The sequence below is a fragment of the Cryptomeria japonica genome, chromosome 1 (assembly GCF_030272615.1).
Source record: "Cryptomeria japonica chromosome 1, Sugi_1.0, whole genome shotgun sequence".
Taxonomy (NCBI): Eukaryota; Viridiplantae; Streptophyta; class Pinopsida; order Cupressales; family Cupressaceae; genus Cryptomeria; species Cryptomeria japonica.
This window is the reverse complement of record NC_081405.1, coordinates 388,567,680-388,639,768: the sequence shown is the minus strand read 5'-3', so window position 1 is coordinate 388,639,768 and position 72,089 is coordinate 388,567,680. Positions and strand designations below refer to the sequence as shown.

At 38.0% G+C, this 72,089-nt stretch overlaps 1 protein-coding gene across 1 annotated transcript; it reads right to left on the bottom strand.

Annotated features, from left to right (window-relative positions):
* Window positions 1-19,685: 19,685 nt before the first annotated feature.
* On the bottom strand, window positions 19,686-61,063 carry LOC131070916 (sulfiredoxin, chloroplastic/mitochondrial). Its single transcript, XM_058006601.2, has 5 exons — window positions 60,860-61,063; window positions 60,497-60,651; window positions 20,773-20,806; window positions 20,490-20,583; window positions 19,686-20,058 (listed from the first exon to the last, which is right to left on the bottom strand). Exons 1-5 carry the CDS (start codon window positions 60,969-60,971, stop codon window positions 20,043-20,045), a joined length of 411 nt encoding a protein of 136 aa, XP_057862584.2. The 5' UTR covers window positions 60,972-61,063; the 3' UTR covers window positions 19,686-20,042.
* Window positions 61,064-72,089: the final 11,026 nt, after the last annotated feature.

Here is a 72,089-nt window from a genome sequence, read left to right as displayed (position 1 = left end):
ACGATATCTTGCTCTTCATCAGTCCTAGTTCAATCAAGTTCGGGATCGGTATCTCTTTAATAAACCTGTTCAGTTTCATCGCTTCAAATCAAGTTGAACATCTCACTCTTCATCAGTTTGTGATTCATCAAGTTCAGAACTGATATCTCTTCGACGTCAACTATTCTTTGAATCAATGCGTTGCTCACACATCAATTCAAAGAAGGGCAAATTTAATACCCTAAAAATGGTCACCTAAACCATGGGCCCCTAATCTTGACTACATCACCAAGGTCCTAACCAAAGGCAATTAAATTAATCTTGACCATCTAATTAATTAATTCCTCATTCATCAATGTCACATGAAAAATAAATCATTCTATATTAATTAAATGTTTATTTAATTAATTAACCATTCCAAGTAAATCATTTTAATAAATTATCATATTTATTTAATTAAATATCCTAGCATATTTAATTAATAAATAAATTTGCCATTAATTTACAAAAAAGGAATTAAATTGAGCAAAGAAATCAACTTGAGATATTTCTTTTTCTAAATTTGAGATAACTTGATAAATCTCATAAAAGCAAGAAAAGCAATTAAATTGAATAAATCATTTTCTCTAAAATTAAAACTCAAATCAAATCTTGAGGAAAGAGGTTTAGCTGCATTGAAGAGGCTTTTTCTAATAAAGATCTTGAGCAAATAAGAGGAATGTGCATGGAATCAACTAATTCTATCTCAAGTGCATGGAATCAACTAATTTTATCTCCAATGCAAACTCGGACTTATAATCTCAATGCATTCAATCAAGCTTTAATTGGAATTTATCTCAAGATTAACTCAATCTAATCTTCTCTAAAACTGAATCAAAGCATCCAATTATTTCAATTCACCTGGATTGTGCTTTTTCTTGAGGAATCTCAACCACCCATCATTAATTTATCTTGATCGTTGGTCTCTCTTTGGATTATCTATAAATTCATCCTTTCATCTCTCATTCAAGACAGCCTAGAGATTTATTGTTATTATGTAGTTTTTGCTCTAGAGTCATTGAGAATATTGTGCTTTGAGATTATTGCATCTTAGCTTTTTGCATATTTAGTTTAATCATTAATTAGCTTAATCTTGCATCCATTTAGCTCAATCTCGTGCTCATATAGATTAAACCCTTCGTCTTGGTGTAGTCTAGTCACTGGTATTGCTTAGATAAATCTGAGAGCAAGTCTATACTCGCATCTTTTAGAAGGAAATAGATCGATTTGTTATGGTTTTTATATTCATGATTATATCTATCTACCAGAAATACAATGATTTATTGAAGTGTTTGTGCCTTACAGCTTGCATATTACCACTTTCCACACACATAGTTAGACCCTTTATGTTGAAACACTTTGTGATGACATTTGATACATTATGTTACTATGTTGGATGATGTTATAGTCAAGACTTATGATGATGTTGGGATTTATGTTTGGTTATTTGTGTTTATTGATTATCTAGTAGATGTGGTTTATATTTATTAATTATGATGACTTGTCATTTGCTAACCCTTATTTTGTGATTACGTTAGATGTGGATGATGTTGATGTTATTTATTATGTTATATCTTTGCTATGATGTCTTTCTATTGTGGATGTGAAAGGGACAATGTCACATCGCTGATATATATGAGTGGGGTTTGATGTTGTGATTCTCTTTCACGTACTTATATATCTTTTGGTTATATATGTGTGTGTCTTTTGGTTATATGTTGTGTAGAGATGTTTGGTGTTATGCGGAATGTAGGTACTAGGCATCAACTCCACCTGGTCATGCAGGTCTAAGCATGCCTTTAATACCAATGGCATTTGATCAAAGGTGACACTCAGGCCCTACCACATCTTAACCCTAATCAGTGTCCTATGTGAGTTCTAGTGTTCTTGGTCTAGAGTCTTCTTGTTAGGATTCGACTGGTTTTATATAGGTTGTATTTTATTTAATTTCATTGATGGTTTTGATGTTATATATAGTTGTGGTAAATAATAAGTAAATTATAATATATATAACCCTAGGTATGAAATGATTATGTTGAGATATATTAAGTGGGTCTCATATTAAATTAATTATTATTTTATGGATTATGATATAAGCATTATATTATTTTAAATATAATTATATGTGGTAATTATTTATTTATATATTATTTGTGCGAGATGTTAATTAGTAAATAAGTTTAAATTATTATTTTTATTTGTTTGCATTTGAGTGATCTCTTGTTTGAATGGCGGGTTGCTATATCAATCCTCAGTGCACGAGGAAATTCTTATTTTCATTCGAGTTCTTCATTTTGTTGGGGGCGTGTGATTTGGAAAGGATAGGGAGAGGCATTTTGGTAATTTGTGGGGGTTGCTTGTGGGGGATTTCAAAAATTAAGATTTTGGAGAAGATTTCCGAATCTGCATATGGTTTTGGGGTCAATTTGATGAAGATTTTGGAAGGGAAAAATTATGAATATTTGTAAGGGTTTTGGAGGAATTGTTTTTGGGGCTTGGTTGCAATTTGGATTTTTATTTTTAGGACTTGTTGATTCATGTGAAGTTTTTGTTCATGTGGAATTGTTGTTCATGTGGAGTTTCTTTGTTCTTCGTCTTCATTATCCATTGTGCTTCCATTCCAGGTTGGATTCCTTCAGATTAATTGGTTTTACGATTTGATGGGTTTTCTATGTTGGAAACTATTGTTTTCTTTGTGTTTTCAATACTGTATATGCTTCCTGAAAAGTTATTTCATTTGTTGTTTTTAAATTGCATGCTCTCTATATTGCTTTTTACAAGGCTATTTTTAGAGTTTATCTTCTTGGAGTCTTTTTTTCTCATCATGGGTTTGAAAAAATTACATTTATGAGTAGGAAACTCACCCCTCTCAAATGGGTCCAAGTAAAATTCTATATTTTTGATTGTCTGGTTGTCAGGAAATGAGCCTAAACTTGACCCAAACTCTTTGTCCTACTTATAGAATAGAAGCGCAAGATCAAAGTGCAAAAGTCTGCCAATATGTTTCAAATGCGCAACAAAAAGGTTCATATGTGCATAAATATGTTTTAAAAGTACATATTTAGGTGACATATGCACACTTTCAGGGATGAATGCACAGAAACCTTAGTTTGGCCCCCACATTAGGTTTTAGGAGTCTATGTCAGCCTGGGTCAGGCCAAAGGCTTGGTCTTGAGTCTATAACTTTCTGTTGTGCATTTCCAGAGGATTTATGATTGAAATGAATGGTTTCTTGTATCTCCTTATGGTTTCAAGTGCTTATGTGTTGTGGTTTATTGTATTCCACACTTGTAATAGCTTCATGGATGTGTTGGATTAAGTAATGATATGTGGAGCAGAAAGAATGTTATGGCTCATATTTTGATATAGAACCAATGTGATTTAAGTTTTATGTGGCTTCATGAGAACTTATAGGTTTATGATTCATTGTAAGAACCCTAGGTTTTAGGTGCATATTACGGGGAGTGGCTTCTAAGTAGATGTCGGGGCCCTAAGTGGTTGTCAGGGAATCTCATTGGGCGTTTCCTTAATCAAGTGATAATCTTAATTAATGAATATAGGGGTTGCTTAGTTCTAACATTAACAAGATAAGTATGTTGCCCCGCTCATGGCCTAGAGTGCAAGATGAGATCGAAAAGGCATGTTGGCATGATCGTACTTCCTTGTCTTCATGAAAGGATGAATCGGTTTCGCATGGGTGTCACTTTGGCACCAAGGTCTAGAGAGATAGTACCAGGGAAACCCTTGTTGATGGCATGAAATTATACTCTTCCCTATGTGTATCTAAGGACTGTAACCCTGGTGTTGTGCAGAAGCCTCTGGTGATTTTGTGCTTTATGGTTGTGCCTATGCCTTGTGATGTTTTAGTCCTTCAGTATATTTCATCTTTGTGAGTGATTATATTCCCTTGGATGTATAGGTGTCATCCTAGATCAAGTGATATATGTGGGGCCTTATGTCATTCTCTGGAGCATGGGGGTGGTCCATTTTAGTTCCACATGGTTGGGTTGTTAGTGCCTTCTTCCATTGGGAAATCTAGTGGTTTTGTTTGTGAGTGTGGTGGATGGTTCTTCTCTTCAATTCCAATGCTATGGATTTAAGATGTAAATGTATTCTTTGATGTATATAAAAGATTCATCTATGCACTTTGTATTTGGATATCATTTATATGAATATGTATCACGACACTCTCATTGAGGAGAATGGTATAAAATTGTAATGTAGGTTATGTATATGTTTAATCAATGTGATGTTGGTACTCACTATATTCTAGGAATGGATAGATCCATTATGATTGCATGAATTAATAGCATAGGAACATTTGGTATCGGTGTTTAAAATAATGTAATATTTTAAAAATGTTAAATATGTTATATCTCATGGTTATCTTTCGATGGTTTAAATGAGTACTTTCTTATGAGATGTTTAATGATAAGTCCTTAGTTTAAGTAGGGAATGTTTCATGTATCTATGCAGATGTTGCATTATTAGTAATGACATTAGGAAACCCTAGAGGACGTAGATTAGATGTTATGAGTTTATTTTCGCTTGTGCATTAATGTTATGTAATCATGATTAATTTAAATGTAGGAATTTCCTTTAAGTCTAATGTGATGTTGTATCTTTAAAAAAAAATCTCTAAGATATCTATTGAGGTATACACACACACACACAGATATATATATATATATATATATATATATATATATATATATATATATATATATATATATATATATATATGTATGTATGTATGTATGTATGTATGTATGTATGTATGTATGTGTACACACACACACACACACACACACACATATATATATATCGGATTTAACAATGGCAGGTTAAAAGTCCATAATAAACACCACGTAGTGGTGAGAGAACAAAGTTTAAATGAAAACCATTAGGCAAACCATGTGGTGGTTGGTAAGGCTAACCACCACAAGGTGGCTTACCCCCTTCCTCGTGGAGTGGGGGATATTAATACCCTTTTTTAAAAGCCCTTCTTAATAATTCATGGTCAAGCATGATCGATTCACTTTGCTAGGCATAGGAAGTGGAATAAATAATATTAATACTATCCTTTGTTAAAAGTTAGAAATCAACTTGCTTAGGTAAGTGGGAAATTAGGGATAAGCATATTTTGACATAGTAAAATTAGAAGTAATTCATTAGTAGAATAAAATGGAACTTTATATGCGTCGATATTATAGTTATTTTGGAAGGCACATTTTCTTCTAATTAGGCTTAGTAAATATTATAAACTAAGTGGTGGAATTAAAGGGGAGAAAGGTGGTGGATTTGAGAGCATAATTGTAGAATTAAGTCTCAAATTCTTGTATAAATAGAGTAGCTTCCCTACCTTGAGAGCGTCCACATTCACTCATCATTTTCTCGTTATTTTCTTGTTCCTCATTTTTGTGAAAGAGAGATTGTTGAAGGCTTTAGTAGAGAAGTAGGTTAGATCATTTTGTTAAGAGCTTGTGAGAGATTAAGGTTGAGTATAAGTTGATTCTAAAAGGGTGAAGCAAGCGTGGATTAAGCTTAGGAAGAAATATCTTCGTTGCAACTATATCTCCAGGCATGATGATTTTATCTATTCTTTTTAATATTGAAATCATAATTGAATGCAAGTGCTTGAAGAAAGATGGAAAAGATGTTTTATTAATTATATATATATATATATATATATATATATAGTAAATATGTGAATTAGAAATGAGTTTAGATATGGTTAACTTGGTTGATCTTGGGATTACCTAGTTAATGATGCTATTATCACCTTTAGGGGATTGAATTATGTTAAAACTAGAAAGAGTATGAATGGTCAGCATACCAAATTGAGCTAAGAAGTGGGTGGAAATTTGACTCTCACTCAAAGTAATAGGTGATGAATTCTTTGGCCAAACTAGTGTAGGTTGCCACTGTCTACAATGTCAGTACACTGTGATCTAGGTTTGCATACTAGGTTAGGAATGACATTCATGTAGGTTGTAGCCAATGTGTGATAGCTCTAGCTATGTAGGACACAACACTATGCTCACGAGGCTATTATTATGAGGTCACAAAAACAATCTCTTTGTCAAAGGGTCGAATCTCTTTCAATAGGAAGAGACACAAGGGATTGTTAAGTTTGTGGTTGGGTGGAAAAGTGCTTGAGTGATTCTCTTCCTCACGTAGTTGACAGACAAAAATTCGAAGATGTATGCCAGCAAGGACATTTGTACCATTTGTATTTCTTATGTAAGCTCGTGGAAGCTATGAAGTATCTCCATGATATTTGGAAATTTGAAAATAGAATTGTAAATGTTATCATTCATATGATTATGAATATGAAATTGTAAATGAATTATGATGCAATGGAAAAAGTTTGAATGGGATTTATTTCCAATATGTATCTTGTTTATGAAATAGAAAAGAAAAAAATTATTACCTAATTTATTTCAAATTAATTAGTAAATTGAATGGGTGGAGCAATTGGGCTTGTTACACTTCCTAAAAAAATTGCTTAAAAATGAAATTCGTCAAGCTTTGAAATATACATAGAGCATTAGTAAAACAAAATGACATCACTAGAAACTCATGAATCTTAAATGTTATCTTGGGAATATATTCTTCCTTAATTATAATTTTGTGATAACCTAATCTAAGATCATTTTTTGTAAAAACATAGCTCCATTCATCTAGTAAACATTATTGACTGGAATAATTTTTTTATCTTTGATGGTGAACTTTTTAGCTCTCTATAATCTATACACATGTCAAGTGTCATCCTTTTTAAACATCATCATTATGAGAGAGGAGATGTTTAATTGATACTTGCCTCTAGCATCTCTAAAACCATACTCTCAATCTCACTTTTTTGTATATCTGGGTACTTGTGAGGCCTCATGTTGGGTGGTTGGTTCCTTGGTACTAACAAAATGGCATGGTTTTGATCCCTTTTAAGAGGCAATTAAGAGTGTCCAAAAATCATCAAGTGATGATCTATAGTTACTTGCAAATTGTTGAAGTAGAAGCATTTGACTATAGGCTACTAAAGAAAATATGTGGGCCACATGTCTAGTAGCTCCTTTGCTAAGTGTATTTTGTATTTGATGAGAGCTTATTGGACCACATATCTAGTAGCTCCTTTGTTAAGTGTATTATGTATTAGATGAGAGCTTACTATATGTGGGGACTAAAATCTTGTTAGTTCAATCATGCTATCTTTTGAGTGAAATCTCATGAACAACGACTAGTTCAACTTTCCCAATTTAGTGAATCACTCTAATCCCAGTACATTAGCTATTACTTCTATGGTAATAACAAGCAATGGGTAGTCAAATTAATACTCTCCCCTAGTCAATTCAATGATAAAAAAAACTGATCAACTAACAGTCCCACCATTTACAATTTAGACCTAAAATTCTAGAGTGAGAAATATTAAACAATTCATATAAGAATTTGACTTATTGCTAATGAAGTTGTGATTGCTTCCTAAATCTATCAATAATGTTACTATCTTTTTCTTCAACAAACCCACAACCTTGAGAGTTTGTGGGGCGCTAACTCAAACAAGTGTGTGACAAGAAATAGTTAGTTGGGTATCTCCTAATTCTGCATCTAACCCATCGTCACTCTCTAATATTGGTTCCTCCTCTTCCTCACTTGACCCTTCAATATATAACATTTTGTTAATAATTTTATTTTCTCAATTGTGTTTTCTATCACAATTAAAACAAGGCTCTTTTTTTATCTTCTCTTCAATTTGTTGTGGAGTCAACATAGTAGGTTGATGAATTGGCTACGAAGATCTTCAATCTCTTATGTTTATCAAAATGTGTCTTCTATTAGCCATAAGATTTTTTTTCTACCTGTCTTTCCATAACCATTGCTTGCAATATAGAATATGGATGAAACATGCATACCTCATAGTTGATGTCCTGTAAACCCCCTAGAAATAATTCCTATTTTTTCTTTGCAACATTCTCCACTTTAAAGACAACGTTTGGAGTTGATGAATATAATCTTTGACCATATCTATGTGCTTTTAAATTGGTAAGTTATTTGAAGTAGCTATCCATAAGACTTTCACCATAATGTGTAATTAGATGCTCCTAGAAAATAAACCATGTAATAGTGCATACCTTCCTTTATTTCTCTTCAAATAATCGACAAAACCAAATGAGTTGGTCAAGTTCAAAGTATAAAGACATCATCATGACCTTTTGTTGATAAGGAACATGATGAAGATCAAAGAATTGCTCCATTTGACAAGGCCAATTGGTCATATATTTGCCATCAAACTTTTGCATATTCAGCTTTGGTGTGAAATGCCTAGCCATAGAGTTATTTGAGTGATTATTCATCTAGAGATTTGAGTCAAACCTACAAGCAACATGTCCCTTAAAAGCATCATATTCTTTCCAATTTTCATTGTGTGGCTCCATATGTTTGGAATCTCTAGAAACTATTTTTTTCGAGTATTACTCTACTTAGCTACCTCTTGCATTTGCTCACTCATCATTGACAAAATTTCATCCATAACATTATTAGTTTCTTCCCAAATTTGTTTCCATATAGATTCATTATCTCTAGACCAATATCCTCAATTTCCACATCATTCATTATCTCTAGACCAATATCCTCATTTCCCACATCATCATTGCATGGAGATTTTCTAAGCATGACAAGAAAAAAATTGACCATTGTTGCAAACCTTGTCATGATGGAAAAAAATTAATCTTGCAATAAATCACACAAAAGAAATTCAGATGATTTAAATATTTACTATAACTTCTTAGGCCTAGGTCATGTCTTGCTAAGAAATCTCAAAGAAATTCAGTAATTTGCAGCCTTATAAATGAATTTGAATAAACAAATCTTTCCAATAACTTCTTGAGTTATGCTCCAAATGCCCTCAAACCTATACCATAGCAACTTCAATGTAGCCTTGAAAAACCTCATAAAAATCATAAATAAATTAATTTATGAAAATCTGAGATGTACACTTCACAATTCACCTTCCAAAATTTAACAAAATCATCTTGTTTTTTGCACTCCAATTATGAATATCATACTCTGATACCATTTATAATGAAATAAATTGCAAAAATAGGTATATATGTTGCATATGCTTGATAATAATTCAGAACAATAAGACACTCTAATGGGGCAAATCTCCAAAATTCTCCAATGACACAATTTGTAGCATGATGATATTAATTTAACCACTAACTCTTATAATATACCTTGCTTATCTATGTTTTGGATAACACCCACGCCAACTTAGATACCTAAATATAAAACACCAAGTCAACCTAAATATCAAAACAAGAATATAATAATGATTATATTACTTAACTAAAAGTTAAAATTACAAGTTATATAATTTACCTAAAAGTTAACATAACCACAAGTCAACTACTGATAATAGTATCTCACTACACTATATAATTAAAAGGGCATAGCACAGTTGATCTTAGAAAAACCTTCCAACCACTAATACAAAAGCTATGACTGTTAGACATAATGCACCACTGAGAGGGGGGTGAATCAGTGGTTCTCAAACTTTTCTCTTTTGTTGTCCTCTGTGAGCATACCGGTTAATGGATCTAACTCTATGCAGACTTACCGATTAGTAGGGAGATCTACACAAGAGCAATCACACAAGGAACATCACATAACACCAACATATACGAGGAAAACCCAAGATTGGAAAAACCTTGGTGAGCAATGTTGTTGTAGACTATTGCTCCAATCTAGCCTCACAATGAAAACACTGTTACAAAGTTTAGGGCACCAACCCTTGACTTTATGGGCTACAACGCAAAGGAGCTACAACCCCTGACTTTAGGGCACCTACCCAAGGAGCACCAACCCCTAACTTTATGGGCTACAACCCAAAGGAGATACAACCCCTACATCGAGCTACAACTCAATGTTCTTAAAGTAAACTACAAATACAAAAGTAGTTATCTTGTTACAAGTGAATCTTGCAACCATTTCATATACCTTACTCTTCCAATGAGATACATTCTCTGCAACACTAACTCACTTCTCTTTATGCTCTTCACCTGTTGCTTCTCTGCCTGTAAGCCCTACCAGTACACCTCTTCTACTCTTCTTCTTTGCAGGATCTCCTCCTCACTGTTCTGCACTTTACCAGTGCTAAACTCTACCGGTCCAATGTCTGCCTTCTCTTCAGTACTCTTCACTTTTTCTGTGTCGGTATAACCACTACCGGTTCTGCTCTTCACTCTCCCTCTTGTCTCAGATACTCTCTGAGCACTTGGCTGATTTTCTCTCACATGCAGAAGCAACACTCAATCACTTTGCAATAGCACAATATCTTTCTTCTCATCAGTAGCAGCACCTAACAATGTCTTTTGCCTTCTTATTTATAGACTGGTTTTCCCTCCGAAAGCCCATTCAAATTCTAGGCGGTTAGAATTTCTTCACCATCCTCGAGGCAAACCAAATCCAATCTAATCCTATCCGATCTGATCTTCCAGACTGCCAGTCTGCACAAATCCACCATTTACGTGCCTCCTAGATCACGCCTTCCATCTTTGGCGATCTTCTTTTTACCCTATCAGTTGGTCTCTTGGTCAAACACCGAGATTTGGTTATGTTGTTTCCTTAATTTGCCTCGATCTCCTCAATCACTCTTAGCTGGCTCGTAGTTGTCCTCCAGACCTTGAGCCACAAACCCCTGCAATAGCTCTACAACATGTCTTGTGATTTGTCGGACGTTCCATTAATGTCGACCAACCCTGCAACTACCATGTCGGTGTACATTCCATCCTTATCCAAATGCAGGTTCGCCACCTTGACTCCAAGGGGCATCCATGTCAACCATCTGTCAGCTTGGCTCTTCATGTCAGTCCAGATAGGATCACCGACCAAACACTTATACCGGTTCCTCTTCTCTGTCGGTATACAAACCCTGTTGGCATCTCACACTTTACCGATTAACTCATCATGTCTGCCCTCTGCTGAACTGTCGGTGGAACACCTTGACCGGTCGTCAGACATGTCTATCTTGAGCATGCTCATTCCCACAAGGTGGGAAGACATCTACATCTGCACCTTGCTCATATTTCCGGTGGACTTACATAACAGTAAACCTTCTTGATGGCACTCTGTCATCAACTATCAGCCGTCTTCATCTTTAGTCCGGCCATTCTCCTCTGACTACATCTGATCAGCCTTGTCTTCTCCCTGATCATCTCGGGCAATATCACAACCGGTTTGTCAAGATGACAAACACATCACACTCCTTTTGTACCGGCATTTCAACATGCCTCACTTCTTCTCTCTTATCTCAAAGAATCATGATGCACACTATGCATTCCTGGAGATAAGTTCCACTTACCGATGGACTGACACCTTGACATCTGCATTTTTCAATGTACTCATGTGGGCTCCCTATTTATGCAACATATCTTCAAACAAGCACATGTGATCCGGTGTGGACACATTCATTGTCAGTCATTGCTTCTCATGATGACTGCATCTTCATCTAGTGGAAGACCTGTTGTTTTACAACCTCACAGCATATCGGTGACCTGTTCATTCTTCTCCTCCAATGTTGATGTGATTCAGGAAATATTCTGCCTCTTCATCACAAACAACCACTCAAACACTTTGCCCATCCTGCTTGTACACTAGTCATGACCTTTGCAGGCTAACAACCATTCACTTAGTTAATCTGACTTCTCCATGTCAACACATCACTTACCAGTTGACATCCTTTCCTTACCGGTGATGCACTGTACCGGTACCGCTAACTTTCCCAACTCATCCTCACAAGTCGGGTACAACTTTGTGTACCGGTGACTCCCGAGGTCATCTTCCTTACCTTACTGGTGTTTTGCAACACAAGGTGATATCCAAGATATCTCAACCTGTACTCCTCCTTGACAATGTTGCACATACATCTCTCATGTCGGTAGTCATCCCATACTGGTTGACATCAATGACAACACAATGCCAACAATCTCCCCCTTTGGCATTGATATCAACTCTTGTAGTATCCACCATACTACATAATCCTTCTCCCCCTTACTGTGATCCATGGATTCTCACACCTATAGTATGCAGTATACTACAATCATTCTTCTCCCCCTTTGACAACAATGACAAAGGGCACTGTCGGGAGATCATTCCTCCATGTATTTACCGGTCACTGACAGAAATATTTCTCCCCTTTTTCTTTACCGGTTGTTCCTCTTCCTTTGATACCAATTGTTACATTTTGTTACATTTTCTCAAGTCACAGCACTTGAGATGGAGGATTCAGCCATCAACTGACACCAATTGAGCATGTAAAATTTGTACCATTTGTTAAAACACTCGATTTTTAAAGGGATGTGTCAGTGAACACTACTCACCTGCCGGTCAACCTGCATCACCTCCTGTTTGATTCAAATTTCTTTAGGAATCAGATGTCATTGTACTACCAATACAACCAACTAGAGGATAGGTAGACACCCCATACAATGAAATTCTCTTGGGTATTCCTACTGCAATTTTCATCATCTGCAGTTTGGGCAGTCACTATCCTTATCAATTCAAGCATGTCAGCTTTGCATCATGAGCACTTGAACTCCCCCTAAGTCACACATCTCAGGTTCTCGTTACCGGTCAGGCCCAATACCAGGACTCCAATCTTTACCATATACCAGTTGAGCTGTGCATATATGATCATTTGATGATTCTTCAATTCCATTGTATCCACCACAGCTTATAACATGATCCTAAATTCACATAATGACATCATCTTGTTGCATGATCAGCAACCGGACCTACTCATGTCATTCAGGTCTTCATCAATACCACCTGAGACATAGCTTCACTTCATGCTACCGGGGCTATTGCAATGATCTCCAACCTCATTGTCTTACATAGCCTGCAAGTACCTGTTAGCAGTCATACTGGCAACAATCTGCACATACCAGTTTCTTGTACTGGTCCATCGTCACTACCGGAGCACCTTCCTATGACTCCTGACATCTTGTGTCACCATGTATCTGATTCCAATTGTTAACTTGTCATGCACAGACACACCAGTAGTGATTCAACATTCATCTGTAGGTGTGTAGTCAAGGAAACCTCTACACACACTTTACTTATCATTTTCATTTTTCATACTGGCAACAACATGTCCTTCCATGTTGCCTTCATCACTGAGGGGGTGAATGATAACTTCAATGTACTAGTCCCCCTGAGGTCCTGCATCTCCTTTAGGCCTTAGGAGACATTACCTGTGCAATGGGTGCACAATGTTGGTCCATGGTCTTCTTCCTCCATGCCTACTTGGTCTCATCCTTCTTCCCATTTTCAGGCTTGGGAGCAGGTATTTCCTTCTTCTGCTAATGGGTCATTCCATTTCCTGATTCTCCATCACAGCTAGAAGTAGTGCTATAGTAGCAAACAACATCCATCCCAACTTCATGTTTGGGGAATCTCTTGACATACCGATTTGACCATCTTCTCTTGGTCATATTGTTGTGACTAGCAACCGGAACCGGTGGGCCTCTTTCTCCTGCAGGGACATTTCTCCTTAGGTTCCATGCAGGTCTATGTCTTCCATATGCTTTGTTTTCACCTTTCTGCAGAGCATAGCAATTGTACCAGCCTCCATGTGGCTGTAAGTTCCTCTTCCTGCACTCAAACTCTCTATGGCCAAAAACATTGCAGTTATGACAGAAAACATTTGCATAACCAGGAGAGGGGACATGCATGTATCTACTCCTGGATACATTTTGCTCATATGCTTGATTTCCAAGAGATCCTACATTATCCTTTCTAAATCTCTTTCTACATTCCCCTGCCCTATGGCCATAAGCATTACATGCAAAGCAGTAATCGGTAAATGATGGCATATGACTTACAAATTTATTTTGCCATGCATGAGGAGATCTTACCGGTTTTGCATCTCCATTTCTTATTCTTTGAGAATGGATCCTTGATTGTCCATCCTGTGCAGCTCTACCATCTGATCTCTTCTTCTCCCACACTTGCTTCCCCCTGTGAGTGGTAGCATTTCTTTGTCCTCTGCCAATAGAGGATCTTCTTTGTTGCTTCCTTCTCTTCCTGCTTCTGGTGAAGCTGTCTTCTCCCATTTTCCCTTTACCTTTGGGATCTACATGATTCTTCCTTTTTGCAGCACTAGTCTTCACTCTTGTCTGCAAGTCCTCACTAGTTGTGGTCAGATCAACCTTCTTTCGAGGAGCATTTCTAGCTGGGAAAGTTTGGCCTTTGTTTTCTCCATTTGAGGAGATAAACTGAATGTCATTGTGGGGGACATTCTTGCTGGTGGAGCATTCACCGGCACCACTTCCTAACCCTTCAATATCCTTGGCATGCTTCTGCTTCTTCAACATCTTGTCCAAGGCATCACTGTTGCCATCAAACCGGGTTCTTGCCTTGAGCTCATCCTTACACTGCTCAAGGTCAATTCGGAGAATCTTCATTTCTCCAACCAGCTACAGATATTCTTCATTCTTTACTTCTATCCCAAATGCTAGATCTTCACACCGGCACTCCTTGGTGTTCTTTGCCTGAGACTTCAACTCTGAGATGCATTTCTCAGATTCTTCAAGGCGTTTTGTCAGTCGGTTCTGCTCTACTATAGCAGCATTCTTGAATAGCTCATATTCTCTTCTGACTCTACTGAGTTCTTCAAGGGTATTTACAAGCTCTCCTTCAAGGTCAACCTCAGCTTCTTCTTCTTCTTCACCTTCACTATCACTCCCAAACACATCTTGTCGGTAGGCGTGTTCTGGATTATCATTTTCAAAAGTGTGGCTTTCATCTTCTGATTCTTGAGCCATGAAGAGGTGGGTTCCTTCTTCATCACTGTTGTTGCCGCTAGCAGATCTATCTTCATCATCCTTATAAATATGAGATGTATTTATCATATTTCCTTCAAATGTTGGTTCTGCAGTTGTGGGCTCATTTCCATAGAGCTTCTTCAATCTTTCCCATAAGCTCTTTGTTGTTTTACATCTGTCCACCTGAGAGGAGACATCACTAGTGAGTCCACTGAAAATAGCCTTCATGGCTTCTTCATTGCACTGGTTTCTTCTTTCTTCTACAGATCCGGTAGGAAGACTGGCATTTCTAGGGAGACCATCAACTACTGACATCCATACATCAAACCCTAAAGAGGATAGGAAGACTTCCATTATGTTACTCCAAATAGAAAAGTTTGAACCATCAAATACAAGAGCAAACATTGACACTAGACAAACCATTGTGTCCTTGAGCCAGAATCTACCCAAGTTGGAGAACACTCTTCTAACTGGGAGCCTACTCTCTGATACCAATTGTTAGACACAATGCACTACTGAGAGGGGGGTGAATCAATGGTTCTCAAACTTTTCTCTTTTGTTGTCCTCTGTGAGCATACCGGTTAATGGATCTAATTCTATGCAGACTTACCGATTAGTAGGGAGATCTACACAAGAGCAATCACACAAGGAACATCACATAACACCAATATATACGAGGAAAACCCAAGATGGAAAAACCCTCGATGAGCAATGCTGCTAGAGACTACTGCTTCAATCCAACCTCACAATGAAAACACTAATACAAAGTTTAGGGCACCAACCCAAGGAGCACCAACCCCTGACTTTATGGGCTACAACCCCTACATCGAGCTACAACTCGATGTTCTTAAAGTAAACTTCAAATACAAAAGTAGTTATCTTGTTACATGTGAATCTTGCAACCATTTCATATACCTTACTTTGTCAATGAGATACATTCTCTACAACACTGACTCACTTCGCATTATGCTCTTCACCTGCTGCTTCTTTGTCGGTAAGCCCTACCGGTACACCTCTTCTACTCTTCTTCTCTGCAGGATCTCCTCCTCACTATTCGGCACTTTACTAGTGCTAAACTCTACCGGTCCACTGTCTGCCTTCTCTTCAGCACTCTTCACTTTTGCTCTGTCGATATAACCACTATCGGTTCTTCTCTTCACTCTCCCTCTTGTCTCAGATACTCTCTAAGCACTTGGCTGATTTGCTCTCACATGCAGAAGCAACACTCAATCACTTCACAATAGCACAATATCTTTCTTCTCATCAATAGCAACACCTAACAATGTCTTTTGCCTTCATATTTGTAGACTGGTTTTCCCGTCGAAAGCCCATTCAAATTCTAGGCGGTTAGGGTTTCTTCACCATCATCGAGGCAAACCAAATCCAATCAGATCCTATCCGATCTGATCTTCCAGACTATCAGTCTGCACAACTCCGCCATTTACACACCTCCCAGATCACGCCTTTCATCTCTGGCGATCTGCTTTTTACCCTATTGGTTGGTCTCTTGGTCAAACACCAAGATTTGGTTCTGTTGTTTCCTTCATCCGCCTCGATCTCCTCAATCACTCTTAGCTGGCTCGTAGTTGTCCTCCAGACCTCGAGCCACAAACCCTTGCAATAGCTCTGCAACATGTCCCGTGATTTGTGGGACCTTCCATTTATGTCGACCAACCCTTCAACTACCCTGTCGGTATACATTCCATCCCTATCCAAATGCAGGTTTGCCACCTTGACTCCAAGTGGCATCCATGTCGACCATCTTCTAGCTTGGCTCTTCATGTCGATCCAGATAGGATCACCGACCAAACACTTCTATTGGTTCCTCTTCTCTGCCGATATATAAACCATGTCGGCATCTCACACATTACCAATTAACTCATCATGTCTGCCCTCTGCTGAACTGTCGGTGGAACACCTTGACCGGTCGTCGAACATGCCTATCTTGAGCATGCTCATTCCCACAAGGTGGGAAGACATTTGCATCTGAACCTTGCTCATATTTTCGGTGGACTTACATACCGATAAACCTTCTTGATGACACTTTGTCATCAACTATCAGCAGTCTTCATCTTCAATCCGACCATTCTTCTCTGACTGCATCTGATCAGCCTTGTCTTCTCCCTGATCAGCTCGAACCATATCACAGCCAGTTTGTCAAGATGACAAACACATCACACTCCTCTACCGACATTTCAACATGCCTTCACCTCTTCTCTCTTATCTCAAAGAATCATGATGCACACTATGCATTCCTGGAGATAAGTTCCACTTACCGATGGACTAACACCTTGACATCTGCATTCTGCAATGTACTCATGTGGCTTCCCTGTTTATGCAGCATATCTTCAAACAGGCACATGTGATCTGGTGTGGACACATTCACTATCAGTCATTGCTTCTCATGATGACTGCATCTTCATCTGATAGAAATCCTGTTGTTCTGCAACCTCACAGCATATCGGTGACCTATTCATTCTTCTCCAGCGTTGATGTGATTCAGGTAACATTCTGCCTCTTCATCACAAACAACCACTCAAACACTTTGCCCATCCTACTTGTACACTGGTCATGACCTTTGCAGGCTAACAACCATTCACTTAGTTAATCTGACTTCTCCATGTCAACACATCACTTACCAATTGACATCCTTTCCTTACCAGTGATGCATTGTACTGGTGTCGCTCAATTTCCCAACTCATCCTCACAAGTCAGGTACAATTTTGTCTACCAATGACTCCCAAGGTCATCTTCCTTACCTTACCGGTGTTCTGCAACACAAGGTGATATCCAAGATATCTCAACTTGTACTCCTTCTTGACAGTGTTACACATACATCTCTCTTGCTGGTAGTCATCCCATACTGGTTGACATCAATGACAACACAATGTCAACAATGACAAAGTTCAAATCCAAAGATTTTAGCTTGATTTGACTATGAAAAATCCTTTGTCATCCTCCCTTGAATTTTTGCCACCATTTTGCAACCTTGCCAAAGTCAATCTACACAATCTCATACTACCACTACTCCCATAAACACCTTTGCTATTGCTTGTGCTCCTCGCTCACTATAATCTTGGTTAAAAAATTTGGGTAAATTTTGGGGCAAAGCTCATATCAACATGTTAAACTTTCATACCATAATTCTTTTAATTTTAATATTGACCCCCAAAAAATTATCATTTCACAAACTATTTGAAACACAACTCATAATTCTGTTTTTTTATATTATCACCAATGATGATATATTGACACAATTGTACTTACAAATAACCATTTATTTATTGAAAGAACATTTAAATATAGCATATTGTGTACCAAATTCAACAAGTACCACAATAATTTTTGAACATATAAAATTGCAACCCTCTCCTTCTAAGGTCCCTGATTCTTCCTATGATACTGAGGCAGAAGAGTCTGGGAGTCACTCCTCTGATGTGGAAGATTGGAACACCAAAATGGAAGAGTTTGACTCTAAGCCGAAGGAGAAAAGGGGGTTAAGCCATAGCTCAAAGAAGAGTAGAAATTCCCTTGTTTCTGTAACTAATCCATATTCTAGGCCATCCTATCATGCCATGCCTGATAAATTTGTGTCTGTTATTAATAAGATTGAGAGAACTTATTTTCGTAGGGACCTCAATGTGGATTCCCCTTATCTTAATTTGGATAGTGAAAACTCGGATGGTGTTCTTCCCATAGCCCGTGATTCCACGGTTGACTACTTCAGAATGCAAAAATGGCTCTTCAATGAAATCAAAGCTATCAATATAAAATTTTGTGTTGTTAGTAGTGAGCAAGACAACTATAGTGCTTAACAATGGAGTGTTGAACAAAGAAATCTATTGTTGAGTCCATGCAAAAGACTATTAGCACTGTCAATGATCTCAAGAAAGATTGTGATAACAGGATTATAAAAATGGAAGAGAAATTCACAAAGGATTATGACAATAGTCTAAAACAGCTGGAAAATAAGTTCCAAACAATCAATGACAACCTCGTATCCCTTGTGACCTACAACCATAAAGTGGCTAAGAGCTCAGTGGAAAGCATCAATACTATGGTTGGGAAACTTAAAGGTCTCCAGTAGGAAGGGGTGGTGGTTGATGTGTATTCGCTTGAAAAGATACAAGATGAGAACACAAGTCCCTCCAAAAGAACTAGAGCCAATTTGAAAAAAAAAAGCCACCAACCAAGACATTCAGGATTTGAAAAAGATTGCTCTCAACATGACTTAGTTGGAAGCAAAGGCAACGGAGGCACTCAAGAATTTGAATTAGGTTTTTTATAGTTTGTTGCCCAATTTCTGGTTTTTGGTTTTTTGCTAGCTTTTTGTTGTGTTTTGGTTGTTGGCTTTAATATGCCTATCTTTTTAAACAGCGTTTTGAAAATAAGGTTTGGGGTCCCTTCAAAACTTGTTTGTTCCTTAATCAAAAATTAGAGTTTGACGATGACTCGTTCAAGATAGAAGATCTTAAGTTGTAAAGTAGTTTGTCCATTTCTACCATTAGAAATAATACAACTATGCAATATGCAAATTAGCTATTCATGAGTTGGCCTAGTGGCGAAGAACTTGTACTCTTGAAAGAGAGGTCACGAGTTTAAATCCTGAAATGTTAGGATATGTTCGCCTCATCTGTAGAACAATTAGGTGCCTCTTGCACGGAGTAAGAGGTAGTCCCATATTATTATAAGCCATTTGTAGACCCAATATTATACCCTAACCACTATTAACTTTAAACAATAGAACAAAGTATTATTGTAAAGTGATGCAATTATGAAATCACACACCAATCTAAATATGTTAAAAAGCAGCTTACAAATTTATCTCATCATTGTTGCCATTGATATCATAAATATTATTTTGATTGTGAATTTCTGTTTAAGTTATCACATGCCCAAGTCCCTTCTAAATTTCATTGTTCAAAAGCACCACTTTTATAAATTTACAAGGTAAAGAAATCTTTTACAAGCGCGTTCTAATAGCAATAGAGAAGTTTACATAAACAGATTTTTAATGTCAATTTGATACTTAATAAGCCATGATAGTGGATTACGAAGGCAACCACAAAGGTTTACTATAAAATATAGTGGTCAGGTATAGATGCAAAGTGAGGTATATCGAGAGAAGTTCTCATCTTCTAAAGAAATCTTGTTAGAAGTGTTTCACTGATCATTACGCCTTTCATATCTCAGGAATGTTTTTCAGCGCATATGATGCCTACACAAGCCAAAAAAAATTAGTTAATCGACTTGGTAATTTCAGCGCTCAACTTCATTGCAGTCTTCCAAACGCATGGGACTTCCACATTTATAGCACAGCAGATCTAGTGTTTACACGTTAAAAAATGATAGATTAGCATTCAATAAGTGAAGTATTGTATCATCAATCTAATTAAACAAAAAGGGAAGATCAAAATATCCAGACTCATATACAACGATGATGCTTGGATATATTTTCCACTCAAATGTCGGACAAGAGTGATGGAATGCAGCTAGCAAACTTGGTTACTTTTGCATTTACGTGCCACAAGGAGGCTATTTCTAGAGCAAAGAACGGCAGTGAGAAAAAGCACCACCGTTTTTTAATATCCCAAAGGCATTGTTGCATTTACATGTGCATACATGCAGACAAAATAAACATGTACTTGCCTGAGAGTTTCTTTTGTTCCTCGCCGTATTCTGCAACGAATAGTTGGAAGTCCTAGTCGCTGATGTGCTTCAAATCGATGACAGCCAGAAAAACCTGAAGTGATTTCATCATCTAGGTGAATAAAATTATTAAGATCCATATCGGAAAAATCTTTTTCAAAACTTTGACATGCATAAGCTCTAATCTACATCATTGATACGACTTGAGATCCAGTAGACTCAAAACATTTAGACATTAAGTGCAAAAAGAGAATCAATGGATAGTATAGCACATGGTACATACCATAGTATACTCCATCAACCTCAAGGACATCTATCTGCAAAATAAAACAAATCCCTGATGTCTCATCAATGAAATAGAAGCTACTATATATGCTAAATACAGTATAATATAAAAGTAAAGCAAATATTTTATTAATCAATATGGTTCCAATTTTCTCCAATTCAAAAAGAAAATTGTTACAAGAAGATCTTAGATATAATAAATATTATACATTTTCATGAATAAATTTAAAAGGTGTCAGCATCTCTCTGATTATGCTCGAGTTTGCAGTGTAAAAGTGGCTCCTCGAGGATTGTCTTAACACGATGTGTCCAGAAAGAAATACAAAGGGGACAAAGGGGAGTGGTGAAGAATACTATGGCATTTGCTAAGTGATCTACAGGGATTACTAGTGATGCCTTTAGTAATCCTTTATCACGTCTAAAACATTCTCTTCAGCTACAGAGTTCAAACTCTCTAATATTTCTACCCCTACTTTATGTGCTGCAACTAGGTTGACTTCTCATACTTGCACTCTAACTCAATCCTAGTAACCAAATACCTCTTACCAGCTTTGTAGTTACCTTTTATAACTTTGAAAGTATCTCCATTCAAAAGTTGCTCTCCATCATACAAAAATGTCATCTCTGCCAGCAATAGTTTGTCATAGTTCCAAAAATTACAGAATACTCGCAAGTACTTGTGAGTCAAAAAATGAGCAACTCATTAATCTACTCGCCACTGAGTTGGCAAGAATCTAAGCCATGGACTTGCTGTGAGAACCCAGTGAGTCTATGTCTGAGACTCAGCACAAAATCCAAAATGCGGCCAAGATACTCTGAATCCAAAGAAATGTTTTTTTTGCCTATAAAAACCCTGACTGACCCAGATTTGATATTGTGCTGCATTTCATCTCTCCTTCGAGTGATTGAAGGCAAATGTGGAAGCATTTTTTCTGCAATATTGAAGGTTCCAACTTCCAAGTATGTTATTTTTCCCTTTTTATTTTTAACTTTTCTAGATTTCGTTTACCTTTCTAAATTCTTCCCTTATGTGTTTAGTTGCGTTCACATGCATTTGAATTGATGTAGGATTTATTCATTTAAAATTTTATTTTGTCAGATTTTCAAAGCCACAATCCGACATTTTTTTTTCAATGCTAAATTTCTAGTGATTAAATTTGTTTTTCTTATTTTTGCAATGACAGGTTTGCACACTTTGCATTCAATGGCATCAAGAAATGGAAGCTTAAGCGTAGGTGGAAAGGGCAACACTTGGAAGCATGGCATACCAAGACCAACAGCAGGAAGGCTGATTTGAAACTATCATGGTTTGAAGATGAGTGAAGGACATCAACTGTCTTAAATTCCACCTTGCATGGATTGCTGGCTGCAATGTGAATTTGTGTCTGAATATTAAGCCTGAGGTTGTATGGGTCATGGGAGATGAATGAGGCCCATTCATTGACAAACCAAAAAAAGGATAGGATGAAGACATCCACAGCCATTGTACCAATGATGAATCCCAACATGACATGGGAAATAGAGGTAGATATGATAGAGATTATGAGCTCTAGTCATGGTCCACAATTTGCAGCTAATAGATCTCATCAAGCTCCAACAGAATCCAAACATAGGGTTTTTTTGCTCCACAAAATACACCAGGATCGTAGCCTTCCCTTCAAAGTACAAGTTGGAATAAGGACAAGCATGAGAAAGCAAACATGCCATGTCCAAACATTTAGTACTACAAACATCTCTCTTTCAACATGGCCAGAATTCCATATCAGGATAATTCAATCACAACCTTGATTGTTGCAAGGAAAGGGTAAAGGGGCATATACCCAGCATGGCATAAGTGGGTCATTGTTCCATAAAACAGTGGCAAATGTAGTAACAATAGTGGAAGAGCAAAGGAAGCGTTGGCACAAATATGGATACACCATACTATCCAATGGGTGTATCCATGGAAGCAATTGCACACTCATCAACTTTCTTGTAGCTTCAAATGGTGAGTCTTCTTGAGATCCATCGATGCCAGGAACAAAGTTGCAAATGTAGAGAAATTAAATCTAATATTGAAGGAGGTTGTGATAGAGGTCAGTTTATAGTGTGTGATCCATGCTGTGATAAATGATGCAATAGCATATTTAGCAGAAAAGAGATTACTTGAGGAGAGGCACCCACCACTTTTTTGGACCATTTGTGCTATCCACTACCTTAATCTTCTATATAAGGAAACTCGAGTGGGTCAAATTCATGGTGGAAAACACCAAAAACATTACCGTATACATCTCCAATAACCCTTGGATATTAGCTTGATAAGAGATCACACAAGGGGAATGAGCTTTTGTAAGTAGTTTGCAATTAACTTCCTCAACTTACAAAAGCATTTATAGTATGATAACACCTTTGAAGCAAATGTTTATGAGTCAACAATTGTATTATTCTTCTTATTTTAAGAAGACAAAAGGAGAGAAGGTCACAAAAACATTTTTTTAAGATGTCTTTGCAAATAACATTGATGAGATCATATCTGAAGGTGTTCTCATAGCACGAGGTTATGCATTCCATTCAAGACAAATTTCAGCGATGCCAATAAAATTGGATATAATGAAAGAATATGATAGGTAAATTGCAAGTTTCTAATGCGAGTATTATAGAAATTTGGCTTTTCCAATGGAATAGTGTAAGTGGATTTACTCTTTTCTTTCAAGTGCAAGATTTTCAGTGTTTCTTAATGGTAGCCTAACAGGTTTCTTCAAATCTACTCAAGGTTTGAGACAAAGGAATTCAACGTCACCTGATTTTGATCATCCTAATGATAGAAGCTTTAAGCAGATCAATATTGACTGAAAATTCATCTGAGAATCGTAAGGCTATTTTGATTCCAAGAGATTATGAACCAATAACCCATGCTTTATTTGCAGATGATACACTTTTATTTGGTCTTTCCAACTTTGATGAGGCTAAATCCATAAAGAAAGTTATCACAAAGTATTGTTCACTTTCAAGACAGATAAGAAATTACTCTTTAGTCTAAGATTTTCTTTTCAAATTCTTCCCCATGCATTCAAAGAGAATCTCAAATATATTGGGTTGCAGAATACAAGATCTTCCATGTAAATGTCTAGGTATTCTTTTATTTTGGGGTGGAATCAGGAATGCAATTTGAGATACTGTGGTTCCTACTATCCAAAACAAACTGGTGTCATGGAAAGTATGACGGTTATATTTGGTTTGGAGATTAACATTGATTAAATATGTACCATCTGTACTACCTGTCTACATGATGTCTATCTTAAGAATTCTGTTAGTCTTAAAAATTGTAAAACAAATCAGAACCTCTCTATGAAAAGGGAATAATGAGAGAAGAAAGGTGGCTCTACTAGCTTGGGATAAAGTCTGTAGGGTTGAGGATGCAATTTGAGATACTGTGGTTTTTACTATCCAAAACAAACTGGTGTCTTGTAAGTATGATGATTATATTTGGCTGGTTGACTAACATTGATTAAATATGTACTATTTGTACTACCTATCTAGATACATGATGTCTATCTTAAAAATTCCAAGTAGTATTGTCTCGAAATTTTTGAAATAAAATCAGAACCTTTCTATGAAAAGGCAATGATGAGAAAAGAAAAGTGGCTCTACAAGCTTGGGATAAGATCTATTGGGTTGGAGTGCAAAATATATTAACTCGGAATCTGGCTCTTAGGGCAGAACTAGTATGGTATAAGAATACAAAGCCAAGTTCTAAGTGTTGTAAGATAATGCAATCAAAATATCTTGATACACATGATGAACATGGAATATTCTCCAATGCCAACCCTCCTACTCGTTCAAAAATGTGGAATTTTGTAATTTTGCTTAGAGATGTAACCGCAACTCATCTTTCCTAGATAATTCACAATGGTGAGAAAGCCCTCTTTTGGGATAATTCTTGGAATGGTCAAAAGCCCTTAATAGCAGACTGGATTTAGTAGAAGCAAAGCAGTTTATGGCTCAGGCATGGGGTCAAAAAGTTAAAGTCTAGTTTGAAGTCTCCTCAGAAAGTGCTTGTGGGGATTTTTGCTTGGTCAGCTATCCACAATAAGACCCTTGCGAGAAAAAGATCAGAAAAATTGGGGATCTCTATTTCATTTAAGTATATTCTATGTAAAGAAGAAATAGTAGATACCAATCACCTTCTTCTTAATTGTAACATTAGTAACAAGTGTTAGAAACGGATGTGCAATAGACTTTGCTGGGAAGGTAATTTCCCAAATTCATTATTTAAATTGTTTATGAGCAGGTCCATTTTATATAAAGAATCCACATATGTATGTTTATGGAAAATCATCTCCTCTCTTCTAACCTAGAACGTATGGAAAGAGTGCAATTCTACAATATTTAGAGGAATCTCATCTTCAATGGAAACTATTCTACTCAAACTAGAAAGGGCATTTTCAAAAACTGTAATGTCTTATGTATATAAGAATGTTTCCAGTTTATTCCGATATTGGCATAGTGTGATGGTTAAGTTGTGGTGTTGTTGTTTGTGCCATCAAGGTTTAAACCCCACTGGGATGTTATTGTTGAGTGTTTATATCGGGGATAAGGTCCCCCATTTGTGCCCTCACTGGTTCATAGATACGGGTCAAAAGCGTTAGGCCACTTTTAAAGCCCCCTCTACCAACTCATGGATCAATAAGTGGCTATAAGAAAAAGAAAAAAAAAACTAGATAGATTCTCATAATAAAATTGAACTTATATGGTGCTTCCCATGGTAATCTACCTTCAAAAAAGCTACCCATGGGAATTAATTATAAAGTAGAGGTTCAAGCTCTTCTTCAGGGTCTTGCAACAAAAAAAAAAGCTAAATGTTTCAAACAGCATAGCATATAATTGATACTATTGAATATTTTGAATTTAAACACTGTTATAGAGGAGCCAATAGGCTGGAAAAATTCTTATCCAATTTGCCAGTTGATTAGTCAGAGTATACAGATCTTTCAATAGTAGGTGATAGGGAAATCTCAAAGATTGAACTGAAGATAAATTTCTCCTAAAAAGAGCGGGAGATCTGAAGCACTGATATTTAAAATCTAACACCTGTGTTGTTTACATGTTACCTTGTGCAGGTACAGAAGACTGTAACAGTTTTCTTCTAAACCAAAAAATTATACTTTTGATTGCGTTAGCAATGTTGAAACATGCTAGAGTTGCATGAAATATAAATCTCCGGCATGCACTAGCTTGCACAAGATGGTTATTTTATGTGAAGTGTTGCTTGCATTTACAATCCTTATCCCATCATGTGTAACAAGAACTTCACACACCGAAAAAGTTGTCTCATCTGTGAATGTGAATTGTACCAAATAGAGGACCTTTGGTAATCTTGTGAGACAACAAATTTAGCTTCAAAGGACAAGCTTTTACTTGCATCACAATCTAAATGTAGTCATGTTAAGAGGAAGTGATTTCCAATTATTTTTACTTCTCTCACCCGCTTGCAATTGATGAATGTTGTCTGTTTTCATAGAGCACCTCTTAGTTGATAGGCAAGTGCTCATTCGCCCCTTCAAGTGGGAAACACTACAATTGGTAAGTTAATGACATTTTTAAGTTTGCCCGTGTTTTTAATTTTGAACTGTGATCAAGTGGAAAATACAATTAGAAGCCTGATGAGTCAAGAAGTGTTGATGGCAAGCCTTCATATTCTTGAAGACAATTCAGTGGTCTCCATTTTCCTTTCAAATGCAATGGATATACTTCAGGATGATGGTCTGGTCTCAATGCTTGCTAGTGAATATGTTCAGCGTTATCTTTTGTTGGAGGGGAAGTTAAGCCATGGTTTGTTTGAATATGATTTTCACAAGGGCTCGACACTTATTGGTGTGTTATTCTGTAGAGAACAACCATTCCACTGTCTTGTGAATAAATGTGTTTACAGTGCTATGGAGGGACTGTTGAATGGTCATTCTAACATGTTCTTGGGCACATGGGCTAGTTCTCGGTGAAACATGGTTTCTAAGGTTCAAATTCTGATTAAAACACTTCGGTTATAGCTTAGGCATGGATCCAATATCAAATCATCTAGGGAGGAAACTACTTCTAAGGGAAAGGAGGTAATCATAGATAAGGTTCTTATTATTTTCCTGCTCAAGGTTCAACTTCTCCTAAAGATCCTATATCAAGTACAACAACTATTTTACCTTTTGTTTTTGCTTCTGAACCTGTTGAAGATGCTTATGGCTCCAGCGGGAGTTCTTAGCTTTGTCCCACTTAGCTTATGTATAAAACTCTAGCTTTTTGGTTTTTTGTTATCATAACTGGGATCGTGCATAACTGGATATTTCAAGACCAGTTTATATTGTAAATCTTCTATTATCTAATAATATATGGGTGGTTCTCCACCTTTTATTGATCAAAGAAAAAGGATTATTGAAATCATCATGGTAAGAGTACTCAAGGTTACCAATTCAAATTCAGGTTCACATTCAGGTACACCAATGTGGCAAAAAATTGGGTTTGCATACATTTTTGGTATGTTCATACAAAACTTAAAAAAATAATAAATACATACATTCTTAAAGCAAAAGACGGGAATTAAGTTTGGATAACCACATAGCATGTATATAATAAACAAAATAACCATAAAAATATACCTATGCAAATTAAAAAGTCTTCAACCATCAGCAGGGGAAGAGAGAGCACAAAACCTAAAAATGCAAAAGTTCATATATATTGGACATTAAAGACCAAGAACAAAAGTTTTAAAAGTTTAGAATGCAGTAATAATTCTTAGGAAGAAACAAAGGGTCTGTAGGATATGAAGATTGTTGCCTGGTTAATGAGCATATGACCTGTAATGAACTTCAATGAGTTCTACAATCTAAAAAGATTGAACATTCATCTAATTCACAAGAACAGATAAATAAATTTTGAAACCAAATGTTGCCAAAAGTATTTTCATGCCTACCATCTCTGTAATTTATACACCCAAGAAAATTAGATTGCAGATAATAAAAGTTGCAGCTTACTCAAATAGTGACAAAGAAGAGTTCTAACAAGATCCAAAAAAGCATGGTCTAATGCCCATTGTTAGTCATCGGTTCTATGAAAACTAGCATATTTATCATCAGTAATATGAGAATGGGAAAGACACCCTAAAACAAAAAACGTAATTACTATCCTATGGAAAAAACCCATGGATTCTCTAGGGGTACATTCTAGGTTCAGCAAATGAACAACCCAAGATGGCCAAAGCAAACTGAATCCCATACCCATATGTGGAGAGAATCAAGCCCAAATTCAATGCTGCAAGGGAGTATTAACTTTGAGTTTACTTTTTCTAAATTTTAATTACAAGATATTATTCATTTTATTTAAGTTTTATTTTGTGATGCAAATTTAATTTGTGTGTAGGTGTTGAAGCTTTAGACAAGGTTTTACACTTGGTCAAAGGAGAGCAAAAGCAAATGGGATGCATTTAAAAGGCCATGGTGAGGGCCAAAGAGGCCATCCAAAACTATTATGAGATAGATAATGGAAAATTTGAACCCATTTGGAACATTATCAATCAGAGATATGTAATATCCCCTAATTGGGAATGCCCTAAGTTTGCCCTGATTCTCAATTTCCAAGTAAATAAGCGGGGTTAGAAGATACCTTTCACCTGATTGAAACCCTGCAAACAGTTTAGAAACCACTTACAACAATAATTCCAATTATCAGATTATCACAAGTAAGCATCAGCAAATTCATAGCATAATTATTAATTCAATCATAAAGCCTTTTAAATATCTTTGGAGGGCTCAACCATAGGAGAGCATGAAAGAGTGTGATTTCGATGAGGTGTCTTGGACCCTCTACCCTAGGCCCAAGAGCAGATATATCATCCCGCTTGGCCTCATGTGGCCTATGCCATCCATATGAGGTGGTCTACCCAGTGAGGTGTCCACTTTCTGTTATCCCCTCATCTTGCCAACCTTTTCTTTCTCTCTATGATTAGTCTCCTTGTATTGATGCACCATGACAAGGGAAACAGGTTACAACAGGGTGCCCCAAAAGCCATCTCCTCTAGGCCCAAGGGCAATACCCTTTTTACCCCCTTGGCCTTGTTGGGACCTAAAAATTTTGAGGTCCCAGGTTTGAAATTTTGATTATTACACCCAGATGTACCCTGCAGAATCCTCCTAAGTTGTCCACTTTGAGAGCTAATATTTTTGCACCTGTTGATCATCAGGCCAAAATCAGTACTTTTCCATGATTGTCTAAAATCTTTATGAGGCCCTGTGTCAGTTGACATGACCCCACGAATCCATTTGATGAGTCTTCAAAGTCAATCTTTTACCCTAGCAGGATTTCGCCAAGAGTTCACAATAGTCCCACCGAAAATGAATCCTTAAATCATATCGAGATAACAAAAAAGCTGACAAGATGAGAATGAGATCTTGCCGAAAGGCCAAGTCATGCCGAAGAAAGGGTTTTCGGTGAGACACCTCCCATGTCTCACCGAAACAAGTGTATTGGTGTGATAACATCAATTTGTTAGAGCCAATGGAGATCCTGCCGAAAGCTAAAGTTTCACCGAAAGGGATTATCGATGAGACATTTTGAAGGTCTTACCAAAATGACAATTTCGGTGTAAAAGCAAAAGTTTGCCAAAGCCAAAAGTGGTCTTGTCAAAGCTTTATGTTACACCGAAAGTGGTGGATGCCAAAAGGAGGAGTGCCCCACTTGAATGAATCACGGCCTAGGTCGACCAATTAGCAGTCGCCTCGTGGGTACTTGCTGACATATGGACGAGGTGGGCCCAATGCCCCCCGTCTCTTAAGTGGAGTAAACGACAGTCACTTTGATGGGGTCAACGGCTGCAATTAAACCAGTGTTCCATGGGCGTCGAGGACGGGGGGACGCGGGGACGGGACGGGGGGACCAAGGGTCTAAATTTGGGGACGGTGGGGGGGATAGCGGCGAGACAGCGGCGAGGCAGCGGCGGGACGGTGGCGGGGTGGTGGTGCTCATATACATATACATATAGTACTTGAAAAACTAGTTTTGAAAAGATGTATAACAGTATAACAGTATAAGAATTAGATTTCAAATGAAACTATAGGAAATACCAAGATTACTTAGATTAGTGATACGTAAATAATTGCTAAAAGTAAATAAAATTTGACAAATGAAATTGTCAAATTGGAGATTTCTCATTTCTATCATATGAATATCGAAAAAGGAAAACAAAAATACGAATATCTGATGCCATTGCAAAGTCTATAATAATAAAGATGATTACATGATTCATCATTACAATGAGTAGCCAAATACAAATACGTGTAGCAATAGCATTAGAAAAGAGACTAGAGTCAAATACAAAATGACAAAACTGAAAACTCAAACTGTAGCTAATGGAGGCCTCTAATCATCTGCGAACTCCTCACTGGAACTGCTGGACTCCTGAGGATCAAGGTCCCTCAAGCTCACACCAACTAGCCCTCCATCTGAAGTGGTAGGATCATCCTCATCAATTTGTGAAGGCTCCTCTGGCTCTACATCCCATCGTGCCACTAGACTCTCCTTGTACACAAGTGTCTTGCGGTCCATGAGACGCAAAGCACTGTGTATAGCCACAAGCTTCTCTGCTCTCTTAGAGGTAAGTCTGTTCCTCTTAAGAGAGTCGATGAAGCTATATGTAGACCAGTTCCTCTCAGCAGCTGAAGAACTGGAAATCTGGGATAGCAGACGGATGGCTAGAGTGGTGGTCAAAGATTTCGAGCCATGACAATTCCACCATAAAAGTGGGTCCTCCTGTGCCATGCTGTCTATATCCATCTTTGCCGCATCTGAATAACCTCTAAGAGTGGCAAATCTTCCCCACTCAGTGCGCATTGTGCCGTCATCTCTGGAATCAAACATCTTCTCTATGCACCTAAAGAAACCCACCTTCACCTCATCATCCTGAATCGGTGTCAGTCTACCCGGTCCAGCCTTGTACCACTTAGGATTCAAGGCAAAGGCAGCCATATGCAAAGGAGTGTTCAACTTGTCCCATCTACGCTGAATGATAGGCTGGATTTGCTCATTGTAGAATGCTAAAGAGGGGTCCTTCACTCGCACAACAGCCCTCATCTGGTCAAGCATAGAGTCAATGCACTCATACACCTCTCCAAGGTTAGGTGCATCCCCATCCCCATATCTGATCACCTAGAATACTGGAGAAATGATAGAGACAATGCATTTCGCATCAGTCCAAAACACATCACTCTTCACTATCTCCTTCACCCTTCTCCCTTGCTCTTTCTTAGCCTCAGCCCACCTATTCCACTCATTAGTCATAACCATGAGTTGCAATGCCTCTTGCAACTCAATCATTCTCTCCAAGAGAATGAAATAGGATGCATATCTAGTCTCAACTGGTTTCAAGAACTCCTTCTTCGCAAAGGTCCTGAAGAGTGCATGTGAAGTGTGGTGGTTCCAGATAAACATTTGCACATCTCTCGCATCGGTGACCACTCCTCTAATCCAGTCTATCTTCCCCATGTCCTTGAGTGCATTGTTCATGGCATGCACACAACATGGGGTCCACCAAATGTGTCTATAGGCTGCCTCAATGAGTCTCCCTGCTGCTCTACACACATGGGCTGCATCTGTCACTACTTGAACCACATTTTGTGGCCCAACCTCCTCAATAGCCTCCCTGAGGACCTAAAACTGGAAATCAGCATCTTTACAATGCCCTGTACAATCAACTGCTCTAAGGAAGTATGGGCCCTCTGCACATGTGACCATGACGTTGATGAGTGGACGATGGCTAATGTTCGTCCACCCATCCATAACTATGTTGCACCCCGATGCCACTCAACATGCCTTCATCTTCTCCATCAAAATATTGATCTTGGAATAGCATTTATCCAAGATCGAGGTCCTCATTTTCGTCTCCCCTGGTGGCACATAAGATGGTCCTCCCTTGGCCACCATAGCCATCATCTCCCTATAATAAGGAGACCGTGTAACATGAAATGGAATGCCATTGGCAAAGAAGAACTTGCCAATGGATTCATCTATCTCATCTCTCAGCTGCACATTAAACATATCAGTAATGGGGTTGCTCTGTGGTGTCTGCAACTTACGTTTCCTAGCCCTAGCGGCAGTAGAAGTGGAAGTGGATGGAGATCCAAACATCATTCCTCCCGTCTGCGAAGCATGAGAAGTATGAAGTGCTGCCCTAGCAGACAAAGTAGTAGGCATTGAAATATTTATGTCATCTGGAACCCCCCAAAGCCTGTTAAACTCAATTTTGTACTGTATATTTTTGGCTTCCTCCAAAAACTTACAATGTTTCACGCCTTTTCCTCTCCAAAACAAAAAGTGTGCATTCACCCTACTAATGCTACCGAACCATTTTGTGTCACAAATATTGCACTTCCACTTCCTTGTTCCCCCACTTGAATGTGATGCAGTGCCTTGTACTGATATTCGTGAAGCAAACTGTTTTAGAGGAGACTTAGAATCAAAATGACCCCTAGCATATGGTGCCAACAACTCTGAAGGGCAACCTGTACTAGCTGGTGCACTTGCCATAGAGCTAGATTGGGCTCCAGGATCAGCCCCATGGTCACCCCCCTCATTTTCAAGTTCATATTTTGAATCATTCTCACTATGAGAATGGATTTCCATGTCATCTTCACTCATGCCTTGGGAGCTCATTGTGAAATTGACACTGCATTTCACAAAATAAAAATAAAAATAAAATCAGCCTAGTTTAACAATATATTTTTAAATTTTTTTCCTATTCATCTCAAAATGAGATTTGATGTTGAATCTTGAGGGCAAAATGATGATTTTGCCCTCAAGATTCAACATCAAATCTCATTTTGAGTCTTGAGATGAATAGGGAAAAAAAATCCAAAAATGACATAGAACAATGAAAATCAGAAAATATTCAAAATAAAACAAACAAAAAAACAAGAAAAAGTTGAAAAACCATACCTTGTGCTTGAAAAATCTTTCCAAAATGTAGAATAATCTTCTTCTTCCTCTTCTTCTTGCTTCTTCTAGCTCCTATCACACTTGCAATCAGCTTTTCTCACCCCTTCAATCAGTCTTCTTCAAGTTTTTCCTCCTCTTTAGCTTGCTGGAAAAAAAATTCAGTTTACCAAAATGAGAGTTAAATCTAAAAGAACATGCTTTTGTGTTGTTTGGGGGGTTGGGTGGGGCCCACGTCCAATCAGGGTTACCCCTTAATCCCCCCAAAAGGCACATGTTTTTTAAAATGTGGCTTTTTCAGTTTGTTTAGGCGTGGGGACGCGGGAGACGCCTGGGTGTCTCCCTGTCCCTCGAGAGACGCCTGGAGGGACGAGGAGACGCCCAGACGTCTCCGAGGAGACGTCTCCACGTCTCCCTAGAAGACGCGGAGACGTCTCCATGTCCCAACAGCGATTGGGTGGCGGTGGCGGGACGGCGTGGGACGTCGCATCCCCGTCCCCCCGTCCCTGACGGGGGGACGCGCCCAAAAAGGGGGGGGACGCGTCCCCATGGAACACTGAATTAAACGCACGACTGCGCGATTAAACGAAGGTGAGCGACCAGGTTAACTCCAAAGCCCCGCAACGTCGATGAGATAGTTTTGAGTCTTGCCGATGAGCCGTTTTCAGTGTGACTTCAAGTTTCGCCGAGTCTCTCCAAGCGGTGAGCAGAAGTCATGGTTTCTTGCCGATAGAACTGTTATCGACAAGACTCTTGGATGGTCTTGGCGACAACATGATTTTCGATGTAATATTCAAGTTCGATAAGATGATTCTAAGAGAGAGACGAAGTCCCAACTCTTGCCGACAAGCCATAATATGAAGTGGGGACCACAGCTGACCACGATTGACCCGCGTTGACATGTTGAGTAGAAGGTCGGTAATTGGTCCATGTTAGCTTGCGTGGCACATGGGCCCAACATTTGAATACGAAATACAACAGCTATCTCCCGCCATCCCGCATGCTCTTTGATGCAGACAAGAAACAGTCGCGGGGTAAGATGGAACAAGGGGATGATTGGTATTCCCCACCACCCCAGAGGCCATAAAGGAACATGGGGAAAGACCCACGAGGCAGCAGAAAAAGAGAAGGCATAGACCAACATAGTGATAGGGTTTTAGAATGTGCAAGAAAATCAAATCTAGGGCATAGAAAGTGAAGAAAGGACAAAGAGAGTTGTTGTAAACATAAAGAGCAAAATCATATATTCCTCTATCGAAATCAGCAGGGTAATAAAGTGATAAAATCAAATATTTTGCAAATAAGATCAAACAAAAGAAAAGGAGACAACTATTAATTGCAGAAAAGAGATATTTTGTGAATCAGAAAGCTGAAAGAGCCAAGTGTCAATAGAGAATCAAATTTAGGGTTCCCCTCTTCTTCTGTGTCTATCTTTTTTCTTTCTATTCAAGAAATCTGCAGGATTGTCACACTTTTCAATCTAAAAAAGGAGCTCGAGCAAGCAAAAAGATTATTCTGAATTATCTCCAATATCTACAACCTGCAAGCAATAGAGAGGATTCTTTATCTATGTCAGAGAGCTCAAAAGGTAGTTTATCCTTTTCCTGTCAGTCGATTACCTAAATCTTGATTTTGTAAAAGGCCAAAAGCTTGTTGTATCCTCGTTTTCTATAAGAGGATAATCAAGGCCTTATTCTAGGGCTTCTTCCTCCTCGAGATAGAATACATAATTTAATTAGTTCTCATAGAATCCTGTATGTTTATCTTTCACCAAGGGTGAATAGTATGCAGCAATGTTCATCAGAGTGAAATGCAATGTTATGATTCAGTTACATGTCCTACTTGCAGTAAATTTTGCAAAGGATAATGTGCACATATTCTGCAAATATAAACATCTTGAAATCCAATTCAATGGTTTCAAAGTTGTTTTTCTATACTTGTCATCCAAAATCTTATATGAATCAATGAAATCAAGGGTTTTATGTTCATATGTCATCATAGTGTTGTTGAGTTTGAGTAGATTTTAGCGTCTTCTAAAGTAGAAGATTAAATTTGCTGATCTTTATTCAAAAGGGTTCTATGTAGAGAGCAAGTACATGGATACAATTGTGAAACTCATTTCATGTTGTGACTGATATAATGTATCAATCATACTAGGCAGAAGATGGTACAAAATATGCATATTCTATATTGTAATAATGGTTCATCTAGCATCTAGCCTAATGGACAAGGCACTGATCATAGTATTGTGTTGTTAACTATGACAAGGAGAAAAGTTTTATCAAACAATACAATAATCATTTTTATTTTTGTTCATTTTCTATTTTCAAGCATATAGGACAAGTAGTTCTCATTGTGATCAGAATTGTATAAGGATGAAGGCCACATCCTAAAAGTTTCAAAGTTTACTGAATCACATAACAATCTGAGAACATGTCTGTTGTAACTTGTAGCATCATATAAACCTGGAAATATTCAAAGGTGCTACTATAAGGGATACCCACCTTGGTTTAACAGAGCCTAAAGTGCAGAGAGTGTGACTAGTTCCTTATCCCTAGTCATCACTCTATCAGTTGGTCCACTAATCCAAGGCCTTGAAGATTGAGATTGGCCTCTCCTAGAGGAACTCTCAAGTAATCAGTTGGAAACACCAACAGGCCTCATGGAACCATCTAGTCCCCTCATAGAGGTGGCATACCATAGAGGAGTGCCCCATCACCGTATCCTCTTGCAAGCCTACTTTCTATCATGGCTGGAAGTACTCAGAAAATAAGAAAGATTCCAGTATCATACATATACTTGACATATAATAAATAAGCTACAGAATTCACAAATCAGATGCAGTTTAATGGCTACTGTGATATAATTATAACAGCAGTATATTATTCAATCATTAGTGTGCAGAGGTATACTTATTAATGCAATATTCATTCTATTATGTACAGGGGAACTCATACCAAACAGTATTATTCAGTGAATCTGCTGAATATTAAATGCCTCGTCCCCTACTAAGTGATTGGTTTGATGCCCCTTTATATCCTTTGATTGATGCTGGGCAGTCATGACCTTTCCAACAGTTGCACTGTTTGCAAGAGAGGCATCTTTTCCCCATAGTTAATTACTGGTTTTAATTAATAAATCATTTCTTAACAATATCCCTTAAGTTAACCGAACCACTTTTTAATGATATTCCTTATATTTAGCAAGTCACTGATCATTGAATGACGGAGAAGCGACCCTTATAAGAAAGCATTGGTTGACATATATACTACGTTACCCGGGGATGCATCCCCGGTTTTTTTTCAGGCATCCCCATCCTGGGGACAGGGAACTCCTTGGGGACGTCCCCATAAATTCTGCACATTGATAGTGAATTTTGAAAATGAATTTTATAAGCAATTTGACTTTGACTCTCAATTTAACACAAATTTGGCATAAGAACTCTGCTAGTTCTTATATGTTAAGGTTCTATAATGTATATGTGCATGCTTTATCCATGTTTTTATATGAATATTTTAAATTTCCCTATATATTTTAATCTTCCCTGTTTTTATATAGCCGTCCCCAAAATTGGCAAAAACAAATCACCGTCCTGGAAACGCATACCCCCGTCCCCTGCTGTCCCCGTCCCGGAAACTCTATATGGTCTACTGCAGAGCCGTGGGCTGGTTGCGATTAAGGGAAATTGTCGAGTCTTACTTTTATTAAGACAATTTCCAAATTTTGTTCGATGTGGATTGAGTTGTCATAGTAGGGGCATGACAGTCCGCCCTTCCCAAATTTGCTTGTCCTCAAGCAATCATAGTTTTAACCAAGTCCTAACCCTTAGATCCTTAATGCATATATCACTGTCTTTAATTCATTGTGGGTTATCTCGACTAATGATTGGAAATTTGCAAGGTTTGTAATCTTAGACAAGTATTCTCTCATCAATTGTAATCATAAGAACTGTTTTGGTTGGTCCTATGGATATCTCTTTGAGATAAAGCAAGGGTGAACTTCCCATGATTAGAAGCATGACACAAATCTGTGACCTTTATATCTTTTTTTGTTCACTCTCGTTATTCTCATATTCTAGATTAACTAAAAATATAGGGCCAAACACGGAGCATACACAGAGTATACACATGAATATACGCATTGTTAGACCCTTCTTATTGGCTAAAATGCATTTACTGATTTATTTTTTCCTTGCAGGCTGGTAGGATCATGCTCTGATACCATTAGTAATGTCCCCTAGTTGGGAATACCCTTAGTTTGCCCTCATTCTCAATTTCCAAGTAAATAAGAGGCATTAGAAGATACCTTTCACCTGATTGAAACCCTGCAAACAGTTTAGAAACCACTTAACAACAATAATTCCAATAATCAGATTATCACAATTAAGCATCAGTAAATTCATAGCAGAATTATTAATTCAATCATAAAGCCTTTTAAATATCTTTGAAGGGCTCAACCATAGGAGAGCATGGGAGAGTGTGACTTTGATGGGGTGTCTCAGACCCTCTACCCTAGGCCCAGATATATAATCCATCTTGCCCTCATGTGACCTATGCCATCCATATGAGGTGGTCTACCCAATAAGGTGTCCACTTTCCATTATCCCCTCATTTTCTCTATTATTGGTCTCCTTGTATTGCACCATGACAGGGGAAAGAGGTTACAACAGGGTGCCCCGAAAGCCATCTCTTCTAGGCCCAAGGGCAGTACCCTTTGTACCCCCTTGGCCTCACGGAACCATCTAGTCCCCTCATAGAGGTAGCATGCCCTAGATGAGTGCCTCATCACCGTACCCATCTTGCAAGCCTACTTTCCTTCTATCATGGCAGGAAGTACTCAGAAAATAAGAAATATTCCAGTATCATACATATACTTAACATATATTAAACAAGCTACAAAATTCACAAATCAGATGCAGTTTAATGGCTACTGTGATATAATCATAACAGCAGTATATTATTCAATCATTAGTGTGCATAGGTATACTTATTAATGCAATATTCACTCTATTATGTACAGGGGAACTCATACCAAACAGTACTATTCAATCGATCTGCCGAATATTCAATGCCTCCTCTCCTACTAAGTGATTGGTTTGATGCCCCTTTATATCCTTCGATTGATGCTGGGCAGTCATGACCTTTCCAATGGTTGCACTGTTTGCAAGAGAGGCGTCTTTTCACCATGGTTAATTACTGGTTTTTAATTGCTTTATTTAGTCTTAATTAATCGTTTCTTAACAATATTCCTTAATTTAACAAAACCACTTTTTTATGATATTCCTTAAATTTAGCAAGTCGCTGGTCATTGAATGAGGGAGGAGCAACCCTTATAAGCAAGCATTGGTTGACATATATAATAATTCCCATCCTATATGGTCTACTGCAGAGTTGTGGGCAGGTTGCAATTAAGGGAAATTGTGAAGTTTTAATTTTAGTAAGACAATTTCCAAATTCTGTTCAATGTGGATTGAGATGTCATGGCAGGGGCATGACAAGATAGAACAATCAAATTCCACCAACCCATTCATGCAATGGAGTACTACCTCAACCCCAATTTTTTCTTCGCAGGTGGCTTTAAAGATGTTGATGGAAAGGTTATGTAGGGTCTCTCAACATGCATTGAGATGATGTTTCTTGACATTGAAGTCAAGGATCTAATTATGGAGGAGTTGTAGAAATACAATTGTGTTGCCAATAAGCTCTTTGCTTCATCACTAGCTATTGGAGGGAGAACAACCCAAGCACTAGGTAATAAAAATTCTCAATTTTGACTTCAAAATTTCAAACCTTTGATGTGTACAAGAACTTGTTTACTTACAAACTTGTGAGTGTCTTCTTTGCAACTGCTTGGTGGGAAGATTCAGGCAAAGAAACTTGAATCTTCAAAAGCTAACCCTCTAAATTTTGTCCCAACCTTGTAGCACTTATGAAGGAGAACACAATTGGAGCTTATTTGATGCTTTTCACACAAACCAACACAACAAGTTGACAAAAAAGCACTTCAACAACCTTGTCTTCGTGTAATACAACCTTTGTTTTTTCTCAAAGAGGAGGGCTCAACTAGTGATGAGCTGATTGACATGGATGGCATTGATCCATATAGCTATTGAACTCTGCAAGATGAGGACCCCATTTTTATAGAAGAGATTATTGATTTTGAGAGGCAAGCAATGGAGGGTGCAACAAAAGAAAAAGCAAGAGGAATTGGATTGAATGACATCACAGTTGGTGATTATCCAAAAGTGGATCTGCAAACGACTATTAAGAGTAGAACCCCCATGATATATGGAGGAAAGAGAAAATTATAAATTGTTGTAACTTGCATAGAATTGTAATTTTTTATTATGATTTTCAATCGTCATAATAAATATCATGTTATCAAGTGTTGTATTTGCATATTCATGAGATTTTGTACTTTTTTAAATTTAAATATAATAGAAAAAACTCCCGAATGTTTTACAAAGTCATTTGATATGGCATGTAATTGTATTTTGCATGAAATTTGTTTTTTAAGGGATAAGTATATTTTATTTTAATTTTCTGAATTTTACCAAGTTGTTAGATTTAAAAAAGAACTAGCAATAATTAAATCTCCCTAGAAACAAACATAGAAAAATGTCACTATTTCAAACACAAACAAAACAAGAATAATAGCATTCCAATATCTATATTCATGAAGTTTAGAAATGAAAAGAAATGACTACATTATATATAGCCTTCAGCTAAACAAGTCACAATAGCAACTTTCCCAATGGAGTTGACTTAGCCACAAGTAAACTTGTGATTTACCTCAACATGTGGGAGCAATCATGTCAAATGCACTCACTTTTATGTCCAAATGAACTCGACTTGATGTGAAGAGCTCATCCTAAATACTTGAGCAAATAAAACTAATTAACTAAGTAAACTTAATTTGAAAAGTGCAATATAAAATTACACCAACATCCCCCTTAAGTGCACTTGAGGTAAAACAAAGAAATGGGTCTTGACAAGACAAGCCATATAAGGTACCCATGTGCAATCTAATAGAACCCCGACAAATTTTACCCCTCCAAAAGAATAATAGGAGAAAACGCATTGCTTAAAACTCTACCCCAAGGAGAGGAACAATAGCACCTTGAAACTCCTATAAGAAAGGCCCATCTGTGCCTCTAAAATATGAAAGAGAATGTAAATGCAAAAGGTCACATGGAAAGTGTTCTAGTAGGTCCCTATACATTGAGCAATGAATCTTCCTTCCGGAAAAGGAACCCCCGTTCTGTCAAACTATTGGATTTCCACTCAAGTGGTGGAGTGAATGAAGGAATTTGGATGAATGTGTCTGAAAGCTGCTCATCTCGATGTCAATGCCAAACTATGATTGAAACTGATTGAAGGGATCATGCATCATTCAAGATCAGGAAAGAGTGACCATTGATAAATGGCTCTCAACAAAGGTGTGAGATCTGAACCAATCTGAATCAAGACATGTCAAGATAGAACCATGAGAAGACAAAGAACAAAGGAGGGTCAAAATGCACCCTCAAAATATCAAAAATATGAGATGCAACTCAATTTCAGTTGTAAGCAAATAAAAGACATATGTCCTAAATGCCATCATCAAGATCCAGAATCTGGGATTCTACAAACAAAAGATGTATGTAATGTAATGTTCTGACCCAAATTTCTATACCAAACTTTTGCCACTTTCCACAATTTTATGATATGGGCGTTCCGTCAAACAGTTCACGTGCACACTGATTTCTGAGTTTTCTGATTGTAATGTTTTATTTGTTTAATGGTTTTGAAGCACATAGGCATATCATTTAAACATTTTTTTCTTAACTTAACATTCATAGGTTTAGTACAGCCATATGAAAAAAATTTGCACCAAAAATCATGACTGAAAAATACAAATATTTTATAAAGATCTGCTGTGATGAATAGCAGGTTACAGAAATTCAATTATGCAAGGTCTGATCTCATATAAACAGAAGAATGGCAAACTTTTGAATTAATGGTCTGACCTCAACACCTCATGCCAGCTCCCAAATGGGCTTGACCAGCATTTATGAGTGACTTCCAAGTCTGTTACGAATCTCCAGGCTTGGTTATGGCTGTGCCAACCTTCACATCCTCTAGTTGGCTGACTTCAACCTGCAACAAAGGGCGCCCAAATCCCTTAAAATGGCTTCTCATTCAACACTGGCACCTCTATACTGGTGCTGCCTGCTATTGGTGCCCACACACCTCTTTTCCCAGTGATTAGTGACTGGTTTGAAGGGCCAGCAAACCTCATCCTGCCTCCTAAGACTCACACCCAGCTGATATCTGCTAATGGCAGCAAGGAATAGCACTAACAACCACCCAAAGATACAAAACCTCTATTTCCAAGCAAGCTTAATGATTATGCCCAGCCATAGCTAACACTCATGCCAAGCACTACGTACATCACCTCACAATTCTTTACCCAATGACATCTTAATACAACGCCTGGCCATCATTTGTATGATTTCTGAAATGCAAACAAAATAATATCTCTCATCCAGAAACCAAAATAATAATTTTCTGTTTGCCTGCAAACATCTAGAAAATAATCCAAAGATTCCAAACTTCATCCAATCAACTCCTGCATGAAACCTGTGTGATTCCACCTGCAGATTGGCTAGGCTAGATGTCTCATCACCAAAATCAATCTCTTTAGGATTTGCATCTTAGGGTTATCTCTCACTGAACGCTTCAAGCCTTCACAAAGAAATAAAATCCAGCATATGCAAATGAGCCTTCAAATCACCTTTTTATAATTTCCCATAGGACTTTCCCGAAGGTACTTTAATCTTTCTGCTCAAAATATATCACTTAAAGCACTTTATAAAAAGACTTTATAATATTTGCCTTTTATATTGCTCAAGTCACTTCATTAAATTAATTAAAATAAAGTCATCTGGGAATTTACTTTACTGGACAACTTTATTTAATTAATTAATTTATTCCCTAACAAAGCCTGAAATTAGCCTACAAGAATTAAATAGGCTATTAAATGTCAAATAAGTAAACATCCCAATGATCAAGAAGACAAATGTGAACCTATTGAAGAGTATCCATCGTAGCATATGCAGAGAAGTTGAGATCTCTAGTGATGAAATAGGTGGAGGTGGTCAAATAACAATGCATGTCATGTGATTATACAACACATCCCACAAAATGTCCACATCAAGTTCCTTAGTATGAACAACTAGCAAAGATATTAGTGTTAGAGGTGTAGGAGGAGAAGTAGTAGGAAAAGTCTCTTTGTCATCACAACATTCAAAACATACTCCAATAAGCAAGCTCCTCTTATGTATCATCATTATATGAAGAATTCTCAAAATCATCAAGGGTTAGAAGACTATGCATAACTAGATTATCTGGGAATGGAGATTCATTGAGATCTCAATGCACCTCCCAAATTTTGGTCCAAACAATGCGAGGGTACTCAATGTATGAGAGGGCCCATAACTTGTGATCGCCAACACTAAGATCAATTAATCCTAAGACATGATCATTTTTATTAGCCCATACATAATTCCACCTATGACTACCCAATTCACGAATAAGTCCATGAGACAAAATATCAATATATCTGCAATGCTTTGAGATGTCATCTCACCAAGACTTATAATTTGCACTTTCAATGTAATGATGAAGGATGAATTGATATACGCTCTAGTGGCTTGTAAGATTAGCCCTAGGAAATTTGGAACTTTGTATAAGTTCAAGATTACAAAATGTGCATGTGTAAGCCCCCAAGATGAGTACATGTAATGGCACTTTATAAGTTGAATGTATACCTATTAACACCCCTCCCAAATTGCATTACATAAAAAACATTAGCACAAAAGAGTTTGCACTTTACCTCAGTGCAATTACAATATTATGGCCAAGTTGCAAGAAGCAGATACACAAAGCGAAAAATGTCTCTAATTCCATGACAAAAATAGCAACAAAGAGATTAAAACTGAAAGCTGTTCTGGAAAAAAATCAGATCATACAATTGACACTGTGTCAAGCTCAAAAAATGCTTTCCAATGACTATATATAAACTACAGAATCTGATGTGCTAAGAAAATATGATGCCAATTTCCATCCAAGGTGCTTGAAGATGGATATAACAGCACAACCAAATTTTATCTTCACCAAATTTAGTAAAATTACTAAAATATGTCAAATTTACCAGTTTGCCAGAAACACTACCAAATTAAGCAGGCTGCTAGATAAATATCTAGAACTCCAAATGTAGGGAAAACTGCTAGATTTAGAGGAAATTGCCAAACTGTTACCAAAATTTAGAATAGCTGCTAATTTTAGTTGGGGATCACCAAATTTGGTGGAACTGCCAGATTTTCAGGAACAGCAACAACCATGCAGCATAGAAGTGGTACAGTAGTACAACAATATAGCCATATCGATTTGTATTCATGAATAGTGCCAAGACCAGAAACAACATCCCTCTAAAACATGAACTCATATTTCAACAAATTTGTGGTCAATTTATGAATTTTAATGCCTTCCAGACACAATGGCAAATTCCATTTTGCACCAAAGTTCGTCAAAAAACTTGTTACCTACAAAATGTCCAATCAAACTCTATAGGTCACTTTATAAGTAGAATATACAATGTCCAATTTGGAGAAAATGAAAGTCTATCCTAACTGATTTGACACATTTGTTTGCAATGAAACAATCCATTGCTTTCTCAAAGGCCTTCTATAACAAATAACCCAAAAACACTCAATTTGCAAGACTACAAACCTGGAAAAGATAAAAAAAAAATTATAATCCTACATGTGAAATCAAATGCCACTTAGCCTAACCTGCTCTGATACCATATCAGATTTAAACAGAACTAGCAATAATTGAATCTCCCTTGGAAAAAAAAGCAAGATAAAACTAATTCAAATGCAAACAAAATGAGAATAATAGTATTCCAATATCTGTAATCATGAAGGTTAGAAATGAACGGGAATGAGTGAAATATATATCATTTGGATGAAGAAGCCATAATAGCAAGTTTCTCAAAGGAGTTAAGCAAGCCTTGAGTGAATTGGTGATCTAACTCAGCATATAGGAGCACTCATGTCAAGTGAACACAACTTGATGTGAAGTGCTCATTGTTTTCTAAATTACTCAAGTACATAAAACTAATTACCTAAGTAACCTTAAAAATGTGCGATATGCAATTATATCAACACGAGTCACCAAGTTTAAGTCAGAATTTAAATCTACCAAGCTTTAATGAGTAATGAGTTTTTAAACTAGGATTTAAACTTTATGTACCAAAGAAACTCTTATCTACTCTTCTCACTAAATTATAAGAGATAATGCCTGCCAAATGGTTTGAACATTAGGCATATTTGACTATAGAGAAATAACATATTTAATTCCTTCTATTTTGAATGGAAAATCTTTTCAAGTATGCATTGGCATGTCTTCTAAAGGAGTAATGATTGAACATCCATAAGTCACACTAGATATGGTTGAAGCAAAAGCTCCATTGTTGAAAGAGTTATATATTTAGAGTTGGAAATTGCATACCCTCTGCAATTTCCATTCTATAAGTTGCACTGATTTTAGTGTTTGCTCCCTAGCATGTTGTGGTTACCATTTAGCCAATTGACCTAGCCTTTCACCATAACCCAATTGCCGATTGTTCTCACTTCACCTTTACTAGCATGCTAAATTTTCTCCAAGATTGACTAAATTTTTCATTCCCATTCTCTCATTTTTCTCTACTCCCCCTCTCTCATAGGAATTTTGCAAGAAGACATTCCTACATTCTGTATGCTCATTGCTCTCCCAAGAACTTGTGGCTTTCTATAATGTGGCAGCTTCCTTCTACAAATTTTTGGAAATGTTTAAATCGTAGCAAGTTTTTGTTTTCACTATATTGCAAGTTATTGAGGTCCTTTAATTGTGTGAATGATTAAAGCCTGTCTTTCTCATCCTTGGTAAAACCTAGTTGATTTATTGCTGTTTTTTCTCCATTTCATAATCTTTTGGTACTGTGATAAGAATTACTTGTGGGTTTCTTTAAGATCAATCATAGCAAGATTATTAGCATCGCATTTCTTTTTATTTGCAACTCATCATTAAATTTTATTTTCAAAGTCTTGTCTCCTTCCTCTCTTCTTGAGGAGACATCTTCTCTTCCTCTTTTCAATATTTTAGAGAAGCAGTGGTAATGTTGCTCATCTTTTGAGTGAGCTCCATCATTCTTCCCTCCTTGGAGGAAATTTGGTGAAGTTGCTCCTCTCCGAGCAAGCTCCACCATTCTTTCCCCTTTCTCATCTTCTTGCTCCAAAGGATTTTTTTCATATTTAAGTCCTTGACTCAAGGAAAACCCTCTTCTTCCTTCATTTTTTTCAAATTTCTAAAATCTATTTACTAAAGCTTACTTGTTGTCTTTTGGCACATTAGGATTTCCATTTCCTACTTGTTTTCATAATAGCATAATCTTAGTTTCATGCTTTAATTTTGATAGAATAATCATTTCACACACTCATTATGTTTTCCAAACCTACTCGCAATATCCAAGTGCACATAATAATAATCATAGCAAGATTATTAGCATTGTGTTTCCTTTTATTTGCAACTCATCATTAAATTTTTATTTTCAAAGCCTCATCTCCTTCCTCTCTTCTTGAGGAGACATCTCCTTCTCTTCCTCCTTTCAATATTTTGGGGAAGCACTGGTAATGTTGCTCATCTTTTGAGTGAGCTCCGCCATTCTTCTCTCCTTGGAGGAAATATGGTGAAGTTGCTCCTCTCTAAGCGAGCTCCACCATTCTTAACCCTTTTCTCATCTTCTTGCTCCAAAGGATTTTTTCATATTTAAGTCCTTCTTGACTCCAGGGCTTACTTGTTGTCTATTGGCACATAGGGATTTCCATTTCCTACTTTATTTCATAATAGCATAAGCTTAGTTTCATGCTTTAATTTTGATAGAATAATCATTTCACACACTATTTATGTTTTCCAAACCTACTCACAAAATCCAAGTGCACATACAAATTTACTAACTACCCAAAGAGGTCAAAAGACAAAAATAGGAGCTTGAACATGTACGCAAGCTCCTAAGTATTCTTAACCCTTTTTCCTGTCCATATAAGACATCATTCAGATCATCATAAATACTTCAATAGGAATCTACATTTGAGCACACATTGGTTTTCACTCTCATCTTTTTCTTTATCATTTTAAGAAATTCATTTTATTTCAGTGTTTTCTCTCTTCTGAAATTTATTGTGCCTTTGTATATTTTGTGTGTTGCAGATTTCAATAATTGTACTTTTTATTTCAGTATTGTTTGTACTTTGTCCTTCACAATCTATTGCGCCTTTGTCTGACTTCTTTTTCATTTTAAGCAATTCAATTTATTTCAATATTTTTTGTCTTTGGCAATTTGATGTGCCTTATTTATTTTTTATTTTGCAAATTCCATTCATTGTGCTTTTATTTTGCTATAAACAGAGCAATAGATTGCAGATGCACTAATGTCCTAATGGGTGCAATAAAATCCTAACATCAAAGATTGCCCCCTTCTCCTCCAAATAGCATATTCCAAACTTTATAAAAGAAGTTCTATCCTTACATCTTTCTTCAAGTCATCCCAAATAAAATAGAATCATCCTCCCTTAGCATTTAAGTCACCTAGCATTTATCTTATATTTATCTGTGCCTATGTTGAAAGCTATGATCATTAGTCCACAGCTTAAGCTAAGTTAATGAACCTAGTTTATGTAGGACATATTGGTAATTTTATTGAAAAGAACTAAGTTACTGATCATACTATTGGTTCAAGTTCAGGGATTCGGTTTGCAGATTCAGTCAAAACAAATTAGTGTCAGTTCATTTGGGTTCATCCCTATAAAAATATTAAATATATGCATATTTACAACCTAAAAACAAGAACCAAGTCAAAATGCCGCATAACATGCATATAGTATGCAAAACCACCATAAAAAATAAAATTATTACTTTAATATTAATTTGTAAACTCAAATGACAACCTTTATTTTTAATATTAAGCATAGAAACGGGACTCACCCAGACTCGGTGAGTTCGAGTACGAGTCATGCTCGGCGAGTCCTAGGGAATCGGACTCGGACTCGTCCGAGTCTGGCGAGTAAAATCGCCAGACTCGCCGAGTTGGCGAGTTTGGCTCAAACTCGCCAAACTCGGTGAGTCCTGAGCCCCAAACTCAGCTACTAGCTGGGTTAGTAAAATGACAAAAAAAAACATTTTAAAAAGTTTTTTTTAAATGAATGGTATCGTCTTTGTTCACTACAACCTCCGCCTGAGAATGAGAAAAATTAGGGTTACAACATGCCAGCCAATAGAAAAATAACACCCGACGGCTTTATTAAATAATAAGTTTTTTTGGCCTCGCGGGGCGCTGCCCCTCGACCCCGCCCTATATTGCGACAGGGAGCGCGCAAGGGGCGCTGCCCCCAAACCCCCGTCAAAAAATATGGGGGGAAACTGCGTCGATACAAGTAGGGAAAATTTAATCTCTGAGTCTGACACTAATTGGATCGACCAGGTAGATATAGAGGCTGAGACTGTAGCCATGTCAGAGGAGGAGCGGAGAGCACGAGCACAAACAGGAGATTCAGAGGCAGATAGTGACACGGATGTTCCTGATGTTGGTGAGCATGGCATGGTGTCACGGGGAGCGGCTATGGCTGTCGAATCATCCAGGACCTACCTTAGACGCCTTCGCAGGGGGTCGGGGCCGGAGGGTGCAAGCTCCTCTAAGCCATAGGCTTGTAGTTGTATTTACCTTTGGTATTTGTATGAAACATTTGATGATGATCATATGATGACATGGATTTTTTATTCCACGAGTTTTGTAATATTGTATACTTTTGACAATATTTATATATCTATGTTTGTTATTTCCTTCAACTACAATTTGCGTTTATGCTTATGTGATTGATGTATACTTGTGTATGTAATCAAATGAGCCGATTTTGATGATGTTATTGTGTCTTTAAGGTGTATTCAATAAAGGGTGCCTGAAACAGGTTTTAAATCTTTAAAAATCTCTAAATTTCTTGACTTTTTCACTCTCCCGAGTCCAACCGAGTCTGGAGCCAAGTCTGACGCCGAGTCCCGAGTCCAAGTCCGAGTCGGCCTTGCCGAGTCTGAGCCGAGTCTGAGTCCCGTTTCTTTGATATTAAGCAACAGATATATATCATAATTTTCAATGAAAAATATCAATAAAATAATATTTGCATCCTTGCTACATTCAATTTAAGGTAAGATATTCATTGCTCAATAGATGTAATAATGAGGACTTACACAACCTTGAATAGTCAAACACTACAAATCAGAAATATTAAGCTAAGATATTCATTGATTAATCAAAATAATAAAATTAGGTCGTCATAAAGTCCAAAGATGATTCAAAAAAAAAAGTAAAATAAATCCATGCAAGTTTTTTCACATAAAGATTACCCCAAACACGGATGATGAGCAGCATTAAACAAGTGTCCTACAATGATCTACAGGTGCTCATTCTAATGTGTTAGTTCTAATCAAAAAAAGTTCAAAACTTCAAAGAAACAGGAGCCTTTGTAGCTGATAAAATGTTTATTAGAAGAAATGAAATGATGTCAGAAATCTGAAACAAACTTGGTCTTCACCAGGAAAGGAACCACAGAAGCTAACGAAGTTTGACTAGTTTCTTGTGGACTTAAGGGGCAAAAAATAAATTATAATTAAAATCCTGCCGATTAGTTTTTATTTTCACCAAATTCTATTAGATTTGGTGTGGATTCACCCAGATTCATCAGGGATGAACCCACAGACCAAAAAGCTAACCCTGGCTGACTCCCTCACCAAATCAACCCAGAATCCAAATTGGGTTCAAACTGTACCTAGATACAGGGCTTGCCAAGAGTGAACCAGAAACTTAGGAAAAGAAAAGGAATCATTTAGTTAAACCTTTCATTTCAAACTGGTTGCCTTGTTTTAATTTTGCTTGAGTTTTGATGAGCATAAGTATCAATAAATTATCAAAAACGAAGGTTAGTAAACTTAAAAAGAAAATTACTTAGATTAAGTATATTTTACTTTTCACCTGCTTCATTTTGGTTAACCTGACATGAACCTGAATCAATCAATCTTCAACTCTTCTGCTTTAAAATCAGAAAATCTCATTCTACCTCTATGTGTTCCTGTTTTGCTTTTTGTGACCTCTATATTTATGTTCATCTCTATGTTGTAGAGTTTTACCTCTTGCAGATCGTAGAAACAAACACCTCTACAAATGCAACCGGGGTACAGTCCACATCCTAAGTCTACCCAAAACACTAAACATGTTGCTCTCTCTATCTAATTTTTGTGGCAGTTCTCTTGCTACTGTATTTCTGTCAGAGTCAATGAGCTTTGTCCCTTACAGTGTTCCTTCTTCTATTCCTCCTTGTAGAAGTCCTCATCTCAACCCAAAAATGTCCAATAGTAGTATTCTTACCCCCCTTTTCAATCCATCATCTTCTCTTCTTCCCTTCCCATCCAACCTACAGGACATTTCACCCTATATGCCTCCTACCAATGAGCACTTCAACCATGAGGCTGCATTAGCTGAAGCCAAGTTACCACCCATCAAAACATTGACCACCATTTATCTATCCTTCAAAGTCATCTACCAATGACACCACTCACGCTTTGACCTCTTCCCTCCTAGTTTCCTTAAGAAACTTCCTCATTACCCACCAAAAGGGGCTTGACATCTTAAAAAGCATTTGTTACATCATCCACGCCAGTGCCTCTCTTCAACCAACCTACTTACCTAGCCTTATCCCTCCTTTCCCAATTCCTCAACCTTCCATACCCATTCCAAGGCCTCGTGTAATTCAACCCACTTTTTCTCAAATCTATATGCCTATCCTCTCCCATCCTACCCATATTCCAATCATCTCTACTTTTCCCTCCATGCCATATTTCAGCCATAACCCAACTAACCCTTTCTCTTGCTACACCAATGCTCCACCTTCCCAACCCTTACATTTTCCCTATCCCACTAGTTCCTCTTTTGCCACCATAGCTATCTCCTCCCTCAATCTAACCTTACCCTCAACCTTTGCGACCCCCTTATCATGCCTAGTCAACATTAACACCTCTCACCTTTTCCCTGCCTACTACTCTAAAATTAAAATGATCTTCAACCACCTCATCCAATATATGGGAGTCATGCAACATCAATTAGCCACACTCCCATCATCTTCTACCAAGGTGGAGGCAACCCTTGACCTTTGTCACACTCCCCTCTCATTAGACATCCTAACCAACCCTCTCCCAACACAATTCAAAGCACCTCACTTCAAAATGCACAAAGGTATAGGCAACCCTAAAACCCATGTCTACACTTACATAGTCAAATGCATTTAATCATTATTTTGATGATCGCATGTTAGCCAAGCTCTTTCCTTGGCCACTTAGAGAAAAGGCAATAGAGTGCTTTTATTCCCTACCCGACCATTGCATCCACCTCTTTACTGAGCTCACTCATCTTTTTATCGAAAACTTCTAGAACTATATTCCCCTACAAGTGAGTTTCATAGACTTTGTACATTGTAAACAAGGTCCAAAAAGGTGTTCGACTTTATCCTACACTCTAAATTTCTCATTTCCTAAATCTCTTACACTCTCCCCAATTCTAACATCCAAAAACTATTTATAGGAAAACTTGTCCTAGAATTTCATGAGAGAATTATCCCACATGGATACTTGTTGTGACCATTTCACACATCGCCCCATTGCTAATGGGGACCCCTGCTTTTTGCTTTCTAGGGTTTGTCTTTTTAGGTCTTTTAGGGTTTTGTCTGTTAGCCTTTGCATTTTGAGTGGCGCCAAGGGGATCACCTGGATAGCAGGTTCTGCTGGAGTGATGTCCTAATCCTAAAATTTGGCTAAGTCTTAAAGTCCTGATCCTGAAATTTGGCTAAGTCTGGAAACTGAAAATCCTCCAAAAACTAGATTTTGCAATATGGCTCCTGGAGGTCTGAAACCACTCTCAAACATCCTGAAAGTATATATGGAATATAACTTAAAGTATAACTATTCCATAAAATTATCCTGACAGAGAGTTCAAAAATTCAAAAATCGCTCCGGACCCTCAGAGAGGGCCCACAGTGAGATTTTGATTTCCTTCATTTTGCAATGAAAAGAGACCAAGTTTTGATCATAAATGGAAAATAAATGACTTTCTCCACCTGCCTGAAGAAGTTTTGACTTGAAATAATGAAGTACCTTGTTGAAAATAGAAAAATCGCTCCTGACCCTCAGAGAGGGCCCACAGCAAGAAATCTTATAAGGGTCATTGCTAGCCTTATTTGGTCGATTTAAGATGTCAAAAGCATGGTGAAGGATAGAATGAGCATAATGAGGTATCCAAACTTGATCAAAGATGATAAATTGAAGGAGTTTTGCCCAGGAAAGGTAAAATCACTCCTGACCCTCAGAGAGGGCCCACAGCGATTTTCTTTGTGTGCACATTTTTGGACCTTTCTTGGACATGAATTTTTATTCATAGCAAAGAACAAGATGACATCTTCCTTGACAAAGTGATTTTTAGATGAAAAGTGAAACATTTTGGTCCAGGTAGCAAAAATCGCTCTTGACCCTCAAAGAGGGTCCACAGCGAGATTTTCAAATATGCATTATTCTTGCAAGATCAAAGTGATTTTATGATTGGAAGGGATGAAGGAAAGCATGTTCTATCCGTTGAATATAATTTGGAGGATCAGCACAAGAAGAAATCAACCCAAAATGAAAAAATCGCTCCTGACCCTCACTGAAGGCCCACAGCGAAAAATCGCTCCGGACCCTCAGAGAGGGCCCACAAGCGAGAAACCTAAAATGGGAATTTTTCATCCAAGTTTGAGGAAGGCTAAGGTTAGGCATGGGTTTGAAACGATGTTTGAAAGGCCTTGAAGTGAAAGAAGATTGTTGAGAATCAATATTTTGAAGGCAATTACAAAAATCGCTCCGGACCCTCAGAGAGGGCCCATAGCGATTTTCCAGTTTTCTCTCCTTTGTTTGAAGAATTGAGACAAAATCTTGCTTGGACAGGAGGAGAACGTGATGTGTTATGCCTTGGAGGTGATTTGAAGATTAAAAGATAAAGGAATTTGCCTAAAACCAAAAAATCGCTCCGGACCCTCATTGAAGGCCCACAGCGAGATTTTCAAAAAATGCATGTTTTCTTCAAAATGGTGCTAAGGCAAGGTTAGGATAAGGGGAAGAAATCTCCAAAAGCGTGATGAATATTATTTTGCCTTTGAAACTTGATGATTTTGGTCAGAAAATGAAAAGTCACTCCGGACCCTCAGTGAAGGCCCACAGCGAAAAATCGCTCCGGACCCTCAGAGAGGGCCCATAGCGATATTGTTGAAAATCCTCATTTTACCTTGCAACAACAAAGCGAATTTGGTTGGAGTGGATTAAGGAAGGACATTGCCAAATGACGAATGAAGTTTCAATGAAAAATGATGAAGAATCAAGCCTAAAATCAAAAAGTCGCTCCTGACCCTCAGAGAGGGCCCATAGCGATTTTTCAGGATCCTCTCCTTTGTTTGAGATGGAATTGAGACCAGATCTTGTGTGGATAGGAAGAAGAGATGATATTTTATGTCTTGGAAGCAATTTGGAATCCAAAAGATGAAGGATTAAGAGCAAGATTGAAAAATCGCTCCTGACCTTCACTGAAGGTCTAGGGCGAAATTGGTGATATCCTTCATTTTTACATTTTTGAGCGTTGATATTCCTTAAAATTCACCAAGTTGCTAACTTTGAGGCCTTTGGAAGGGCTAAATCAAATTCACATTAAATTAAAGGCATTTTAATTTAATAAATTAATTTTTAGGCCTTGAAATAATCAAAAATCCACCTTGGAGGCATTAAAATTAATTTTCAAAGTTTAAATGAAGGTGAGTGCTCAAATACATTTATTTGCTTTTACAAGCAAGTCGGCCTTCTTTTGAGGGGGATTTTATTTCATTTTCATTTCCCTTTTGGCAAGTCGGCCTTGGAGGGAATCAAGGTGAGCGCTCTATATATGGGTGATGCTTTGTTCAAGTTTAATCATTCATTCATCCTTTCCTAAGTGTGAAATTGGAGAGCTATTTGAGGAGCGAAATCCAGAGGTTGAAGTGCAATTTGGAGGAGCGAAATCTAGCTAGAGTGGAGCGAATTTCTACTAAGTGTTGAAGATCAAAGAGGGTGGAGTCTATTCTTTTTGAAGCTAGAGGAGGCGCAATTCATCCAAGGGAGAATTTTGATTTAAATTTTGCCTAGCAAAATCCATTTTTTACATCATTTCTTAGAGTTTAATACTCAAGAGGAGGTATGGCGAAACTATCTTGACACCCTTGTTCAAGGTTTGATTTTTAGACACATTTGTTTTAGAAAAGTCTAAGTATTGCATGGTTAATTAGGAAATGATAACTCTAGATTTATCATGAAGTTTCCAAATTAAAATCTTAAATCTTCCTTTTGAATCCTAATTTCTACACTTCAAGATATATTACTAATTTTGAAATGTTGTGTAGGTGTCAAGATGGCAACTCCAAAGACTGGAGTATCTACAAGTCGGCAGGTTCTCATCAAAGAAGATCCGGTCCAGGATAAGGGCGACATCCTCCAGTCTAGCACGACAAGGACGGCCTTCTTCAATCAAGCATCATCAGGAATAACTTCATCCAATCCAGCATTCCAAGGCGAGGTACATCATCATCCTGCACATCAAAGACAAAGTAAGTCAAAGCAAGGGTTCGTTGAAGAAGCAGATAGTTCCAGAAGAGTTAATTAAAGCTAGCTTCTCAGCAACATCAAATTGGCATCAACCAAGTGTCAGACAAGTTGGCATCCCAGTCATCGCTCCTCCAGTCGGTGTGGTCCACCTCAACATGTCCAGATTCAATGTACCTAACTCATGGGAGGTGGCACAAACTTCGATGTACCTACCCCAACTATCTATTGGTCGAATTTTCCAGAGAAGACATGTGTCCTTAAAATGTAATTTTATCATTGGTCAAGCATTAAATGTTATGTAATGGTTGTAACAAACCCTAATTAGGGTTTTCATTGTTGAATCTTGGCCATTGATCTCAAATTCATCTAAGCCATCGAATTGTATTGTGGGCACTATATAAGCCCCGACTCTTCATTTTGTAAAGGCAGTTGGAAGTAGTTAGAAAGGAGTTAGTGAATAGAAGGTAGTTAGTGAATAGTTAGTCAAGTTGATAGAATAGCAATTAGAGTAGAATAGGAGGACAAGGCAAGAAATTGTTGCCATTGATTGTAAACAAACTCCATTTTCATTGAAGTAATGGTGAAGTGTGTCGTTTCTTACAATATGCATGGTTTCTTGTTGAATCTTCAATTCTAGATGGTAGATGATTAGATCGAATGGAAGAAATGTGTTTGATTGATGGTGAAATTCGTATATCCATACTACTAGCAGTTTGTTGATTGCAGACTTGCCTTGTGTAGTCAACTGGAATCATTCAGCTTAAGCTTAACTTCAATTGTCGCTTCTTCATTGATATGCATCAGCCTGATGGTGTCTATGCTTGTAGTGATGATTTGAACATCATAAAGCTTTCCTTCGAAGATCGCACTAACCTTGTGGAGATGGTCCTGCGATGTCAAAACAAGACTTAGTTAGAATTTCATCAAAGATCATTCATTGCTCCTACATTCTTAGTATCAGAATTAGATCCTTTTCTCGCCCTCGTCCTTTTTCCTTTTTTTCAAATCTAAGCTAGTAAAATCCTATGTTCCAGCAATATTCACAGCAAATCAGACATTGAGGTCGTCAAGTGTAAGTCCCCTTGTGATTCCAGCAAATCACATCATACCACAGAGAGCTTATCCACACGTAGAGATCCTACAGCAAAGAACCTTGAAGTCACCCTGATTGATCCTTTTCGCGATATCTTCAGCATTCAGAGGCTTTACTCAAGAGAGGATAAGGTACCCTTGGGTATTTTATTCTGTGTTTGATAGTGTACAAAATACACATCAACAATACTCCTTCCCAATTCTTTGCACTACCTTAGAGGACTACATACAAACAATAGAGCATTTTGAGGTTTTTCCTCTTCTTCGGCCTTAGTTATGCCCCTACATCCTCATCAACCCCATCTTCCCAATAAATCAAATACCCTACAAAGAAGAGTAACAATAACTTCTTTGACCCTAAAACCAATATAAAATCCACTGTCAACCTAGCTGAACCTACCTGTTTTTCCTCTTCTACATTAGCCATCTCCCTTTGTTCACAATCCAACCATCAATGGATGAAGTCAATTAATGCCCTCCATTATGTTCTTCACTAGCTACTTGCCCATAGCTTGATCCGAATTCCCCCTACCCATCCTTTATGCATTTCTCCCCCAATACCCCAGACCTATGACCCTAAAGACTTCTACCGATACCACTCCATCAATGGCTATAACATTGAATAGGTGTATGCACTTGTAAAACCTTGTGCAAGATTTTATTGAGATTGATCTGATCCAGGTACAAGGGGTTAATGATCAAAGGAACATATTTGTGGCACCTCCAAATGCCAACTTGCAAATCTTCAAGAACCCCTTTCATAAACACTTGATTGTGAATTATGTTGATACGGCAATACCTTCTACATCCAAGCCCATTCTTGCCTCCTCCACTAAACTCATTACACCTACCATATCTCCCCCCTCTAACATCACAGTTTCGAGGATAGCAAGTGCCATTGGGGCAAGACCCTCTAGTTATCACCCTCTTAATTCCTCATATATCCCCTCTAGCTCTTCTCTCTCCTTCCCTTTTGCCAACCTTCTTTGTCATCCTCCTCGTCTTCCCAAACCAATTCCTCACAACAACTACCCAGAACTCTATACATCAAAATAGGGATTTACTTTAGATGAACAATACTAGCTTAGTGGACCCTACTTGAATCTTCAACATAATTGTTGAGACATGGACCAGCGAGGACTCGAACCTAGGACCTTCCATACGCTGCTGGAGTGCTCTACCACTGAGCTACTGGCCCCTCTTGGACCAGTCCATCGTGGGTTCGGGTGTGGCTTATTTCCAACACCAACACCCCCCCTTAAGCCACACCTCTCGTGTGCTTGGGGCTCCTAGCCTGGACCTGCCTCTGATACCATGTTGAGACATGGACCAGCTAGGACTTGAACCTAGGACCTTCCATACGCTGTTGGAGTGCTCTACCACTGAGCTACTGGCCCCTCTTGGACCAGTCCATCGTGGGTCCAACTTCCAAGTGTGGCTTATTTCCAACACCAACAATAATCATTCTAGAGTACTTTGTTAGCAACGCTTTGGATTAAAAGCCCTATCTTACCTCAAGAGTGTCATTGAGGTGTGCTAGTGGTACCCAAATTAGAAATCTCAAGTGTGCCAGCCTCCTTGTCTCTATTGGGTTGAGATTGCTCCAAACCATGTTCCAAATCATCCCCTCCAATGACCACTTCCACCTCCTCTTAGGTTGTCCCTAGTTGGACTTTTTGGAAAAATTTACTAAAGAGAAATTGTTCCTAGGGGTCTGCTTTGTGTGCATACATCTTAGTTTGGGTAGTCCTTTGTGGATTTTGTGAGATAGTGATCTCCTTATACCTGACCTTTAGTGTTTGTCCACAAGGTCTTAATTATTACATCTACAACCATATGGAGATTAATTCTTAATGTTTGACCTCTCAAGGTTGGGACAGTATCATGCTTTCATCCTAACCTTGGTTTAACAAGTGACAGATGTTTGTTGGAAGCATGAGCTTGTATGGTTGTCATTGATGTTAAACCTGATTATCCGGATGGATGTTGGTCCTGATATGCTCTTGGTTGTTGCAGATTGTGTTTTGTGTTGCAGTTAATGTTTTTGGTGTCGGTTGTGGCGTCTTGTATTCAGAATGGTCCGAAAAGCTTTTGGTGCCCTCTGGTTATTTTGTTGATTGTGTTGCGGTTTAGTGGATCATATTCTTTTGGTTCAAATATATGTTGGAAGTAGCATTGAGATGTTGTTTTGGGTCTCACCATGGCGTGTGGAGATCTGCATAAAGCATTTTGCATCAAAAGAGGTTATGTGGCCGACTGGTTGTTATTTCTACACGTTACATTTGGTAACAGCTTTGGAGATGTTTTAGTGTGTGTAGACCGTTAGATCAATCGTGGAAGGATGTATTGCAATATATTTTGGTTCCCTCTTTCTCCTGGAGTTGACCGATTTGAATATTTTAGGTCTAGGTGGCTTAGTTTGTGTAATATTGCTTATTTTGTTTTGGCTGACCCTTAATTAGGTTTTCAATGTTGTATCTCATATTTAAGATGTGCGGATAGATGAATTGTGAGGTGATGGAAAGTGGATTGTGTGAGAAGTGTATGTGAATGATATGCAAGCAGATATGAGTTTGTAGTTGTGTGAAAGTCAATTTGAGAAGAGCATTGAAGGTGATATATTCTGCAAGATAGTGTGTTGTGACAGTGAAAATTATCAGAAATGTTTGCCATGATGTTGGTCGCTTGATCCAGTTGTTCAAGGACAATTTCATGTTCAGGAGAATCCTTCTCAATTAAAATTCAACTATTTCCTTCGTTGTTGAGTGATAGTGAGTCCTTCGGCAACAGTTTGTACCTTGTCCTAAAGAAGCGATCTTCAATTGAGAAAGTCCTCTTTGTATCTTGCCTAAGGTTTGCACCTTAGCTCTGCAAGTCCTTCAAGTGTTGGTGCTCCTTGGCAGAAAGCCTAAAGCGTTGTAATCATTGTTATTCATATTGTGAGTTAAATTCTCACCGTGGTTTTTCCCTGTTTAGCTTTTCCACGTAAATCTGGTGTTCATGTGTTGATTGTGTTGATGATTGATGCTCATGTACTGGTGATTAATGTGTTATTACTATGTTAGTTAATGTTGCTTATTAATAATTTGTTTTGAAGTTCCAAACTAATTCACCCACCCTCTTAGTCCTATCGGGTGTTCAACAATTGGTATCAAAGCGTTGGTTCCTCTTTGGAAAACTTAACCGCTTGAGGTAGATCCAGAAACGGCACAGGAACTTCATGTTAAAGCATTGATGTTTGATGGAAAAAAATTTACTTATTGGAAAGAAAGAATGGAGTCTTACGGAGTCTTACAGAGTCTTACTTGGGGACATTGCAAAATGGAATCTAGGAGATTATTCGATCAAGTTATAAACGACCTCAAAATGGACCATCGACTCTGGATGAAATTAAGGCTCGGGAGACAAATGCAAAAGCTAGAACAATACTTATCAATTGTCTAAGTGATGAAGCATTTGGCAAGGTTAAGGGATTGAAGGAAGCCAAGAAAGTCTGGAACAAATTATGTTATGCATAAGAAGGTGATCCAAAGACCCAGCAAGCAAGACTTTTGAACTTGAAGCAGAAATTTGAAGCAGATCTTCAAAACATCAGCAGAAAAATTTCCAAGTCCTGGCAGATCGGCTGTTATAATAACAATACTGTGGTAGGCAGAACTAAGTATAATATTTATCCATATTTATAGATATGAACATAACTAAATAACGTATGATTGTATCAAGTGTAGTCAAATCTAGTTATCTGATCTAAATATCTCTGCATTTAATATGATTACAATAATCCATTCACGTAGGATAAGGATGGCAGAAATCAGTAATCAGGGAGAAAAGCTTAGGGCACCCTCTTGCAGTGACCATTAGGGGAAAGAACCTTTATGAGGGCACCCTATAGCACTGTGAAAGGGAGAGAACGGCTAAGGGCACCCTATTGCCAATTCCCCATCCAATCCCTACATGAAGGACTGTTAATAAACATAAGGACCTTCAGCCATGGGTGTGCATAGGAGGATTGCATGAAGGGAGAGAACAGCTGATTTAGGGCACCCTTGTCTCCTTACTCCATTACTTCCATGAAAAAGATCCGCATACTAATCAGATTTGCTATGTAATAATGTATATATATAATTTCCTTGCTAAACTATAGATTCATTCACGAAAGTTGTTTGCAATATTACCTAACCCTAATATTTAAGATATCTATATGTATATGTGCATATGTGTTTCATGTTGTGATTGAAGGATTTAAAGATCAAGGATCGTACTATTAAAAGATATTTATTTGGTAAGATATAACCCTAACCCTAAGTTGTTGCGATTGTGATTTTAGGGCAAACCTAGGGCAGATTAGGAAGGGAACATTACATATACCTTAAGACTATATGCAACCTTCCCCAATCAAGCTAATATCTTGCAAGGCCTAAAGAATCAAGGCCTGGATTTCTTTGTTCATTTTTCTTTACGGGACATTTTCTTATAAAGTTATGACATCAAGAAACTTAGAAAACCAAATTATCTCTCTCACTATGACGTTGGGCCTATGTGTCCATCAAAACCCAATCGCTTGCCTCATATTCAATCATGATCTTTTTCAGTTTTAATTCCATCATTGGCCACATTGAGGTCCTCTTAGTTGTTTGAAGTTCGGTTGGCTCTCTTGCAAAAGGAAATGCATGCATATGGCACTGACATTTCTTCAATGGACCAGCAAATCATCATGGACAGATAATGACCGTGCAAGGCCTTATGATGACATGCCAATGATTGTATGATATGGCATATTGTACCAATTCTTAGTCAAGTGCAACCATTTTTCTTATAAGTTTGCTGAGTTGTAACATTATTCCTCAATCTTGCGCTCAACCATTTTCAATTTTCAGTCAACCAATATTTTGTCCCTCGAGGTGCAATGTGGGGATTTTGATTCTTTTTAATCCTTCTAGAGGGCTTCGTCTGAAGAACCTTTCCAGCATCCCAATACAAGCCCTTCACGTATTACCAACATTCACCGTGGCAAACTTGGGAATGAGAATCTTCTCCATCAACCATTGATTTATGTGATTCCTTTCTTGATCTTCTTGCAAGTAATTATGAAATTCCCCGCTGTTATTTCATATATAAGGAATATCCATTGGGCATGCCATGTATCCTCTTCATTAGCTTTGATTTCTACTACAGTAGTCTTCTTTATGCTCTTCTGATTCCCCTGCGCTGTCTTCCAAATTCAGGGATTCCCTCCGTCCATCCACGAAACAGTACCCCCGTGGTAGTAGTGCATTCATTCCAGATAATATATGGGCCAATTGAAGAAGAATACCTAATTTAATGGATATGATATTATCACTATCAGGAATAACATGTATCCATGCCAATAATATTACCTGCCAATTATGAATGAGTTTAAATAATATGTAATCAATCTGGCACTTAGAACATGTCATGGTGTATATAATCCCCAACAATTCGTGAATAGACTCAAGGAAATGCATGTCCCATTCTGTCAAGCTCGAGTGGCAAGATCAACCCTTTCTTTACTCTGCCTCGTTTGAGGGATCTCATAATTGTCATTGGCAAATGCACGGATTATGACCTAAATTCACGGCATTCCTCCAAGCTTCTCAATCTCCCTTGGAAAGGCCCATTCTAAAATCTCAATACTATCTTCCCAGCATTTAAAAGTCGAATTTATGAATACTGAAGGCAAGAAAAGGATAATTAGGAACGTTAAAACTCTATGGAATAACTTATAAAATATTAGGAACAAAACCTGCAAAATCACTTTCCTCGAACCAACAGGAGGGACTGGATAAAGAACACATTTAGGTAGTAAAGAGCAACATAAAATCCACCCATTTAAAATGATAAAATAAGCAAGAAAAGTAACGAGAGTAAAGGTGAAGTGTATACAGGCTCCTGAAGCCCAATTTGTGCAATACTCTCCATTAAGGCCTTGACCTTGTCTGGATCGTTTGCCCTCGTCCTTGACAATGGCCGCCTTATTTTATCCACTGCGATCTCAGCTATAACAAGCCCCCTATTTTTCTGAAAATTAACTGCAGCCCCTGCAAATATTCATTACACTGTCACTTCACATTTAATACCCACATATTCTAAGTCACTGAAAACAAACAAATTATGGCCCAAAACCGATTAGCCTTCAAAGGTGAGTTATCACAAGAATCGACGACAAAAAGATGGCTACTTGAAGTGCTGAACTTTGGAAGAGCGAAGCTAGAAATCTGTGATGATGTTAATAGTGAATATACTAACCATTGCCAGTGCCTTCCCCGGATGTGGCAGAGCAGGCCACTGGTTTGTAAGCAGCCAATGACTTCGTGGGGAAAGTTCGCAATTTATAGGGAAGATGAACAAAACCAGTCATCGTGTGCAGAATTGCTGCCTCATTGTTTTGCCATCATTTTAATATGGGCTAATTGGGGAAAAGGTCCCAAACCCAATAACCGTTTACCCTTTGCCCGTCGATCTCCAAATAATTTTTGGATTATAAATAATATAAAACTTTAAACAGTTTATAATTTTTTATGAATAGGCTTCTCTATTAATTAAAAATATTAAAGTACATATTCACAAAAACAGGTCGGGGAATACAAGATCATCCCGTGAGAGTCACTGGCTGGAAACAAAGAAAACAAGCTATTCATCAAAAAACTTCTTGAGGTTGCCAAAGCAGTGGCAGCTGAGGGAGGAGGATTAAGATCATCTTTTTTGCCCCATACATCAGTGGGGCCAGAAGTCAGGTCTGGTACAGACCACCCATCTTCAGGATCTTTTTCAATTTCTCCTTCCTCCTGCCTGGGAGGCAAGATCGCCAGAGCCAGGCGAGGAAACTTTGAAGTGGTGGTAGAGGGCCACCCAGAATCATTAGCAGCAGGAGCAAAAGTCACAGGAGCAGCAGAGGGCCACCCTGAGGTAGAACCCCGACGCAACGGAGAAGCCGAGCAGCATCGCCAAGCATCATCTCTCCTGCCCGAGGGGCAGCGAGGAGGCTGGGACCGTGGGGTCTGAGAGGGGCAGGCAAAGGAGTTGCGACCGCCGCCGCGGCCACAGGGCGAAGTACGGTCGGCAAAGACAAAGTCCGAAGGGCACTCAGACAATCGCACAAGGGGCATTGCCCTAGTGCTGGAGGAGCTCCTGAAGGTGGGCCACCTCCAGGGCCACCTTGTCAGCTTGTACCTGCATCTGCATTAAAACATTGTTACAAATGCAAGCTTTAGCATAAAGCGAAACATTAATATCCAAGCAGCTATGAGAAAAAATAACAACATTTCTATCCTTCCAAAAAGTGTATAGGATCTCCATTCAGAAAGCATGCCATATCTGGGAGAATTTATAGGGGATTCTAGGCGAATCACCCAAAAGAGCCATGTGCCAAGAAAATGGCTCAGGCCGAAAAGGCCGAAAGAAGTCATGAATCCAGCTCCAACACTGTTGAGCTCTTCTACAGAACCAAAAGATGTGCATAAAAGTTTTTGGGTAACCACAAAAAGGGCATCGGGGATCAGAAACTCCCAAATGCTTGAATCTAGAACCCAAAGGCAATCCTTGAAAGAGTACACACCAAGCAAAGTGTGCAATCTTGGGTTCAGTGATGGCGGACCAGACAGCCAAAAACCTAAATCTCCAGGAAGTCTGAGAATCTGCAAGTATCACCATTGATTGAGGGTATGAACCATAGGCAAATGAGGAACCAACCAGAGATAACCCATTTTGGGTTTGTAGTTGGTAAAAGGAGTCAAAGGATACCACTTCTAGTCTTTCCACCAAGGTCTAACAGACCAAATACCGAACTTATGAAGTAAATTTGAGGGAAGAGCTGAGACCAAAAGGTCGTAAGTCTGTTGATTTGGCCGAGACAGGCAAAACTGGACCTGGAAGTCCTCCCAAGACCGGAGGCTCATAGAAGTTCTGGAAAATAGATCCTTAGGTGTTCTAATGTCACGTTTGTGAAAGCACAGAGCATTGACACCCTAGATTTTGGCTAGGGGTAACCCTTGCACCTGAAAAAGAGGTGACCACTAGAGGTTGTGTTGATTCATGGATAAGTCGTCCCAAAAGCCATCGTTGGCCCATCGAAGCCAAGGCTTGATAGCTTCCAAAGCATGCCAAATACTTTTGACCACAAAAGTACCATGTATCTGAACAAGGTCTTTCATAGTGAGCAAGGCTTACAAGCCAATCCCCTTCCAAGCTGGCCTTTTGGAAGGAAAGCCTGAAGAAATGCACTGTTGCAGAAGAATTTTCTAGGCCTCATCACCAGATAAGGTTCTGATAACCCACTTAGCACATAAGGCCAGCCCTTGGTTCTAGGTAGAAATAAGACCAAGCCCTCCGGATTCCTTGGGAAGACAATAGTATTCCCAAGCAACCCTATGAAAACCGTGATGGTCAAACCCAAAGGCCCAGAGAAAGACCCGCAGAAGTCTTTCCAACTTCATGTAAGAGGCCTTAGAAGGAGCCCAACATGAGGAGTAGTAGACATGGGTGGCGGCCAACACTTTGGAGAAAACTTGGAATTTACCAGCCAAAGAGAGAGGCTTGGTGATCTAGTAGGCAAGCTTTTTCTCGATTCTAGCTAAGACCGCATTCCAGAGATCCAAAGGCGAAGCTTGGAAGGCAAAAGGAATGCCTAGAAAGCGAAATATTTCGCCATGCTGAAGTCATTTCCAATCATAATGAAGGATCCAAGGTGGGGTGGGAAGAAAAGACTGCCTATAGCATTGCGTCTTGTGCCATTGAATGGCCGAACCAGAAGCCAAGCAAAAAGTGTTGACACCGAAGAGTGGCCTGCACATTATCTTCGTCCTCAATGAGAGTGAGAAAGGAATCATCCGCAAAGTGACCATTGACAAGTTGAGAAGGTGACTCAGGCAGGGAGATACCACGGACACGCCCAACAACGATAGCATTAGCAAGTAATGACCAAACCCTTTCGTTGCAAGAACATATAAAGTAGGAGCCAGAGGACAACCCTGGTGAATGGATCTGAAAAGGCCAAAAGCCTCAGACTGTCGGCCATTAATGGTGATGCATGCCGAGGCATCTCCAAATAACATATGAACATACTGAATGAAATGGGGACCAAAGTCGAGGGCTTTGAGCATAGACAAGATAAAAGGCCACTCAATGCGATCATACACTTTAGCGAAGTCAATCTTGAGAAAGATTGCCCACTGTTGAGAGCGTCTGGCCTAGTCCATCCCTTCCCAAACATCAATGATATTATCCTGGATTGGATGGACAATAAGCAAGGTAATAGGCCGCCAATTGCAAATGTCCTCTGGGTCCCCAGCCTTAGGGATAAAATTGATGTTTCCTTGGTTAATCATTTTTCCCAAGGAGCGGGAATGAAAAGCTTCCAGATAGACCTTATGAAGATCAGGACCAACACAAGGCCAAAGAGGTTTGTAGAATTCACAGGGGAAGCCATCACAGCCCGGGGCTTTGTCATCTACCATAGAAAAAGCGGCTCCCTTGAGATCATCAATGGTCAGTAAGAGATCACAAAAGGCTTGTTGAGAGTCGGAGAGACATTTGGGAACAACGACTAAGCAGTTTTGTAAGGCTTGGGTTCTGGCCAAAGAATCTCCCTGCGCTGTGAGCACCTTCTCATAATGACAAACAAAGGCTTGCAATATGTCAGGCAATTCGGTGAGAAAAGCTTGTCCCTCTTTTATTTTCTTAATCCCTACAGAGGTATGATGGGCATGTAGAGCCAGGAAGAATTCCTAGAAGCCCTATTGCCCACCTTGAGCCAGTGCCACCTGGCTTTGATTTGAGCTCCTCTGGCATAATGACTATCAACGACTTGTTTCTGATGGCGGAGCTGGGCTAAACTGAGTTGCAGGGTAGAATCAAAGGGATTCAAGGCCAAAGCTTCTGTGGCAGCACATAGAGCTTTGGTGGTCACATCATACGACCACCTGTGGTAGATGGCGAGCTGCCTACCATAAAAAGTTTATAATTAATATTAATATTAATAAAAAATTTAGAAAATTTAATAAAAAGATGTTCATTTGTAAATTTATAGTTGACTTATAAATGTGGTCAATTGCATATGGCATTTTTTATTTAAGACAAGTTGTTCTTTAAATATCTATTTATAATTTTGTTTTTTAAATTATGTTTTCAATAACCATTCATTTGTATTAGATGCAAAACTCAAAACAATTTCTATTTACACATTTATCTCATGCTTCCTCTCGCATCCATATGGGTCAACTCCATCTACTATATGTACCTACACAAATAATAAATGGTGTAAGGCTCCTACAAGACATCAAGCAAAATATAATTCATAATTCAGTCATGTCATCATAGAATTCATACAAAATCACAATTAAAAATTAAGATGATCAAATACAAATTAAAATGATTTAATTCCAAACTCAAGCTCAACAACCAAAATAAATGCATTCATTTTTCAAATTTGAAGGAATCATAAAAAGGAAAATAAGTAGCATCATATTCCCAACACTATAAACTAGCACTTTCATGGTTTGCATGCAACGGAAGTCGATAGGAAAAGGAATACGTGTTTGTATTATATGTGATAATTGTATGTGTGGAATGTAAAGGTAGGAATAGTGGTTAGCATTAATATTGTATTGGTTGTTTTTTTCGTTCCTTTTTCTTTTTGTAGGTGTATGTATGATAAATGTTCTATTTAGGTTTGTAGGAAAATGGTATTTATTGTATTTTGTATGGTGTTGTAAATAGAAAGTTATATTAATGAAGTGCAAGAGAAGCAATATATATTAAGGTTTCATATGTACAACATTGGATTTGAGTGATCTACAAGCTGACCTAGATCTCTATTTCCTTATTATTGCTCAACATCTTTGCAACCAGATACAGAGGTTGATTCCTATTCGTTACCGAGTCATAATCTGCCTATAAGTAAATTAATAGTTTCTCACCCCCCGGGACCCCAAAGGGGAGGGATCCACCGCCCGACCCTAAGGCGAACTGTCCTTCTAGCCTTAGAGAATCTTGTTCCCTTTGTGACTTATTCTAGCAGGCTTATTAATTAAGGGGATCGGTCACAAGTTCTTCTATCCATCCGTTATTAGTGTAACACCCCCTGAGGTTTGTCCTTTGTTTTATTATTTGATTAGGAGAGTAAAGTATTTATTGTTTGTACTTAGTAGAAGTGTTGTGCACTTTGGAAACAAGTAATAGTAAAGGATAGGATTTCGCTTGAAGATTGAATCTATAATGTTTTAGTATTCAATGTATCATATGATACATTTAAAGTAGATTTCAAATTTGTATAGTTTATCTGTAGTTATTGAAGGGACTAAGAAAAGGATAGAAATTGTGAATTTGTACAAGGGAAAGTAAATTGTTCGATAGTGTGGGTTGGTTTGAAATTTGAATGTATGTATGGGTATTTTATGTTTGGATTAGGTTAATTCCATAAATGCAAAGTACAAAACAAAATGAGTTTTTTTGGGGGGGGGTGTGATAAGTGCGTTGTGAATTTTGCTTAATTGTACAACATTTATTAAGTTTTTCAAAACAATGATTGGTTTATACATGCAATTATATATAAAGTATAATTAGAGATAAAATAATAAGCTTTGCAAAACAAAGAGAAATATAAGTTAGTGGAATAATTGATGTCCGCAAAGACATAATAGTATGTAATACTTGAAAGTACAAGTTGTTTGAAATGTAAAATGTAAATAAATATGATCAAACATTTAATAGCTTTGTTTGAAAATTGAGCAAAGCATGTTTCATGTTACTTTTAAATATATGAAAAAAGGATATTAATATGTATGGTTTTGTGTAATTATGTAAAGAACCAGAAGATAATATTAAAACGCACTTTTGGATTTGTTTTCTTTAAAATAATAAATTTACAAGAACTTGTATACATAAAATCACTAAAGGTGCTTTGTAAGATTGAAGTTATAAGAGGTGGTCAAGTATAAACATGATTAATTAAAAGCAGTATATATAAATAAGTTATTTATAATATTTTTATTAAATTGAAAGAAGATATCTATATTAATACCAAGGAAGGGAAAAATAATGGAGCAAGAAAAGAGAGAAAGTGATGCATACATAAATTGATATGCTGTGATTGTTATGGTATAGATAAAAATAAAAGAATGGGAAACAGAAAGTGTAGAGTAAGAATTTTTTCATTGTTTTGCTTGTACAATTGAAAAATAATTAATGTTTAAATATCTAAGATATACAGAAAATACTAATTTGAAGTTTTAATTATTAAATAAATGTATAATATTTTTTAAAAACAATTAAAGGTGGCTATTATAGAACAGTGGAATTTTGAGCAGATCATAAAAGAAAGTTCAAAAATATTAACCTACATAGTAAATCAATCTGTAAATATTTTGAGTTGTAAATATTAATTTACAACTCTAAGCAATCTGCAAATTAGGTGTGTTGTTAGCTACTTAGAACTATTATAGCTAAATTCATATATAAATCTATAGTATAAAGACAATAGCTAAGTTTAGTTATTAAAATATTTGATTATCCCCTAAATATTCGTAGTGATCAGGAAAATGACTACATTAATCAAACCATTTACGATAAGACATTTCAAAAGCATGTCATATAACCCTCAATAAAATGGGATGAGTGAGTCTTTTATTAAAATTTTGGGAAAAATGCTTACAAAATTTTAAAATAAAGATACACCAAACTAGTATACAAATATAATAGTAGTACTTCGAGCCTTCCACATAACCTAAAATTAACAAAATATTTCCATTTCAATTAGTTTATGGACTAGATGCATTACTACTAGTTTAACACATATTTTACAATTTGGGAACCGTGAGTTTACTAGAACTAAAAGATGAAGATTCTATCAAACACCAATTGGTAGAGCTAGAAGGATTAAGTACAAATTGGTTACTTGCAATATACAACAAAATATAGGATAAATAAATGTAAAAGACATGGCATGATTGAAATACAAGAACTAAGTAGTTTCAACTACAAGATTTGGTACAAATATACAACAATGACTTCAAAAGACTAGGTAAACTAAAGCTATATTGGCAAAGAGTATAATACATAAATACCATATAATCGATTAGAGTGTTTCAATCAAAAACCTTAAATAATGAAATTATAAAAGGATATATTAATGGATCAAGATTAAAGAATTATTATGAATTAGATTAAGCTTAAAACTAGAAGATAATTTATACTCAATAATGTACCACTAAAAGTACTTACTATATGAAATAAGATCTTGCATATAAATGTCTCATATCTAATCAATAATTAAATACTAATAGTGGAAGCCATAAAATCATCATTGAAGGATGAAAAAAACATAAAATGAGGAAAGGGGGAATACAAAACACATGACTTGTTGTTTTCATGACCTACCAATGATGGATCATATAGGATGGAGTCGTGCGCGAGGAGCTATTGTGCTCGAGCTAGGGAATCGATCTCAGGGTTGCGGGTGTTGGGGGAGGTTAGGTGGTTGTGGGTGGTGCGTTGATGTTGCGTGAGGCAGGGGCTTGAGGCTTCCTACAGTTGCGTAGTCTGCCTACGAGGAAGGGCGGTGGGGGTCCAATTTGCCCTGTGGTGGAGCTTGGAAGGGAGGGTGTTTGGTTCCTTGCAAGGGTTCGTGAACCCCTTGCTCGCTTCTTTCCGGGGTGTGGGATTTTCGCGAGGTGCTATGTCTAGTACACCCTTGCAAGGGTTCGTGAACCCCTTGCTCGCTTCTTTTCGGGGTGTGGGATTTTCGCGAGGTGCTATGTCTAGTATTAGTGGAGAGACCTCGAAGGCGTCTCCCGATATGGATTTTTGTGCTGCGGTGGGTTTAAAATCCTCATCCCAAAGTTTCAAGACCTTTGATAATAACCTTTTTGCCTCAGATTCGGGGATTGGTAGTGCTGGTGGCTCTTGGATTTCGAAGATTAATGGCCGTCTGGAGAGGTGCAGTGAGAGGCCGAGGTTGGTTATTCCTTCGGAGATGATAGCTAAAGATGTTGAATACTTCTTAAAACACTCGTTATATTGCAAGTTTTTTGGGATGAGGGTTTCCATGCAATTTTTGGAGAACTGGGCTCAGAGGACTTGGGCACCAGAAGGGGAAATGGAGATTATGTTGCTAGAAAACAACTACTTCATGGTTACATTTAACTGCATGGAGGATTGCAATAGGGTCTTTGAAGGAGGGTCGTATTTTTTCAACCAGGTGGGGTTGTTCATCAAACCTTGGCATGTGGGGTTTAACGCTTTGGCGGAGCTCCTGAATAAGGTCCCAGTGTCAATTCGTTTACCGCATTTTCCGGTGGAATGTTGTCGGAAGGATGTGTTGTGGATGCTCGCTTTAGTGCTTGGGAGGCCAGTTGGATCCTCAACGCAAACCTTGGGGAGAAAGGTAATGATTTTCGCCTGTATCTATGTTGAAATTGATCTTAGTAAGCCCATGCCAGATGGTATAGATATGTGTGTGGGTTCTTATTCTTGGGTGCAACAGTTGGATTATGAGACTTTACCATTTCGGTGTCGTCTGTGTCATGAGTATGGTCATTTGCAGCGCAAGTGTCCTAGATATAAATCGGTGGTGCGCCAACCTCAACAGCTGGCCCGTAACATAGATGGGGCTGACAAAGGAAAAGCTGCCATGTCTGTTGAAGTTCTGGGTGCTGATGGTTTTGTCCCAATTAAGACAAAGAACAAGAATCGAGGATAAAAGAGGCCCCTTCAAGAGAGACAAGAGGAGGATACCTTTAACAGATTTGAAGCCTTGGAGAACCTTACCCAACAGGAGGTGAACCCAGGGTTAACTCCTTTGGATCATGGTGCATTAGGGTTGGTCCCTGATAATGTGAATTGGGACTCTACCCGGGCTCTGCAAATAGTTGGGAGTCACCAAATGGAGATGGATCAGGCACTAATGGCTTAGTTGGGGCCCATTTTTGGTGCTGAAGTGAAGTTGGCTGGGGGGGATGGTTCTCCAGTAGCTCAAAAATTGGAACCTGATGGGGTCAAAAGTAACAAGATCACCTTACATTTGGGTCTTCACCATAAGGACATTAAGAAAGGACCAACGGAGAAGATTTCTAAGGTTGGCAGAAAGAAGGATTTGGATAAGATCAAATTGATGGGGGAGAATTTGGTTGAGTCAGGGTCAGTAAAGACTCTGCATTCTCATTTTTCCAATTCCCCGAAATGATTGTGTTGTCATGGAATGTGAGGGGCTTGAACAGTGGCCCTAGACAAAAAGTTGTTCGGGAGTTGATAAGGAGTCATTCTCTTGATGTCCTTTTTTTGTAGGAAACAAAACTTTATGTGGAAAGTATGTTGGATTTGGTGCCAAAGCTATGGGGGAGAAGCCAATGTCAATGTGTTGGGGCAGTTGGCTCCTCTGGAGGGGTGGCCTATCTTTGGAACCCCTTGAGGATTCGTCCTATTTGGTGGGTTGCCTCCAGATCTTCGTTATCCGAGGTTGCCTCTAGTCTTGAGACTGGGGAATATATCTTGTTTACTAACATTTATGCCCCCACTAATCTTTAGGGTAAGCAGAAACTATGGTCTAATATTTCTTTTATGCGAAGGTTGTTCCCTTTTCATCCTTGGATTATGGCGGGCGATTTCAATGCCTTCCTAGAGCTGAGTGAGAAGAAGGGTGGTGTTATGAGATTGGAACCTTCTTCTTTCCTTTTTTGGGATAGTTTATCTTCTTTGCATCTTGTTGATATTAAGCCTGGTAATGGTTTGTTCACTTGGAACAATAGGAGGATTGGGGAGTATTGGATTGCAGAGAGGCTGGATCGCTTTCTGGTTTCTAGTTTTTGGGTTGGTGGGGGTGGTCCACATTGTTGGGACTCGTTAAATTTGGTGAATTTGAGAGGCCCGTTTCAAAATTTTGCTCTGCATTTCCAAATGACCATAAAATGAGTCAACTTGAATGGCCCAGTTAGAAAGAGGGTAAAATGGAGACGGTTAATTATCAAAGGGTAAGGCTTGGAAAATGTGTCCTATACCTTTCATTTGGCCTATGAAGTGTTTTGCAACTTTCAGAATTTATTTTGGATCAATTTATCAGGTACCCACTTCAAGGGGTGCGCTGAAAGTGCATGTTAGGTGCAAATGCAGATTTTATTAAATAGCCTACTTTGAGCTCCTATAAATTTTTCCATGTTGATCGTCATGGTGAAATTCAAAGTGTATTAAATTATATGCATAAAATTGAGTCCATATGTCAAATTTCAAGTCCTTGTGAATCCATTTGCTCAGTTTGGCAAGCTCAATATGTTTGCAGTTTGTACTGTTTGCATAAGTCCCTGTTTCAGGAGCTAGTTAGAGCCTTGCTTTGCACATTTGTAAAAGATGCCCCGGTGAATGTCATGTTAGAATGTTTATTCTAGGCTATTGTTGCTAGTACAAATGACAAGCTATGTTTTAAATTTCAAGCTCCTGCCAATCTGTTTGATCAGTTTTCAAAAGGGTTTCTTGAGCCACCTTATTCAGTGTTTCGTACTTTCATTGCTACATCAGTTAAAATTGCTATTTTCATGAGCGCACCATTTGCACCCAGTCAGCCTTTTGGTCAAACTGAGTATTCTAATTTTTGATCTGTACTTCAAGGTACCTATGCCTTAGATTTGAGGGTCTACGGAGATCGTTTGATATTTTTAAGAAAGGCATCATGAGTTCCCTGCGCATTGACTTTATCAGGTTCGCAGTGCTGACAAAGCTAGTTGGTCATCTTTGACCATTAATATTTCTTCACTCGGGATTCATCTTGAGAAACGGCTTGGCGGAGTTTATGTTTGTATATCAGAGTACATGCCTGTCAGTTTGCAAAGTCCAGAAAGGTGTTTTGACTAGTTTGAAAAATACGTCTTTGGGATTAAATGCGAAAATGTGGCGTAGGCGTCTGAAAGACACGAAACTTAGTTTAATGATTAGAAAATGGTGTCGATCGATTCCAAAGGTATGTTTAAGGTTCGTGAGGCATTTCGAAGGTCAGTTACATGAAAACAAAAAAAAATTTAGTCGGACCCACTTAGGGGCCCGACCTGGCTCATGCTCGTGCATTGATTTTATTGGCGACTTGGTTCACTGGGAGAATTTCAGAATATTTAAATGTGGACTGTGATCACGAGACACGTCATAAGAGTTCAAGATGCTAATAGAATTCTAGGCAATTTCAAATTGGCGAGTTTAATGCTAAATCCTCCTTCAGTGACAGAGAAGAGACATTAAAAAATGCACCTGGCAAGTGGAGTTTTTGGAAGAGGGTTTTAAAACTTTCAAAATGAAATTAGCAGCCATAATGCCAATCGACTTTACCCAAATCTCCTCCTTGCTATAGTTTTTGGAAGGGCATTAGAAACTACCAAAGCAATGAAAGCTTTCAGCAAGTGTAATGTGAGATGGAGGCATTGAAGCCTTTCAGCAAAAGCATGATGGCCTTGTACTTGGCAAAGTTGGCTTATTCTAAGAGTACATACAAATGTCTTTATTCTTT

Coding starts and splice junctions, on each gene's coding strand:
- LOC131070916 (XM_058006601.2), bottom strand. CDS start 60,971: ATGACTGGTTTTGTTCATCTTCCCTATAAATTGCGAACTTTCCCCACG. Junction 60,652..60,859: donor CGGGGAAGGCACTGGCAATG/GTTAGTATATTC, acceptor GAATATTTGCAG/GGGCTGCAGTTAATTTTCAG. Junction 20,584..20,772: donor GGTTGATGGAGTATACTATG/GTATGTACCATG, acceptor AAATCACTTCAG/GTTTTTCTGGCTGTCATCGA.